The sequence below is a fragment of the Arachis hypogaea genome, chromosome 20 (genome assembly GCF_003086295.3).
Source record: "Arachis hypogaea cultivar Tifrunner chromosome 20, arahy.Tifrunner.gnm2.J5K5, whole genome shotgun sequence".
NCBI lineage: Eukaryota > Viridiplantae > Streptophyta > Magnoliopsida > Fabales > Fabaceae > Arachis > Arachis hypogaea.
Genome location: NC_092055.1, coordinates 79,886,714 through 79,958,802, shown reverse-complemented (window position 1 = coordinate 79,958,802; position 72,089 = coordinate 79,886,714). Strand labels below are relative to the sequence as shown.

Sequence of the window (72,089 nt, the reverse complement as noted above, 5' to 3'; positions counted from 1 at the left end):
ACTGAGCTCATCAAAATGTGGTGATTTCAGGTGAAGAGTTCTTGTTATAGCATTTGGGCTGAAGTCCACCTCCTTTCCTCTTACGTAGCTTTTGAAGGTTGGGGCCTTGGTTTTGTCTTCTCTAACCACATTTGCATAGAACTCTTTGACGAGGTTTGCATTGATCTTCCCCTCTGAATTCGTGAGCCTTTGCCACCCTCTTTGTTCAATTTTCTCCCGAATCTGTGGGCACTCGTCTTCATTGATTTGGAAGGTTAACTCGGGCAGTATCTTTTTGAGCTTTATCCGCTCAAATTCTTGTTCATGGAACGCAGTTTTGAATCTCTTCTCATCGAAAGGAATGCTCTCCATTGGTTCCTTTCTCTTTTGCCTCTTGGAGCTTGATGATGCCATGAATTTGAGTTACTGTGTGAGGAGACTAGAAGGTAAGGATAGATGAGGAATTTGGTTGGTTAGGACGAGGTGTAATGAAGGAGTTTTGGATGCCGAAAGTGTGAAGTGTGGAGAGTGGGAAATTGAGTGTGAGGGGTAAGTACCCACTAGGACTCACTTATATAGGGAGATTGTGAGTGAATGTAAGGTGTGGATTGATGGAGTGGTTGCTTGATGGACGGTTAGGGTTGTGCATGGAGAAGGGACAAGGATCATCACTTTATGAGGGCTATTGGTTTGGTCCTCAAGGGTCTCTTTTTTTTTTCAATGTTGCATGGCAACATTTTCCAATGCATCCCCCCTTAGGGCACGTATGTTGTATCCTCCTTTTGTGGTGTCCGAGCCTTCTTCATTTAATTGTCCAATCAATCCCCTTCAATGCTGCTTTTCGTTTTCCCTAAAAAAAATAAAGTAAAAAAAACTAATATCATCAAACAAGTTTAAACTTTGCGGCTAGAATAATAAAAGAAAAGGATTAGATTGTTTATTCATGAACACCAACTAACTAACTAACTGTGTATCCTTATATGCATATTCATGGCACCTTGGGTGACACCAAACTTAGTTTGGAGCACCGTGATAAAAAAGTTGTTGTTCAAAGCTCCAAGACTAGCATGCTTTGAGTTGTATTCATGCTTTCTTGGCAGGCTTTGAACACCAAACTTGTTCTTCACTATATGCTGCATGACAAGGATTTCACCAAGTGTTAGTCAAGTTTGGGTTGGAATTCATAAAAATTGACTTATTAACTATTTTCTAAAAGCATATAAAACATGGGTTGCCTCCCATGAAGCGCTTCTTTAGTGTCACTAGCTTGATGTTTTTTTCTTTTGTCAGGGTGGTTGGTAATGCTTCAAGTCCTCCCCTCTTGCAGTGGACCTATATCCATTGGTTGTATCAATGATCTCTACATGTTCCAAGGAAAGAACTTTGTTGATAATGAAGACCTTAGGTAGCTGACATGGTACAGTGGGGAGATCAGGGGGGATATCTGGGAAGTAAGCTGAGATCACTTTATCCCCTGGAGAGAAGTCCTCTGTAGGGATCTTTTTGTTCCTCCACCTCCTTGGTACCTTCTTCTTTGTTTCTTTTGATGTTGCCTTGCTCTTTGTGGCCTCTTCTTCTAAATGAATTTTGAGGTTGTCTTCACATGCCTCTGGTGGTTTAGGTTCCTCCAGCTTTTCCTTGAGCCGTGACAGCTGTTTGTTTCCTTGTCCATCAACCAAGGGAGTCTCCGGATGAGCTTGTTGTTCTTCAGTTCTTGCCTCTTCCTTCAGTGTCTCACTGTGATCCTTCCTTGGTTCCTTGTTCTCTTGATCTGTTTTCTGTGAGTGTTTAAAAACAGTGAAGGCAAGCTATTTATCATGGATCCTCAAGATTAGCTCCCCTCGCTCCACATCTATGAGTGCTCTGGCTGTAGCTAGGAATGGTCTTCCCAATATGATTGGGTGAGTGTAACTCTCTTCCATGTCCAATATGACAAAGTCTGCTGGGAGGAAGTATTTCCCAACCTTTACCAACACATTTTCCACCACTCCTATTGCTTGTTTTTGAGTTTTGTCAGCCAGCCTGATGACTACATCTGTGGGCATTATCTCATTGATCTGCAGCCTCTTCACAAGGGACAAGGGCATTAAGTTGATGCTTGCTCCCAAATCGCAGAGTGCTCTATCAAACATTGTTTCTCCTATGGCACAGGATATGTGAAAACTCCCTGGGTCCTTTCTTTTTGTAGGCAACTCTGGTTGAATGAGGGCGCTGCACTCCTTGTTCATCACTATAGTTTGGCCTCCCTTGAGTGAGCTTTTCCTGGGAAGCAGTTCCTTCATATACTTGATGAATGCAGGCATTTGTTGGATGGTCTTGATGAATGGTATGTTTACATGCAGAGATCCAAACAAGTCAAGAAATCTTGAGTATATTCTCTTCTCTACAGCACCATTGAGTAGTTGAGGAAAGGGTGCATAGAGTCTCAGCAGCTCCTGTTGTGAGATTTTTAGTTCTTGGTGATCTTTTTCCTTTTCCTCTGCTGAGGTATCTCCAGGTTGTTCTAACGGCTTGTTTGGCTTGTCCTCAGTCTCCTTATCACTTATAATGACCATCTTGCAATCTTCCCATCTTACATTCTTTGTTTCTCCTCTCGGATTTTTCTCTGTGTCACTTGGGAATCCATCTGTAGGTTTGGGAATCTACTCAGAGAGATACCCTACTTAAGATTCCAACCTCTTGATGGTGTCTCCCTGGTTCATAAAATTTGCTCGCACTTCCTCCTTGAACGCCTTGTTGTCTTGAATCTCTTTGCCTATGCCTTCAAGTAGATTCTCAATCCTTGAGAGTCTGTCATCAAATGATGGTGGATTGAGATTAGAGGTGGAAGGATGAGGAGTGTTATTTTGGTTTTGATATGGATGTGGAGAGGTATTGTCATGGTGGTGTTGATATGTTCTCTGTGTGAATTGTTGGTGAGCTGCATTGTTGTGTTGATTCCCCCACCCAAAGTTTGGGTGATTCCTCCAACCACGGTTGTAGGTATTAGAGTATGGATCATGGTTTTGCCTAGGTGAATTCCCAATGTAGTTGGCTTGCTCCTGACTACCCTCTGCTTCTTCATTCACTCCTTCTTGGGTTGCTGACGAAGTGGTGATTGCTGCTACTTGGTTCCTCTCCATCTTCTTGATGAGGTCAGCCAGCTGCTTGGTAATGAGCTTGTTTTGAGCAAGCAGTGTGTCCACAGTGTTTAGCTCCATTGCTCCTCTAGTGTTGCCTCTTTCAGAAGCATAGAAATAATCATTTTCTGCTACAGTCTCAATGACATCTATGGCCTCTTCAATGGTCTTCTTCTTGTTCAAATATCCTCCAGATGAATGGTCTACTACCTTCTTTGATTCATAAGAAAGGCCTTCATAGAAAATGTGTAGCTGCACCCATTCATTGAACATATCTGGTGGACACCTCCTTGTCAGGTCCTTAAACCTCTCCCATGCTTCATATAGAGTCTCACCATCTTGTTGCCTGAAGGTTTGGACCTCAGCTCTGAGCTTGTTGATTCTTTGGGGAGGATAGAATCTGGCTAAAAATTTGTTCACCATATCTTCCCAAGTTGTCAAACTCTCCTTCGAAAAAGACTCCAGCCACTTGGTTGCCTTATCCTTGAGTGAGAATGGAAATAAGAGCAGTCTATAGGCGTCAGGATGAACACCATTAGACTTCACCGTGTCACATATCCTCAAGAAGGTGGTTAGATATTGATTGGGGTCTTCTTGGACTCCTCCTCCGAACGAACAGTAGTTCTGAACAAGGGTGATGAGCTGTGGTTTTAGTTCAAAATTATTGGCATGGATGGTCGGCTTTTGAATGCTACTTCCACAGTTTCCTGGGTTTGGATTGATGTAAGAGCCTAAAACTCTTCTATCCTCCCCAGCATGATTTGCTCGACCTTCTCTGCCATGATTGTGAGCCTCTTCTTCATGATGGTTTTCCATGTTTTCTTCCATGTTTGGTTCAAAGTATTCCTCCTCTTCCTCGGCACCCACTACTCGTTTTTCTCTTGCTTCCCTCCTTAATCTAAGGAAGGTCCTCTCAGGTTCTGAATCAAAAGAAGTTGAAGCCCCGCTTCTTCTCCCTGTCATACAACCAACAAAGCACAAGCAAGGAAAATCGATGCAGAAAGTATTTCTGTTAGAATTATTGTTAGTGTGAGTGATGCAATATATCAAACAGTTAGTGGGTTAGTGAACTGAATTGTAAATAACTAAAAAAAACGAAAAAGTAGGGGGAGGGGAAGAAATTAACTAAAACTGAAAGTAAATTACTCAAACAGAAAAATTAAATCAAATAAACTAAAAATGCTCAATCTAGTTATCCTCCAATTTAATCATTGTTGATTCAAAATCAATCCCTGGCAACGGCGCCATAAACTTGATACGCGGAAAACTTGTCTCGCAACAAATTTCCTTCAGCAAGTTTACCGAATTCGTCGTCAAGTAAAAACTCACAATAGAGTGAGGTCGAATCCCACAGAGATTGATTGATCAAGCAACTTTAATTAAAGGAATGTTCTAGTTGAGCGAACCAGAATTTGAGTTGAGAATTGCAGAAAATTAAATGGTGGGAAAGTAAATAGCAAAAACAGTAAATGCTGGAAATAAAGAGCTGAATGTAGATGGCGGAAAGTAAATTGCAGAATCTTAAATGGGAATGGGGTAATTGCTCATAAAAGTAAATGGCAGAAATTAAAGAGAATGGGTAAGATCAGAAATGGGGAGTTCATTGGGCTCAGGAGATGTTGCATTCTCCTGATCAAGTTCATTTTCATCTCTTCCAAAATCAATGAATTCATTGATCTCCTTGGCAATCTTAAGTGATCGAATTACAATTCCTTGTAATTCAATCTCTCAAATCTTGATCAATAGCCAATTCTTTGGTCAATTGCTCATGAGAAGAGATGAAGTATGGTCACTGATTATACCACATGCATTTCCCAAATCAAGTGTTGGAAGGATTATAGTCACATATCCATCTACACCCAATTTGGTCCAGCATGAGAAAGCATTTCTAGCATGATCCCTTCATTCCTCCTTCAAGGTTCAGAAGAGATCCAAGTATGAATAGCTTCTTTTCCAAGATAACTACCCAATTGGATGAAGATCAAAAGCTTTCTAGTAAAATCAAGAGAAAAGATAGAAGAAGGAGAATGAAAACTAAAATTGATCCATCAAATTACAACAGAGCTCCCTAACCCAATGAAGGGGGTTTAGCTGTTCATAGCTCTGGAAAATGAAAACAAAGATGGAGAATACATGCTGAAAGTAAACTAGAAGAGCAGAGAAAGTAAAATACATAGAGTAATTCTAGGTCAAAGGCTCCCTAAAGTTTCCAGGACCTAAACTAATTCAAAGCTACTCCTATATATACTACTCTTCAGATCTTTTAGTTGGCTCTTCAAGTCTTGGGTATGGGCCTTTGGATCTTGAGTTTGAAGCAGTTATCTTCTTCATTGGGCTTACCTTTGCTTGCAGAGAGAAAGTGTGAACTAGGCAGGGACTTTTAGCTCAGGACGTTAGTGGTGTTAACGTTAAGTGGAGGTGTGGGTTCGAGAACGTTAGTAACAATCACCTTTTTCACTAATGTTGCTCACCCAAGTATGAGCCACGTTAACCTCAACTTTAGTGGCACAAATATTGCCACTAACGTTGCCTCTTGGTCCTTCGCACACGTTATTGGGACTTACCTTTCCCAATAATGTTGATATGCCTCCCCCTTCCCTACGTTAGAGTCCACGTTAACTTAATTAACGTGGCTCTCAACGTAGGCTTGCCAATCCTTCGAGAACGTTAGTGACACTTACCGTTGGCTCTAACGTTCCAATATGCCCCTATTTCCCACGTTATAGTCCACGTTAACTAGGTTAACGTGGCTTCTAACGTAGCAATGCTAGCCATCTCCAACGTTAGTGACAAAGGTGAGTATCACTAACGTTGGCTCATCATTCCCTTATCCACGTTAGCTTCCACGTTAACTAAGTTAACATGGGAGTTAACGTGGCTCATAGTGGCTTGTGTGGGTTCATTCCAACGTTAGTGACAAAGGTAGGTATCACTAACGTTAGCGATCACATGCTATCTCCACGTTAGCTTCCACGTTAATTAGGTTAACGTGGGAGTTAACGTGGCTCATTGAGGCTTGGCTAACTTTAGTGACAAAGGTTAGTGTCACTAACGTTGGCTTCTCCTTTGCTTCCCAACGTTAGAGTCCACGTTAACTAAGTTAACGTGGCTCTTAACGTGGCCACTTATGAGCTTGGTCCAACGTTGGTGACAAAGGAAAGTGTCACTAACGTTGGCTCTATTTTCTTTCTTCCACATTAGAGTTCACGTTAACTTAGTTAACGTGACTCTTAACGTGGGATATGATGGCTTCGAGGGCGTTATTGGCGATTACTTTTCTCATTAACTTTGCAAGTTAGCTCCCATTCTATGCTAGAGGTCACGTTAGTTAGATTAACGTGGCTGCTAACGTGGTTCTTCCTTGCTTCTTTTGTCCTGAAATCAAGCAATAAAGTGCATCAAAGTTCTAATCCAAGTCATGGGAAATGCAACATCCAATTTGTCATTAAATTCATGCAAAATCCTCATGAAATCATGTAAAGTGCACAATGTATGCTTGAATCAAGATGTAAGTGAATATCTACCCAGACTAGCTTATTTTCTAAGAAAATGCATGAAACTACCCTAAAAACAGTAAAGCAAAGGTCAGTGAAACTGGCCAAAATGCCCTGGCATCACTCGCCCAAGTGGGGATGAGAACTGGCATGCCATGCCTTCAGCACCATGTGGCACGCCTAGCTTTGCTTTGGCCTTCTCTAGTGTTGGCATGCCATGCCTAGGTCTTCAAGTGGCATGCCCAAGTGAGGATGAGAGCTGGCGTGCCACGCCTTCAACACCAAGTGGCACGCCCAAGTGCTTGGACCTTCAACCTCTTCTTTGGAAATTTGTACTGGCGTGCCACACCTTCATGCTCAAGTAGCACGCCCACCTTAAGATGGCTCCTTTAAGCTTGGCGTGCCACGCCTGGGTCTTCAAGTAGCACGCCCAAGTGATGGTTTGGAACTGGCATGCCACGCTTTCGATACCAAGTGGCACGCCCAAGTGGTTGTCCCTTCAGAATTGATGAACTGGCGTGCCACGCCTAATGGTTTAAGTGGCATGCCCATAGTGTGTGATGGACTTGGCGTGCCACGCCCAGCTTGGCGTGCCACGCCCCTTTTGTGGCCTTCAGCATTGCTCTCTAGAAAACTATACTGGCATGCCACGCCCAACTCCTGGCGTGCCACGCCCTTGTAAAAGACTCAATCATGCTTCTCTGGAAATCATTTCTGGCGTGCCACGCTCATAACATTTCATGGCGTTTGTTCCAAGTGGCATGCCAATTTCACACGCCCAGCTTTGTTTTGTTGTTTTCTTTCCTTTTTGTTGCTCTTTTCACCTGAAATTCATCCCAAACGCATTTCAAAGCAATATACCATAATATTCATCAATTATTTCATGAATTGCAATGATCAAATAAGATTATGCTCTTTTATGGTTCTTTTTAGATAAGAGAAAAGGGTAAATGATGCAAGTCATCAGGCTCTCTCCTCTCTCTAGGTTTTAGGGTTCTTAGTTTTATTCCTTTTCAATTTCTGAATTCTATCTTATTTCAATTTAGTTTCTCTTCTACTTTTAATTCTTCTAGCATTCTATTTTATTTATTTCTCTTGTTGATTACTTTATGTTGCCATTTCGTTTATGAATTCTCATGTTAGATTTGATTTCCCTTTTTTAATGCAAATTGAGGTATTTCATATTTATTGCTCCTTTCTTCGTTTGTTATTATTGGATGTTTGCAATTGTTAGTCTTAGGTTTTACTATTCCTTGTTAATTTCCTATGCTTTTATTTTGTGCCCACCAAGGGTTTGATAAAATGCTTGGTTGGATTTTAAATTAGCTTTTTATGTTCTTAGCTTAGATTGAGTAAATTGGAGACTCTTGAATTATCAAAGTCTCTTGTTGCTTGTTGATTGAAACTTGCTAGTTGGCTTGAGCTTCACTAACTCTAGTCTTTGATTAGGACTTGTGAACTCAAGTTGATTTGCTCACTTAACTTACCTTCAATTGTTAGAGGTTAACTAAGTGATAGTAAAAGGCAATTACCATTACAAGTGACTATGATAATGGGGATAGGAATTCCATTATCAATCCTTGCTAAGACTTTCTTAATTGTTATTTTATTTCCTTGTCATTTACATTACTTGTTCCTTATTTCAAAACCTAAAAATATAAAATCCCATAACCAATTATAAGTACACTTCCCTGCAATTTCTTGAGAGACGACCCGAGGTTTAATACTTCGATTATTTTTATTGGGTTTGCGTTCAAGACAAACAAATTAAATTTGATTGAAGTTTAATTGTTGGTTTAGATCTATACTTGCAACGCGATTATTTTGTGAAATTCTTTATCGACAATTTTTCCCCCATCAATTTTTGGCGCCATTGCCAGGGATTTGCAAATGTGTGCTTTATTATTGGTTATTGTGAATATTGTGAATAATTTTGCTTTTTCGTTTATTTGTTAGTTGTTTCTAGTTTTAGGAGTTTAGTTTCATTATTCCTTATTAGTTTTTGTTTTTATTTTCTCTCGATACTATGAATTCTCACCCATTTGGCTATGAGTTTGGTTCCAATCATGTTGTAGGAAGAGGAGATTACAATGGAAGCTTGCATCAAAGATGGGACAATCAGAGATGGGAGGAGCCACAAGGATTTGATCAACCCTCTTGGCAACAACCTCCACCCACTTACTATGAGCAAGAACCATTCCAAGGTGCATACCAATCTAAAGGATATGGTGGACCCTCTTGTAGTTACCAACAAGCCCCAGCCCCACCATATGCCTATGAACCCCCTCCTCAACATAGCTTTGAACTACCATACTCACAAGCCCCCTACTACCAAGCACCCTCATATGATCCTAATCCTTATCCACCATACCAACCACCTTATGAACTATATGAGCCATACATAGAGCCACCCCAATTCTAACCTAATTACTTCCAAGAACCACTACCTCCATATACACCATGTTCATATTCATCAACCCAAGAGCAATATGATCCTAATTATGTTATCCAAGTGGAACAAGAGTCAAAGGATCATCTCAATGAGACACTAGATCAACTTCAAGCAACCATTCATCAAATAGAGCAACTGGAAAGCCGGAAAGCACACGAAGCTCTCATGGCTAAAGAATCTCAACTTGAGAACAAGGGATTAAAGTGTATGGGGCAACAAGTGGAAAAGATGGAGAGTGTTGAACCGCCATATCCCTATTATGACGAACCACCTTCATATCGTGAACCTTTTCTCCCAAGCAATGAACCCTCATATCCACCCCAATCTCCAATGGATGACACTCTAAGTGTTCTTCTTCAAGAGCAAAGAGAGATGCAAAGGACGATACAAGAGTTCATAGCTACCTTGACCGAGGTAGTAGGTAATTTAGCCTCTCTGCGCTTTGACACTCAAAGTACTTCCATGGCTATATGTGGAGAATCAATAGAAGAGCTAATGAGCGGATATTTTATACGCTTTTTGGAGTTAATTTCAAATAGTTTTTAGTATGTTTTAGTTAGTTGTTAGTTTATTTTCATTAGTTATTAGGAAAATTCATATTTCTGGACTTTATTATGAGTTGTGTGTTTTTCTGTAATTTTAGGTATTTTTCTAGCTGAAATTGAAGGAGCTGAGCAAAAATCTGATTCAGGCTGAAAAAGGACTGCTGATGCTGTTGGATTCTGACCTCCCTGCACTCAAAGTGGAATTTCTGGAGCTACCGAAATTAAAATGGCGTGCTTCCAATTGAGTTGGAAAGTAGACATCTAGGGCTTTCCAGCAATATATAATAGTCCATACTTTGCTCAAGGATAGACGACATAAACTGGCGTTCAACACCAGTTCTCTGCCCAATTCTGGCGTCCAGCGCCAGAAGAGGATTAAAAGCTGGAGTTCCACGCCAGAAATGGATCCAAACCTAGCGTTGAATGCCCAAAATGGCCTTATGCACGTAAATTACTTAAATCTCAGCCCCAGCACACACCAAGTAGGCCCCAGAAGTGGATCTCTATACCATCTGCTATAGTTTACTCATTTGCTGTAAACCTAGGCTACTAGTTTAGTATTTAAACAACTTTTAGAAAATTATTTTGTATCTCATGATATTTTATATCTAAATTTTGTACTCTTTGACGGCATGAGTCTCTAAACTCCATTGTTGGGGGTGAGGAGCTCTGCTATGTCTCGATAAATTAATGCAAGTATTTCTGTTTTCCATTCAAACACGCTTGTTCCTATCTAAGATGTTCATTCACGCCTAACTGTGATGAAGGTGATGATCCGTGACATTCATCACCTTCCTCAAACCATGAACGTGTGCCTGACAACCACCTCCGTTCTATATCTGATTGAATGAGTATCTCTGAGATCTCTTAATTAGAATCTTTATGGTATAAGCTAGAACTGATGGCGGCATTCATGAGAATCCGGAAAGTCTAAACCTTGTCTGTGGTATTCCGAGTAGGATTCAATAATCGAATGACTGTGACGAGCTTCAAACTCGCGAGTGCTGGGCGTTAGTGACAGACGCAAAAGGATGAAGAACCCTATTCCAGTATGATCGAGAACCGACAGATGATTAGCCGTGCTGTGACAGAGCATGTGAGCATATTCTTCACTGAGAGGATGCGATGTAGCCATTGACGACGGTGATCCCCTACATACAGCTTGCCATAGAAGGACGTGCGTGCGTGAATCAGAAGACAGAGAAAAGCAGAGATTCAGAAGACAAAGCATTCTCCATTACTGCATAACAAGTAACCTTTAATTTATGTTCTCTTGGTTATTCACAATTCAACTGATAAACATAATTGATTTCCTTACTAAGAATTACAAGATAACCACAGCTTGCTTCAAACCAACAATCTCCGTGGGATTCGACCCTTACTCACGTAAGGTATTACTTGGACGACCCAGTGCACTTGCTGGTTAGTGGTACGCATTGTGAAAAATGTGATTCAGAATTCGTGCACCAAGTTTTTGGCGCCGTTGCTGGGGATTGTTCGTGTTTGGACAACTAAAGGTTTATTTTGTTGCTTAGATTAGGAAAAAATCTCTCTTTTTATTTAGAGTCTCGTATTATTGTCGTGTTAAAACTTTAGAATCCTTATTTTCTTATTAAAATCTTTTTCAAAAATAATTTTTCTATTAAATCCTGTGCCAAACTTTAAGTTTGGTGTTTTCTTGTGGATTTCTCTGTGTTTTTCGAAATTTTAGTAGTTTTCTAAAAATTTTAAGTTTGGTGTTCTTCCGTCGTGTTCTTGTGTTCTTGTGAATCTTCAAAGTGTTCTTGAGTTTTCCTTGTGTCTTGATCTTAAAATTTTTAAGTTTGGTGTTCCTTAGTGTTTTTCCCTTAAAAATTTTCGAAAATAAGGAGCATTAGATCTAAAAATTTTAAATCTTGTGCTATCTTATTGTTTTTCTCTCTCTTCTTAAAATTCAAAAAAAAAATATCTTTTCTCTCTATTTTAAAACATCTTTTCGAAATCTATTTCTAAAATTCAGATTTTTATTTAAAAATTTAAAAACTTTTTCGAAATTCATCATATCCTTTTTAAAATCTCCTAACCACTTTCTCTCTCCTCACTTTTTCGAAAATCTTTCACTCATTTTTATTTATTTTATTTTGATTTATTTTGTTTTCGAAATAAATAAATAAATAAATAAATAAAAATATCTTCTCTATTTTACATCATCTCCCTTTCTCCATCATGGACACAAGCGGAAATGAACAGTCCAAGAGGACTCTGGGGTCATATTCTAACCCCTCTACTGCTTCATATGGGAGTAGCATCTGCATACCCTCTATTGGAGTCAGTAGCTTTGAGTTGAATCCTCAGCTCATTATCATGGTGCAGCAAAGTTGCCAGTATTCCGGTCTTCCACAGGAAGAACCTACAGAGTTTCTGGCACAGTTTCTACAGATTGCTGACACAGTACATGATAAAGAAATAGATCAGGATGTCTACAGACTATTACTATTTCCATTTGCTGTAAAAGATCAAGCTAAGCGGTGGTTGAATAACCAACCTAAGGCCAGCATAAGGACATGGAAATAGCTGACAGAAAAATTCCTGAATCAATACTTTCCCCCAAAACGGATGACACAGCTAAGGCTGGACATCCAAGGCTTTAAACAAGGAGATAATGAATCTCTTTATGATGCCTGGGAGAGATACAGAGAGATGCTACGAAAATACCCCTCTGAAATGTTTTCAGAGTGGGTTCAGTTAGACATCTTCTACTATGGGCTTGCAGAAGGAGCTCAGATGTCTCTTGATTACTCAGCTGGTGGATCTATCCACATGAGAAAGACAATTGAAGAAGCCCAAGAGCTCATTGATACAGTTGCCAAGAATCAGCATCTGTACCTAAGCAGTGACCCTTCCATGAAAGAAGAGGTCAAAACAGTAACTGCTGAACTCAGTCCTGTAAAACAAGCTGCTGAATTCAATCAGCAATTGGACTTTCTAACAAAGTAGTTAGCCGAATTCAAAGATAGACTACAAGAGACAAGGATAGCTAATATACATATGGACGAACAGTTTAAGCAAACAAAGCAGCAGCTGTCAAGGCAAATAGCAGAAGAATGCCAAGCAGTTCAACTAAGAAGTGGGAAAATATTAAATACCCCACCTCAAGGCAGCAAAAAGCTAAGAAATGAGTAAACCACCCAAAATTCACCTGAGGACAGTAAGAGCCCAGGGAAAAGTAATTTTGGAACTAAAGCGCCAGAAAATTGGCGGAAGGCTGGCGCAGAACGCCCAGACCATGCTCAGGACTGGCGTTCAATGCCAGAAATGGGAAAGGATCTGGCGTTGAACGCCCAAAATGGGAAAGATCTGGCGTTGAACGCCCAAAATGGGCACAATTTTGCCGTTCAAACGCCAGGAGCAGACAAGGAGCTGGCGTCCGGTTTCACACCAGCTTCTAACTCTGGCACTCAATTGCCAGTGAGGGATCAGACACACACAAATGCTGATAACAACCCCTCTAAAAAGGCTTCTTCAACCACTTCTGTAGGCAATAAACCTACAGCAACTAAGGTTGAAGAATATAAAGCCAAGATACCTTATCCTCAAAAACTCCGGAAAGAGGAGCAGGATAAGCAGTTTGCTCGCTTTGCAGATTACCTCAGGACTCTTGAAATAAAGATTCCATTTGCAGAAGCACTTGAGCAAATACCTTCTTATGCCAAGTTCATGAAAGAGATCTTGAGTCATAAAAAGGATTGGAGAGAAACAGAAAGAGTTCTCCTCACTGAAGAATGCAGTGCAGTCATTCTGAAAAGCTTTCCTGAGAAGCTCAAAGACCCTGGGAGTTTTCTGATACCATGCATATTAGAAGGTCAATGCACCAAGACAGCCTTATGCGATCTTGGGGCAAGCATCAACCTAATACCTGCATCCACTATCAGAAAGCTTGGCTTGACTGAAGAAGTTAAACCAACTAGGATATGTCTCCAACTTGCTGATGGCTCCACTAAATATCCATCAGGCGTGATTGAAGACATGATTGTCAGAGTTGGGCCATTTGCCTTTCTCACTGACTTTGTTGTGTTGGAAATGGAGGAGCACAAGAGTGCTACTCTCATTCTAGGAAGACCCTTCCTAGCAACTGGACAATCCCTCATTGACGTCCAACAGGGGGAAATAACCCTGAGAGTCAATGATGATGAGTTTAAGTTGAACGCTGTCAAAGCCATGCAGCATCCAGACACATCAAAAGATTGCATGAAAGTTGATCTTATTGACTCTTTGGTAGAAGAGATCAACATGGCTGAGAGTCTTGAATCAGAGTTGGAGAACATCTTTAAAGATGTTCAGCCTGATTTAGAGGATTCAGAGGACATGAAAGAGCCTCTGAAATTTCTTCTGAAAGAGGAAAAACCTCCTAAACCCGAGCTCAAGCCATTACAACCATCCTTGAAATATGCATTTCTGGGAGAAGGTGACACTTTTCCAGTGATCATAAGCTCTGCTTTAAATTCACAGGAAGAGGAGGCACTTATTCAAGTGCTAAGGACACACAAGACAGTTCTTGGGTGGTCCATAGGTGACCTTAAGGGCATAAGCCCAGCTAGATGCATGCACAAAATCTTATTGGAGGATAATGCCAAACCAGTGGTTCAACCACAGAGGCGGCTAAATCCAGCCATGAAAGAAGTGGTGCAGAAAGAGGTCACCAAACTACTAGAGGCTGGGATTATTTATCCTATTTCTGATAGTCCCTGGGTAAGCCCTGTCCAAGTTGTCCCAAAAAAGGGAGGCATGACAGTGATTCATAATGAAAAAAATGAACTGGTTCCTACAAGAACAGGTACAGGGTGGCGCATGTGTATTGACTACAGAAGTCTCAATACAGCCACCAGAAAGGATCATTTTCCTTTACCATTCATAGACCAGATGCTAGAAAGACTAGCAGGTCATGATTATTACTGCTTTTTGGACGGCTACTCAGGCTATAACCAGATTGCAGTAGATCCTCAGGATCAAGAGAAAACAGCATTCACATGTCCATCTGGAGTGTTTGCTTATAGAAGGATGCCATTTGGGCTATGTAATGCGCCTGCAACCTTCCAGAGATGCATGCTCTCTATTTTCTCTGATATGGTGGAAAAATTTCTGGAAGTCTTCATGGATGACTTCTCAGTATATGGAGACTCATTCAGCTCCTGTCTTGATCACCTGAAACTTGTTCTGAAAAGATGCCAAGAAACCAACCTAGTTTTAAATTGGGAAAAATGTCACTTCATGGTGACTGAAGGGATTGTTCTTGGGCATAAAATTTCAAACAAGGGAATAGAGGTAGATCAAGCAAAAATAGAGGTAATTGAAAAATTACCACCACCTGCCAATGTTAAGGCAATCAGAAGCTTTCTGGGGCACGCAAGATTCTATAGGAGGTTTATAAAGGATTTTTCAAAAATCGCAAAACCTCTAAGCAATCTGCTAGCTGTGGACACGCCATTTGTGTTTGACACAGAGTGCCTGCAGGCGTTCGAAATGCTGAAAGCTAAGCTGGTCACAGCACCAGTCATTTCTGCACCAGACTGGACGTTACCATTTGAGCTAATGTGTGATGCCAGTGATCACGCCATTGGTGCAGTATTGGGACAGAGGCATGACAAGCTTATGCATGTCATTTATTATGCTAGTCGCATTTTAAATGATGCCCAGAAAAATTACACAACCACAGAAAAAGAATTACTTGCAGTGGTTTACGCCATTGACAAGTTCAGATCATACTTAGTAAGATCAAAAGTGATTGTGTATACTGATCATGTTGCTCTTAAATATCTACTCACAAAGCAGGATTCAAAACCCAGGCTCATCATATGGGTGTTGCTTCTGCAAGAGTTTGATATAGAAATAAGAGACAGAAAAGGAACAGAGAACCAAGTAGCTGATCATCTGTCCCGGATAGAGCCAGTAGAAGGGACGCCCCTCCCCTCTCTTGAGATCTCTGAGACGTTTCTGGATGAGCATTTATTTGCCATTCAGAAAGCACCATGGTTTGCCGATATTGCAAACTATAAAGCTGCAAGGTTCATACCCAAGGAGTACAACAGGATACAAAAGAAGACATTAATTACTGATGCAAAGTACTACTTATGGGATGAACCCTATCTCTTTAAGAGATGTGCAGACGGAATAATCCGTAGGTGTGTGCCTAGAGAAGAGGTACAGAAGATCCTATGGCATTGCCATGGATCTCAATATGGAGGCCATTTCGGAGGTGAGCGAACAGCAACCAAGGTCCTCCAATGTGGCTTCTATTGGCCCACACTCTATAAAGATTCCCGAGAGTTTGTACGTAACTGTGACAGTTGCCAAAGAGCTGGTAATCTGCCTCATGGTTACGCCATGCCTCAACAAGGAATCTTGGAAATTGAGTTGTTTGACGTATGGGGAATTGACTTCATGGGACCTTTCCCGCCATCATACTCAAACACTTATATTCTGGTGGCAGTTGACTATGTGTCAAAATGGGTTGAAGCCATTGCCACACCCACCAATGATACTAAGACAGTGCTGAAGTTCCTCCAGAAACATATCTTTAGCAGGTTTGGTGTCCCCAGAGTACTAATCAGTGATGGAGGCACTCACTTCTGCAATAAACAGCTTTACTCTGCCATGGTTCGGTATGGAATTCGCCACAAGGTAGCTACTCCATATCATCCACAAACTAATGGGCAAGCTGAAGTCTCTAACAGAGAATTAAAGAGAATCCTAGAACGGACAGTAAATACCCGTAGAAAGGATTGGGCACGGAGCTTGGAAATTTGAGTTCGGCCTTCCTCCTCTCCCATCAACAATTGCACCTAGCTCTCCTTCTATCCCTCTCCTTTCTTTTCTTTTGCTTGAGGACAAGCAAACCTCTAAGTTTGGTGTGTTTATCCGCGATCACTAAGATCATGGCCCCCAAAGGAAAACAACCCACTCCAAGAGGCAAGAAAGAGAGCGTTCCAAAACTACTTTGGAATCAAGGGAAGATCTTATCTAAAGAACATTCAGACCATTATAACAAAATAATGGGTCTGAGATCAGTGATCCCGGAAGTTAGATTCGATCTGAAAGAAGATGAATATCCGGAGATCCAGGAGCAAATTCGAATCAGGAACTGGGAAGTCCTAGCTAATCCTGAAACGAAGGTGGGAAGGAATATGATCCAGGAGTTCTATGCCAATATGTGGCAGACTGACAAGCAAAAACTATCTGGAACTGCCTTCTATGAATATCGGACCATGGTCAGAGGAAAGATTGTTCATACCACCCCTGACAAGATCAGAGAGATCTTAAAGTTACCGCAGCTGAAAGATGATCCAGATTCCTTCAACAGGAGAATGATGAGAACAGACAAGGGTTTGGATAAGATTCTAGAGGACATATGTGTCCCTGAAGCCAGGTGGACCACCAACACAAAGGGTGTCCCAAATCAACTCAAGAGAGAAGATCTCAAACCAGTCGCCAGAGGATGGCTGCACTTCATTGGGCATTCTCTGTTGCCTACTAGCAACCGTTCTGAAGTCACAGTTAAAAGAGCAGTGATGATCCATTGCATCATGATGGGAAAGGAAGTGGAAGTTCATCAACTGATCTCAGCTGAACTCTACAAAATTGCTAACAAAAATTCTAAGGAGGCCAGGTTGGCTTATCCAAGCGTGAGATCGCTGCTCTGCAAGGATGCTGGAGTAAGGATGGGAATAACTGAGTACATCTCAGTTGAGAAACCAATCACCAAGGCATCAATGGAAAAACAACAAGCGCAGAAGGATCCCACCAAGAAGAAAACGCAGGAATTCCTCCCAGAAATCCCTCAATCTGAATATTGGAAGTATCTTGAGACGTCTATCACCAAGATACGGGAAGCTATGGAGCAAATAATAAAAGAACAGAAGGAACACAGTCAAATTCTTACCTATATGTTTAAAGAACAAGAGGAGCAAGGGCGTGACTTAAGGGACTTGAAGCGCCAGAAGTTATCTCTTGCAGGACCGAGCACCCCAAGGATCAGAGGAACCCCTGTTCCCCCAGAATAAAGGTTGTTAAATTCCAATTTCTGCATTAAATCTGTGATAGTGTCATTAGAAAAGTTCACCTTAGGAGTCATATAGTAGTAATTAGTGTCTATTTTGATCTTATCTCCAATTAAGCTATAGTTTATTTTTCTCATCATCAGCAAACATGAATAAAATAGTAGATCTTTTGAATAAGAGGCAATAAAATTTCGAGTTTTAATAAGAGAAATTCTAATTAGTTACATGTGGTGGCAATACTTTTTGTCTTCTGAATGAATGCTTGAACAGTGCATATGTCTTTTGAATTTATTGCTTAAGACTGTTAAATATGTTGGCTCTTAAAAAAAATGATGAACATGAGACATGTTATTGATAATCTGAAAAATCATAAAAATGATTCTTGAAGCAAGAAAAAGCAGCAAAAAAAAAAAAATAGAAAAAGCCAATAGCCCTTAAAACCAAAAGGCAAGGGTAATAAAAAAGATCCCAAGGCTTTGAGCATCAGTGGATAGGAGGGCCTAAGGGAATAAAATCCTGGCCTAAGCGGCTAAACCAAGCTGTCCCTAACCATGTGCTTGTGGCGTAAAGGTGTCAAGTGAAAACTTGAGACTGAGCGGTTAAAGTCAAGGTCCAAAGCAGAAAGAAGAGTGTGCTTATGAACTCTGGACACCTCTAATTAGGGACTTTAGCAAAGCTGAGTCACAATCCTAAGGGTTCACCCAATTATGTGTCTGTGGCATTTATGTATCCAGGGGTAATACTGGAAAACAAAGTGCTTAGGGCCACGGCCAAGACTCATGAAATAGCTGTGTTCAAGAATCATCATACTGAAATAGGAGAATCAATAACACTATCTGAATTCTAAGTTCTTATAGATGCCAATCACTCTGAGCTTCAATGGATAAAGTGAGATGCCAAAACTGTTCGGAAGCAAAAAGCTGCTAGTCCCGCTCATCTAATTAGAATCTGAGCTTCACTCAAAAACTCTGGGATATTATTGCTTCTCAACCTATTAGTCTTCTATTTTATTTGTTTAGTTGCTTGAGGACAAGCAATAGTTTAAGTTTGGTGTTGTGATGGGCGGATATTTTATACGCTTTTTGGAGTTAATTTCATATAGTTTTTAGTATGTTTTAGTTAGTTGTTAGTTTATTTTCAATAGTTTTTAGGAAAAATTCATATTTTTGGACTTTACTATGAGTTGTGTGTTTTTCTGTAATTTCAGGTATTTTTCTGGTTGAAATTGAAGGAGCTGAGCAAAAATCTGATTCAGGCTGAAAAAGGACTGCTGATGTTGTTGGATTCTGACCTCCCTACACTCAAAGTGGATTTTCTGGAGCTATAGAACTCGAGATGGCGTGCTTCTAATTGCGTTGGAAAGTAGACATCCAGGGCTTTTCATCAATATATAATAGTCCATACTTTGATCAATGATAGATGACGTAAACTGGCGTTCAACTCCAGTTCTCTGCCCAATTCTAGCGTCCAACGCTAGAAAAGGATTAAAAGCTGGAGTTCAACGCCAGAAATGGATCCAAACCAGGCGTTGAACGCCCAAAATGGCCTTATGCACGTAAATTACTTAAATCTCAGCCCCAGCACACACCAAGTGGGCCCCAAAAGTGGAACTCTATACCATCTGCTATAGTTTACTCATTTGCTGTAAACCTAGGCTACTAGTTTAGTATTTAAACAACTTTTAGAAAATTATTTTGTATCTCATGACATTTTAGATCTAAATTTTGTACTCTTTGACGGCATGAGTCTCTAAACTCCATTGTTGGGGGTGAGGAGCTCTGCTATGTCTCGATGAATTAATGCAAGTATTTCTGTTTTCCATTCAAACACGCTTGTTCCTATCTAAGATGTTCATTCACGCCTAACTGTGATGAAGGTGATGATCCGTGACATTCATCACCTTTCTCAAACCATGAACGTGTGCCTGACAACCACCTCCGTTCTATATCTGATTGAATGAGTATCTCTGAGATCTCTTAATTAGAATCTTTGTGGTATAAGCTAGAACTGATGGCAGCATTCATGAGAATCCGGAAAGTCTAAACCTTGTCTGTGGTATTCCGAGTAGGATTCAATGATCGAATGACTGTGACGAGCTTCAAACTCGCGAGTGCTGGGCGTTAGTGACAGACGCAAAAGGATGAAGAACCCTATTCCAGTATGATCGAGAACCGACAGATGATTAGCCGTGCTGTGACAGAGCATGTGAGCATATTCTTCACTGAGAGGATGGGATGTAGCCATTGACGATGGTGATCCCCTACATACAGCTTGCCATAGGAGGACGTGCGTGCGTGAATCAGAAAACAGAGGAAAGCAGAGATTCAGAAGACAAAGCCTCTCCAAAACTCTAACATATTCTCCATTACTGCATAACAAGTAACCTTTAATTTATGTTCTCTTGGTTATTCGCAATTCAACTGATAAACATAATTGATTTCCTGACTAAGAATTACAAGATAATCACAGCTTGCTTCAAACCAACAATCTCCGTGGGATTCGACCCTTACTCACGTAAGGTATTACTTAGACGACCCAGTGCACTTGCTGGTTAGTGGTACGCATTGTGAAAAGTGTGATTCACAATTCGTGCACCAAGAGCGTAGCATGAAGGAGACACTAGAAAATCTTGTCGACAATGAGGAACGTGACTTTGTATTGGAACAAGTGGAGGAAGCTGTAATAGTTGAAGAGGAAGAAGTGGTTGAAGACTTCGGAGATGCCGAACCTCCATGGGAATAAAGAGTTGTAGAGTATTCCTCCAAGAAGATTGAAATTGTTGTCAAGGAGGCCAGTGCACAACCTCCATGCCATATTCCCTATGAAGAATTGGATGAGATAGATCAAGAAGTAAGTTTGAGAATGATGTGAAAGTGGAAGTCCTTCAGCAAGGTTGGACGGGAATGGAATATGCTTTGTCAAGACCGTTAGAGACTTCTCTACCTAGGTTGTTGTCTACAACTTCATTTGAGTGGGTAATACTTATCTCTATTCGCCTTCCTATCCTACTTAAGTATGGTATTCTTGATACGGATGGCCAACTTAGGAAGCTTTATGGCATTAAGCGTAACAGAAGAATGTTTAGTGGTTGGAGTTGTAAATCAAGACTCATCAAGGTTGAAACTTCAAGAGTTAGATGCAAGGGCGAGACTAGTGAACATTTGGTTGGATCTAAGAGAAGAGTTTGGTATTGCATTGAGAATTCGACTTGCTTGCCACCCGGTTGGAACAACGATGATCAACTTACAGACGGGTGTAAAAACAAGATTTGGGATCCGGGTATATAAAAGGATCAGCTTTGGGAGCTCAAAGCTTGTGAAGAACTTCATCAAGGCTTGGAGAATTTATTTGGAGATGTTAGAGCGTTTTGGAAGTCCAAGCATTGGTGGAAGTTTTAAGATGAGTTTAAGCACAAGCCACCATGACAAGGAGCTCACAAATGTCCAACTTAAGGACTTTAACTAAAAGTGCTAGGTGGGAGACACTCACCATGGTAAATTCTTTCTAATTTCCCTTTTATTTATGTTAGTAATAAGTTATATTTTCATTTTTAGTTATGTTTAGGGTTAAGTACTGAAATCGTCCCTAAGGCAACGGGTGAAAATCAAATTCGTCTCCGACCTTTTTTTGTTATTAAAACCATCCCGATTGTTCAGAAACACTTTAAAATCGTCCTCAAGTGCATTAAAAAAATTTTAATTCCAAATTTGCCCCTGAGCCCTTTGACGCTTCGTGTTTTATTCCCGCGAAACAGATTCATTATGTGAGTAACTTTACACAAACAAACACTGATCCTTCACCTTCAATGATGCCCTAACTGAGTGAGTGCTGGCCAGAGGAGTAGCGTCATTGCGTTCGCATTGCGTGGGAAAGAGTGGAAGAGGAGCTCATTCTCGTGGCAGTCATCTCGAATCAGGTATGTGTGCAGCATTTGTTTTGATTTTTTGGAGCTTGAACTTAATACTGTGGGAAGGGTATTTGGTGGTTTACAAATGGGAGTTGGGTGTGATTTTTGTTTGTAGGTTTTAGGTGATGGGAACCTTTAACCTGACTATGTACCATGGTGGTAGATTTGGGTATGACAATGGTACATTGGAGTATATAGGGGGAGAAAGGACTGTGATCGAAGATGTTGATATGGATTAGTGGTCTCTTTCTGAGGCATATGCTGAGGTGGGACAGTTTGGGTACACAAAGGAAAAAATCTTAGCTTTCTGGTATAAGGACCCAAGTTCTGAATGGTTAGAGAACAATTTAAAGTTATTTGAGGGAGACAGAGATGCCATTGATATGTGTAAAATAGCGGGGAAGAGGGGTCATGTCGATCTGTACGTGGTCCATAAGGTTGAGGTTGATGAAGAGTTTCCTGAAGTAGGGTTTCTTGATGTTAGAGGCCCAGGTGAACAGGTTCAGGAGGCGGAGAGGGCCAATGATGAAGAGAAAAATAATCAGAAATAGCTGGTGATTTATCAGGGTGATAGGGGTCAGGAGGTGGAAAGGGCCAATACAGAGGCAGTTAAAGCGGGAGATAAGCTGAACCCGGATGAGCAGGTTAAATTGAATAGTGATGAGGATTTCACTCCATCTGATGGTGAGGTTGACAGTGCAGATGATGTGATGTTTACAGATAGTGAAGAGGAGTATGATGATGAGAGCGGATTTGATGAAGTAAGAGGTGGGACGGATGGTGATCGGGTTGAAAAAGGGAAAGGGGTTGCAGGAGGTGATTTCAGTGATGAGGAAGGTTCAATAGTGATGAAGTTGATGTGGATTATGAAGTGGGTCGTGGTTCAGAGAAAGAGGACAGCGTGGATGATGATAACAACAAAGCAATTAGATATCCGATCCATAAAGATGTGAAAAACATGACAAGGTACAAATGGGAAGTTGGAACTGTGTTTGCTTCAAGGGAGGAATTCAAGGACACTTTAACAGCTTATGCAGTGCAAACAAGAAGGGGACTGAGGTATGCGAAACTTGACTTGGTCAGGGTGAGGGCTGTTTGTCAAGAGGGTTGCCCGTTTTGGTTATACACAGCAAAAATGAGTGAGGAGAAGACTTGGCAGCTGAGGTCAATGAACCTTAAGCATACTTGTGGCCAGTCACATAGGGTAGGGATACTGCATACTGATTGGCTGAGTATAGCATTTGGGAAGAAAGTGGAAGGTAACCCAGAGGTGAAGATAAAGGATCTGGTCAACAAGGCACAAAGGAAATAGAATTTGACAGTGACAACTTCAATGGCAGCAAGGTCTAGACAAGCTGCATTGGATGAGATTCAGGGAGCTTACCGGAAGCAGTACAAAAGGATTGCTGACTACTGCTCCGAGCTGCTACGTGCTAATCCAGGGTCCTCAGTGATGCTCAAGGTACAGAGGTCCCCTGATTTTGAGGTTGAGGACCAGCACCAGGGGTTAAACAATTACTACATTTTTCAAAGGGTATATATGTGCCTAGCTGCTTACAAGAAGAGCTTCCTGTAGTGTAGAAAGTTTGTTGGATTGGATGGCTGTTTTCTAAAGACACCTCAATGGGGGCAGTTGTTGACAGTGATTGGGTGGGATCCCAATGATCAAATGCTTCCAATTGCCTACGCCGTTGTGGAGGCAGAGACTAAAGACACCTGGAAGTGGTTTCTCCAGCTGCTCATTGACGACTTTGGAGCTGAGGTCATTGGGAAAACAACCTTCATGTCTGATCAGCAGAAGGTAAATGGTTGGGGTTGCAATTAAAATCTTACATTTGATAAATTTAAATTCTGGATGTTGAAGCTTTTGTCCTTTATTAATGCAGTAATTGTTATGTAACATAATTTTACCTGCTCTATTAGGGTCTCTTACCTGCTTTCGATGAAGTTATTCTAGGAGTGGACCATAGGTTCTGTGTCCGCCATCTTTACAATAACTTTAGGAAGAAATTTCCTGGGTTACACCTGAAGCAGCTGATGTGGAGGTGTGCAAAGGCTACACACTGGAAGGAATGGGAGAAAGAGATGCAAATCATAAGGCAGATCAACGTGGATGCGCACAGACATCTAAACACTATTCCTCCAAGATTTTGGAGCAGGTCCAGGTTTAATTTTCACTCTAAATGTGACACTCTTGTGAACAACATGTGTGAGAGCTTTGATAGTGCAATAGTAGACTCTAGGGAGAAACCTATAGTGTCAATGTTGGAGGACAATAGGGTTTATTTGATGAGTAGGTGGGCTCTTAATAGGAAAAGAATTAAGAACTTTAATGGGACAGTTTTACCTCGGATTAGGCTGAAATTAGAGAGGAAAGGCAGATCAGCTGGTGAGTGGAGGCCTTACTGGTCTGCTGCACAAACATATGAGGTTGTTAATGGTTTGTCACAGCTAAGGCTGAACTTCCAAGGCTTTAAACAAGGAGATAATGAATCTCTTTATGATGCCTGGGAGAGATACAAAGATATGCTAAGAAAATGCCCCTCTGAAATGTTTTCAGAGTGGGTGCAGTTAGACATCTTCTATTATGGGCTTACAGAGAAAGCTCAGATGTCTTTGGACCACTCAGCTGGTGGATCTATACACATGAAAAAGACAATTGAAGAAGCTCAAGAGCTCATTGATACAGTTGCCAGAAATCAGCATCTGTACCTGATGAGTATTTTGGTGAAAAATAAATTTCTCCCAAAACACACAAATCTAACCGGCAAGTGCACCGGGTCGCATCAAGTAATAAAAACTCACGGGAGTGAGGTCGATCCCACAGGGATTGATGGATCAAGCAACTTTAGTGGGTGATTAGTTTAGTCAAGCTAACATTTAGTGATTTGAGTGACAATTGAAGCCAACAGAATGTAAATGACAAGGAAAATTAAAGTGCAGAAAGTAAATTGCATTGAAACTTAAAGAGCAAGAAATGTAAATTGCAAGAATCTTAAATTGCAAGAAATGTAAATTGCATGAAATTAAAAGGGAGTGGGTGCTGGAAATTAAAAGAAAGCAGTAGATCAAGTAATTGGAAAGTTAAATTGCAAGAAGAATAAAGGAAATTAGGTACTGGGATTCATGAAATCAAACACGGAAGTGTAAATGACAATCAAACAGAGAAGTAAAAGATGCAGCAGGTTCAACAGATTTGGAAAATCACTTTAAAATCAAAACAGAGAGCAACTTGGCTCAATTGCAAAATCTAAATGAGAGGTTGAAGATCTCAGGGGTTGGATGAGACTAGAGACCAAGTCTAGATCTCAATTCCTTCCTTGATCCAACAGAGAATAATTGCAGAAGAAAATAGAGAAGAAAGCAGTAAAGAGAGTTTTGATTCAAATCACAATTCACTGAAATTATGCTGACAAGTAAACAGAGAGAATTCTCAAGGTGAGATTGAAACAGAATTTCTTCAATTCTCAACCCAAGATTCAAAAACAAAGAAAAGAAAATTTAAAGAGAGCTCTTGAATCCTCGTGCTCCCTTCTGGAGCCAGCCCCCCCACAAATATGAAAATGATGCCTTATATAGGCTTTACAAAATGGAAATAAAAATGAAATTAAAAACAAATTACAATTAAATGAAATTCCTATTTTATCTATTTCTTGTGCCTTTGAGTGATGATCATTTGGGCCCTTGCTCTTGATGGAATTGGGTTGATAAAGGCCTTGGTTGATTGCTCTTGGAGTTTGGAGAGGAACCGAATTGAACCGGGTTGAGTTTGCAAAAGTTGGACCAAAAGTTGGAGCTAAAGTTAGGGGTCTAACTTTGGCTCCAACTTTTCATAGCAGCCCACAAAACTTGCTGGTATGAACGTTGGTGCCAACGTTAGGGGTCTAACTTTGACCCTAACGTTGGCCTCCCTTATGCACATTTATGGCGCCAACTTTGTCCTCTTGTCATGTTGCCAATTTTATGCCCAATATATACTATCATATATGGTTGGAAAGCTCTGAATGTCAGCTTTCTAACCACCTGGAATCACCTCAATTGGACATCTACAACTCAAGTTATGATCATTTGAAGAGGGCATGGTCGCTGGCTTTGGTGTGCAGCGTTTGAGGTAACGTTAGCCCTCAAACGTTGGCGAAAACGCCAGTTCTGGAGGCTCAAATGTATTGTCCACCCCATACTATTATCCATTGTTGGAAAGCCCTGGATGTCTACTTTCCAATGCCGTTGGGAGCACATCAATTGGAGCTCTACAGCTCGAGTTATACTCCTTTGAAGGTGCAGAGGTCAGTTGGCCTCACTGCAGGTTGCCACCATGTTCGTTTATGCACATTGCGGGGCAGTTTTCTCCCTCAATTTTAGTGTCCACCATGCAGTGCCATATATGCTTGGAAAGCTCTTGATTCCTACTTTCCAATGCTTCTTGAATCACGTCATTTGGAGCTCTGTAGCTCAAGTTATTCTTGTTGGAAGTATACCCCTTATATGCCTTGTGGTGTGTGGCGCCAACGTTAGCCTCAAAGTTAGGGGGCTAACGTTGGCGCAAACGTTGGCCCCTCTCCCTTATGTTTTCATGTGCCAACGTTAGCCTCCAAGTTAGGGGGCTAACGTTGGCGCAAACGTTGGTGCCCAGGGGAGATCTTCTCAAGTTCCAACGTTAGCCTCCAAGTTAGGGGGCTAACGTTGGGGCTAACGTTGGCCCTTCTCCCTTTGTCTTCATGTTCCAACGTTAGCCTCCAAGTTAGGGGGCTAACGTTGGCGCAAACGTTGGATGGCCAGGGAGGAAAATTCAAGTTCCAACGTTAGCCTCCAAGTTAGGGGGCTAACGTTGGGGCTAACTTCATGCTTCCTGGTTCAATTTCACTTATTCCTTTGTCCTCTCTTCACTTCTAGCCATTCCTTCTTGCTTCACCCTTTCTCCAAGCCTTCTTCACCTATCATTAATCAACCAATCACATCAAAGCTATGCTCAAAATCATGAGATATTCATTCTTTCATAATATGTGACAATTTTAGCATAAAACCTCATGAAATAGCATGAATTCATACATGGTTGATTAAATCAAAGGAAGCATGAAAATCTACCCACTTGGCTTGCTTATGGCTCAAGAAAGTGCATAAAACCTATTGAAAACAAAGGAAAAAGGCATAGAAAAACATGACATGATGACATGTCAACACAACACCAAACTTAAACCTTGCTTGTCCCCAAGCAAGAAAAGAATCATGCAGTAAAGATTGACAATCCAAGGTAAGAAGAATAGCAACTCAATGTTCATGGTAAGCTAGTTTTCTAAGCATGCTATAATCACAAAAGAAATGTAAATGATTGATGCTTCCATCTAGCTCAATTTATGAAATCTTTCTTTTATATTTCTTCCTTGAAACAAGCTTTTGAATTTTTTTTATTTAGCTTCTCCTTTTGGGTGCTTTGCCCCATGAGTTGATAACAAAGCTACGACTTCTAAATGCTTTGTTTTCAAGTATTACCACTTGATACATAAGCACCACAAGCATTTGATTAGAGGACTTCATTAAGCTCATTTTTCTTTTCTTTTCTTAACTCTCTAATCATTGATGCTCAGAGCCTTGAGCCTTGAGGGAGTGCTTTTGCACTTTGAGCCTAGCCTTGACTTCTAAGTGTTTTGTTTTCAAGCATTTGGCTTGATACATAAACACCACAAGTACTTAGCAAATAAATTGCCATTGGTACTCAGAGCCTTCAGCTTTCTCACTCTTTCCCTTTTTCTTTTCTCGCTTTATTTTTGCATTTGCTTCTTCAAGGTTTTCATGATATTCAAAAGATTTCACAAAATGTCCTAGATGAAAACTTCAATTAAATAAAATCTAATGCAATTAAGCAACAATCAAACATACTAGCTTACCAATACTTTTATGCACATGCTAAAATCTTCTTTAATGCCTTGTTTGTTTATGATCATGATACTTTGTTGCTTTTGAATTCACAAAACTCAAGTTGGTATTCACAATGACACAGCACCATGTTGCAAATTAAAAATCAACTATGCCTTTTCATACACACATGCATACAGAGAAGGTAAAGACAATTATGCAGTTTATAGTGCTTGAAACAAATGAGAGGAAAAAGAACTTTACAACCTTGTAGTTCATCTTCTCTATTGTTGTCATTTTCTTCCCATTCTCCTCCTTCCATACCAAACTCAGAATGCTTGCTCATCCTCAAGCAACTATTAGAACCGTGGCTATGGGGCTAAGATGGATCATGAATGTCTTACACAAGAAATGTTAGTAGTACATGTGTTTCAAGCAAGCAAAATTAAAGATAATAATCAAGGCACAAGAGACAGAGACATTGTGATTGCAAGCTTAAGAAGGTGAGCATAATACTTTGCATAAAGAATAAGTGGCACACCAAACTTAATGTGACACTTTCACTTGGAATCAATGCAAGTATCCAGTAAAGATTTGAAGCAAACTGTGTTGCATAGCAACACCAAACTTAGAATGCAATCCTATGTCAATTTATTTGAACTAAAACTAAACAAAAGAAACTGTTATATGTTAAATACAATCACCAAATGAAGAGTCTGTTATGAATAAGGATGTCTTGGTGATGTATTAACAATAACAGTTAATGAAGGAAAGCATTAAAAACAAGTAAATAAATGAAACAAAGGGAAAATAAAAATTATCCAACTAAGAAGAAAAATAACACTGTAAAAGGCAATATGATTATGCAGACAAGTGATGTTGCTGGACTGGTTTGCATAGAAAAATAGGTGGCACACCAAACTTAGAATCTTGGTGTGTCACTTTCATGTAAAATTGATGCAATCATCCATGAAAATGGAAAACAGTTTGTTGCAGGGCAACACCAAACTTAGAATGTAATCATATGCCAATTTATTGAAATTTAAACGAAGCAAGGAGAAGAATTGTACCTACTGTCTACCTGTTCTTTACTTTCTTCCTTTTCTTCCAATTTGTTAAGAGAAATGACTTCAAAGGAGGAGAAGTTTCAGCTAGTGCCCCTTGTCTTGGTCTCTCCTCAGCAAGCTTCCTTGTGAAATTGGCTTGATTGATCTTGCTTGCTGGATCAGGGGGAGGATTGTTTGCAGTTGACTTTCTCATGAACGTTGTCCTTGGTGTCTTGGTCACAATCCTCTTCTTGGTGCTTTTGTTAAATGCCTTCACTTCTTGGATGTCAAGACATGGTTGCTGTGTGATTATTGGAGTGATTTCTTCAATTAGGGCCTCTTGTATTGGTGGTTCCATGAACTCCTCCTTTATGTACTTTTCTGCTTCACTTGAGTTTGGAATGACTTCTTCACTTTCTTGCTCCTCCACTTCCTCTTTTACACTCATCAATTGGCCTTCATTTTTCTTGCTCAGTGGTTCTAAGCTCCTCCTTATTTTCTCTACTTCTTCATTCATATTTTTGAAGACAGCCTCTTGCCTTTTTTCGAATATTTGTGCTTCTTTCGCATATTTTTCGAGCTTGGACTCAAGCTCTGAAAGCCTTGAGTGGTTCATGGAAGTTTGTGGAGGTTGTGAGTGTTCAGGTTCTTTTGTCACCTCAAGTGTAGTTTCATTTTCAACCTCCTCATTCTTTATTGAAAGTTCACTTGATGCAGTAGCCTCCTCATCTTGTTTTTCCACTTCCTCACTCACAAATTGGTCTTCATCTTCACTGTTTGATGGTTCTAAGTCCCCCCTTGATTGCTCTGAGGACTCATTCATCTTCTTGAATACGAATTCTTTCCAAGATGGGGATTTTGTGTGTATTTCCACTAGTTTTCTCTGTATTTCAATGGCTTCAAGGTATTCCTCATCTGTAAATACAAGGGATGAAGGTTGAGAGTAATTCTGGTGACGTGAATGTGTTGTGGTGAAGTTGTGTTGAGGGGTGTGAAATGAGTTGTGTGATTGATGGGACGACTGGTATGGACTTTGGAGGAAACTTTGTGTTGAGGCATAATTAAGTGATGAAGAACTTTCAAATGAGAAACTGGGACGTGAGGGTGGATGCTTTTCCATTCTTTGGCGATGCTTCCATCTTCCATGAGGATAATGATATGAATCATTTTGTGGTGGTGGTTGGTATCCCATATGATTTTCTTTCTCATCTTGTGGTTCTGAAGCATGGCTCCATGAATTGGAGAGCCCAGAATTTGAAGTTTCTTGGTGATATTCCCATCCATCATTAGAGATTGGTGATGGTGGGTGATATCCCATAGAATTTGTTTGATCATAAGATGAGTTGAACTCCATTTGAGTTTTGCAAAACACAACACCAAGGAGAATTGAAATTCATATCTCAGAGATGAATTTCTTAGTGAGGCAATAACTCAAACACCTTGGTTTCAACTTAGAGCAGAGAACAAAAACAAAGAAAATGCTTAATCTAGACTTCTCACCCACTTAATCATTGTTGATCTAATCAATCCCCGGCAACGGCGCCAAAAACTTGATGAGTATTTTGGTGAAAAATAAATTTCTCCCAAAACACACAAATCTAACCGGCAAGTGCACCGGGTCGCATCAAGTAATAAAAACTCACGGGAGTGAGGTCGATCCCACAGGGATTGATGGATCAAGCAACTTTAGTGGGTGATTAGTTTAGTCAAGCTAACATTTAGTGATTTGAGTGACAATTGAAGCCAACAGAATGTAAATGACAAGGAAAATTAAAGTGCAGAAAGTAAATTGCATTGAAACTTAAAGAGCAAGAAATGTAAATTGCAAGAATCTTAAATTGCAAGAAATGTAAATTGCATGAAATTAAAAGGGAGTGGGTGCTGGAAATTAAAAGAAAGCAGTAGATCAAGTAATTGGAAAGTTAAATTGCAAGAAGAATAAAGGAAATTAGGTACTGGGATTCATGAAATCAAACACGGAAGTGTAAATGACAATCAAACAGAGAAGTAAAAGATGCAGCAGGTTCAACAGATTTGGAAAATCACTTTAAAATCAAAACAGAGAGCAACTTGGCTCAATTGCAAAATCTAAATGAGAGGTTGAAGATCTCAGGGGTTGGATGAGACTAGAGACCAAGTCTAGATCTCAATTCCTTCCTTGATCCAACAGAGAATAATTGCAGAAGAAAATAGAGAAGAAAGCAGTAAAGAGAGTTTTGATTCAAATCACAATTCACTGAAATTATGCTGACAAGTAAACAGAGAGAATTCTCAAGGTGAGATTGAAACAGAATTTCTTCAATTCTCAACCCAAGATTCAAAAACAAAGAAAAGAAAATTTAAAGAGAGCTCTTGAATCCTCGTGCTCCCTTCTGGAGCCAGCCCCCCCACAAATATGAAAATGATGCCTTATATAGGCTTTACAAAATGGAAATGAAAATGAAATTAAAAACAAATTACAATTAAATGAAATTCCTATTTTATCTATTTCTTGTGCCTTTGAGTGATGATCATTTGGGCCCTTGCTCTTGATGGAATTGGGTTGATAAAGGCCTTGGTTGATTGCTCTTGGAGTTTGGAGAGGAACCGAATTGAACCGGGTTGAGTTTGCAAAAGTTGGACCAAAAGTTGGAGCTAAAGTTAGGGGTCTAACTTTGGCTCCAACTTTTCATAGCAGCCCACAAAACTTGCTGGTATGAACGTTGGTGCCAACGTTAGGGGTCTAACTTTGACCCTAACGTTGGCCTCCCTTATGCACATTTATGGCGCCAACTTTGTCCTCTTGTCATGTTGCCAATTTTATGCCCAATATAGACTATCATATATGGTTGGAAAGCTCTGAATGTCATCTTTCTAACCCACTTGGAATCATTTCAATTGGACATCTACAACTCAAGTTATGATCATTTGAAGAGGGCATGGTCGCTGGCTTTGGTGTGCAGCGTTTGAGGTAACGTTAGCCCTCAAACGTTGGCGAAAACGCCAGTTCTGGAGGCTCAAATGTATTGTCCACTGATGCCAAGGCATCTTAGGCTAGTTTCACTAGCCTTTTTCTTTTATTTTTAGTTGTTTTATGCATTTTCTTGAGCCTTAAGTAATCATTTTGGCCAAATAGTCATGCTTGTCTTAAATCATTCAAACATGAAGATTTTTATGCAAATTCCATGAGTTTTTAGTTATATTCCTTGAATGCTATGAATGGAAGAATTCTCATGAATTTTAGCAAGACTTTGATGCAACTGTTTGGATGATTTCAGGGAAGAAGAGGCTAGGCAAGGAAGCAACAAAATCAATAAAGGAAGCTTGAATATCACATGTGGAGTTTAAGTTCCAGTTTAAGCCTAAACTGGAGCTTAAACGCCAAAAATCATGAAGGATAAGAAATGCTGGAAATGAAGTTTAACCTCCAGTTTGACCTCAAACTGGAGGTTAAACGCCAGAATGGAAGGTCTCACCAAAGAAGCATTTCCACGTTTAACCTCCAGTTTGACCTCAAACTGGAGGTTAAACGCCAGAATAATAATGCCACTCAGGAAGGAGTTCCACGTTTAACCTCCAGTTTGACCTCAAACTGGAGGTTAAACGTGTTCGACACCTCCAGGGCTACCATTCTAAGCTTCCACGTTTAACCTCCAGTTTGACCTCAAACTGGAGGTTAAACGTGTTCGACCTCCAGGGCTGCCCTTCCTTTATCCACGTTTAAGCTTCAGTTTAACCTTAAACTGAAGCTTAAACGTGTTATATGGAACAGCTTGACCATGCCTTCTTCAAACATAAATAACTTGAGCTACAAAACTCCAAATGAGGTGATTCAAAATGCATTGGAAAGAAGACATCTAGAGCTTTCCAAGAATATATGGCATGCATGGTGGATACTAAAAATTGAGGGAGAAAACAGCCCCGTAATGTGCATAGAAGAGCATAGTACCAACATGCAATCAGGCCAGCTGACCTCTTCACCTTCCATGGAGTATAACTCGAGTTGTAGAGATCCAATTGAGGTGCTTCCAGTTGCGTTAGAAAGCTGACATCCATAGCTTTCCAACGAGGTATAATAGTCTATATTTGGCATCAAATTGGCAAGGTTGACAAGAGAACAAAGTGACGACTCAAGAAAGGGGGGTGCAACATTTGAGTGTAGTTTAATGGATCATTATCCTTTTTGGATCAATTATGTCACTCAGCCCTTCAAGCAAGCAAGGCCCATCAACAACACCAAATCAAGGCCACAAGAATCATCTAGAATAGTTTATTTTCATTTGATTGTAATTTGCTTTGAATTTCATTTTCATTTTGTAATTTAGGGAGCCTATTTAAAGGCCTTAGTTTCTGCATTTGAGAGGAGGGGATTGAGGGGGAATCCAGCCCCTGAGGGGGAGAACTTTGGATCATTTTCTTTTAGTTTTGTAATTGAATTCAGAGCTATGACTCACTAAACCCCTTTCATTGGGTTAGGGAGCTCTATTGTAATTCAATGAATCAATAATAGTTTATCTTCTTCTTCAATCTTTTCTCTTGAATTTTGTTAGAAAGCTTCTCGATCTAATTCCATTGGGTAGTTGTCTTGGGAAAGAAACTACCCATAATTGGAATCCTTCGGAACCTTGGGAAAGGAATGGAGGATTCATGCTAGAGAAGCTTTCTCACAGTGAATTGGATTGGGGTTTGGATGGATATTGTGACATGTAATCCTACCAAATTGTGGTTCATGAAACTGTGTGGTAAAATCAGTGATCGAGCATCATCTCTTCTTATGAACATTTAAACCAAGGGATTGGGAATTTGTTTGTTTTTAGAGAGAATTGGTGAGCCAAGGGATTGGGATCCAATCATATAAGATTGCCAAGCAAAATTTAATGAACGCATTGGTTGAGGAAGAGATAAACATGTTTTGATTCGGAGATCTCAATATCTCCTATAACCCAATGAATTCCCCATTTCTGATCTACCACTTTCTCTTTACATTCTGCAATTAAATTCATGCAATCACCCCATCCCTTTTAATTTCAGCAATTTAGCTTCTCGCTCTTTAATTCATGCAATTTTACATTCCACAATTCTCATCTAAATTTTGATTCCGCTCAACTAGAACATACTTCTAATCCGAATTGCTCACTCAACCAATCCTTGTGGGATTCGACCTCACTCTATTGTGAGTTTTTACTTGACGATAACCGGTGCACTTGCCGGAAGGAATTTTGCCGATCGTGCAATTTCCTAAATCGTAGCATAACAAGTTTATGCGCATCAAGTTTATGGCGCCGTTGCCGGGGATTGGTTTTCGATTGACAATTCTCAAATTGGAAGTTAACTAGATTGAGCAATTTTTCTTTTCTTTTGTTAATAGTTTTTGTTTCAGTTTATTACTGCTAATTTCTGCAGATTTTAATTTGTTTTCTTTGCTTATTCACTTGTTAGCATACTAACCACTAGCTGTTTGTGATATTGCCTCACTATGGGATTTCCACTATCTTTGGATGAGTATTGTTTGAGACTAAGCACATTGCAAAAATGAAAGGAGTATCCATCATCTTTTGGTCAATCAAAATCCATGAGAAACTCTCCACCACCACAGAATGATTCATGTTATTATGCTCATGGTGGGTGGGAGTATCAGGAACAGGAAACGGGGTACTTCCCAGAGCCACAAAATGGTCCATGTTTTGGTGAATTTGAACACTACTCAAGTTGTGGCTGGGAAGATCAAAACCAAAGAGATTTCACTTATTCACACCCCATTCATCAAGAGCCATCACCTCTGAATTATCCAACCTCACCTCCTAGTTTTACATATCCAAATTCTTCATCACTTGAGCAATTCTCAGCACAAAATTCCTTCTCAAATTCATACAATTCATTTCACTATCCACAAGACTCATTCCACTACACACAAGAGTCATACCACTACCAACACGCCAACCAAAGACTCTATCAACCCACACAAAACACATACTCCCAGCCACCATATCACAGCCAAGATAATCAACCTCATCAACCTAATCCGAACCAACAATTTCAAGATCAATTAAACAGGATAGAAGGAATGCTTGCAACCATGAGTCAAGACATAACCGATTTGAAAGGCTTTAAGGAAGAATTGATATCCAACTTACAAAATCAAGGTGCTGCCATTCAAAAGCTAGAAGCACAAATTGGATATCTATCAAAGCAAATCCCTACCCACAATTCTTCTAGTGAGACCATGGCAAACCCAAGGGAGGAATCAGAAGAACAAGAAAGGGAGAAAGTCAATCAAGGGAGATCACACTCCAATGACACAGAGAGTTGCAAAGAGGAAGGGTTCATTGAACCACAAATTCAGGAAGCTTTTGATGAACAGGATACTCCAACTGTCCAACAACAACCAAGTTCTGAGATCAAGGATGTGAAGGCAGTAGAAACAAGCACCAAAATGAGGATTGTGACCGAGAAACAAAGGACCATATCCATGAAGAAGAGAAGGTCGAAGAACAATCCAACTCCTGAGCCAACAAGCAAGTTCACTCAAGCCAATCACAAGGGAAAGCTTGCTGGAAAGAAGCATTCACAACAAGGGGCACTAACTAGCTCCTTTATCCACTTGAAGTCATTCCTCTTAACAAACTGGAGGAAGAGGAAGAAAGTCAAGAACAGCATGTCAAGCTAATGACGTTAAAGAAGCGCTTGTTGGGAGGCAACCCAACCAAAGGTAGTTTTTCTTTTCTAGTTATTTCAATAAAAGAGTTAAGTAGATTTATCTGTATTGCAAGGAGCTAAGTTTGGTGTTGCACACCAAAACAATTCAAGGGTGAATGTGAGATTCTAAGTTTGGTGTTCCACCAAAAACTTCATTAAAAGCACATTTCTACCTCAGCATGACTAGTCACTAGCTCCAACCAATCAGGGAAACTACTTAAACAATAGTTTAATTTCTAGTTCATAGTTTCTTTTTCTAGTTCATAGTTATTTTCTTAATAAAAGCACATGAGGTTTTCTGCATATGATCCAAATTGCTGCATATGGCAAGGAACTAAGTTTGGTGTTCACACACCAATCTAAGTTCAGAGGCCTACAAACATACATGCATGCTAACCAAAGTGCTTGGGGAACAAGCAACTTCTAATAGCTTTGCAGGAAGACAATCAATCTCATGGAAGGAATATACATCATCATCAAAGAGAACACCAAGGCTAGGAAGGATGATGAACAACAAAGAAGATGCTAAAAGGTTGTATTGTCACTTAATTGCTTGTACTTTGAATTGCTGATATTGGAAGTTTGCATGCACCCCTGCTTTAAGTTTGAGTCATTGCAGTTTTTGTTTGTCTGTTTGTTTAATTTCCAAATAAGTGATAGTCTAAGTGTCTGGATAAACTTCACTTGCTTAAATGTATGCTTGCCATGCTTGTTCTGTTTCCATAAAATAAAAGAAATGTTTGAACAAAAGTAACTCAATTCCATTTGGTAAGAAATCAAATAAGATTAAGTGGTGGTATGCATGTTTGATTGAATAGTCAGCTCACTAAGAAATAAAGTTAGAATTGTCACTTTTAGTGGAAATTAGGATGCTGTCTATGGATCTTGATGAATAAATGTCTTTGGCCATGAAAAAGAAAGAAAAAGAAGAAGAAAAAGCCACTGAAAAAGGGCAACCAAAAAGCAAAAAAATTGAGAAAACAAGCTAGGCACCAATGGTTTGAACTTCTGAGACAAATGCCTGTGGTGTTTATGTATTAAGGATATGCTTGGATGAATAGGTTCTGAGGAGTGTTTCAACACTTGGTAACTTGGGTTAACTAACCCGGGATTATCAACCAAAAGTCCATTATCAAGAGCAACCTAAATACAAAACATTTAGTCACACAAAGAGGTGCTGGGCACCAATGTCTCAAGAAGAAATGTGAACTAAAATGCCTGTAGTGGATATGTGTAGTGCACTAATAAGAAAAAGAAAATGCCAAAGGCTTGAGCAACACATGACACTGAGCAACAAGGAGCAAATAAGCTCAAATAAAAAGAAAAACAAAGAAAAGAAACTTGCCAAGGATATGTGAATAACAAGAGGCCATAAGCAGTGTTTTAGTGGAAACATAAAAAGTGACTTTCTTACCTAAGAAACAATAAAGTGATGCTGCAACAACTTTCTGCATGAACACCCCATTAATCAATGTCAATTACTTACTGATATGGCTAATGAATTTACTTTCTGTTTCATTCTTTCTTCTCAATAATTCAGAACTTGCTTGGGGACAAGCAAGGATTAAGTTTGGTGTTGTGATGCCAAGGCATCTTAGGCTAGTTTCACTAGCCTTTTTCTTTTATTTTTAGTTGTTTTATGCATTTTCTTGAGCCTTAAGTAATCATTTTGGCCAAATAGTCATGCTTGTCTTAAATCATTCAAACATGAAGATTTTTATGCAAATTCCATGAGTTTTTAGTTATATTCCTTGAATGCTATGAATGGAAGAATTCTCATGAATTTTAGCAAGACTTTGATGCAACTGTTTGGATGATTTCAGGGAAGAAGAGGCTAGGCAAGGAAGCAACAAAATCAATAAAGGAAGCTTGAATATCACATGTGGAGTTTAAGTTCCAGTTTAAGCCTAAACTGGAGCTTAAACGCCAAAAATCATGAAGGATAAGAAATGCTGGAAATGAAGTTTAACCTCCAGTTTGACCTCAAACTGGAGGTTAAACGCCAGAATGGAAGGTCTCACCAAAGAAGCATTTCCACGTTTAACCTCCAGTTTGACCTCAAACTGGAGGTTAAACGCCAGAATAATAATGCCACTCAGGAAGGAGTTCCACGTTTAACCTCCAGTTTGACCTCAAACTGGAGGTTAAACGTGTTCGACACCTCCAGGGCTACCATTCTAAGCTTCCACGTTTAACCTCCAGTTTGACCTCAAACTGGAGGTTAAACGTGTTCGACCTCCAGGGCTGCCCTTCCTTTATCCACGTTTAAGCTTCAGTTTAACCTTAAACTGAAGCTTAAACGTGTTATATGGAACAGCTTGACCATGCCTTCTTCAAACATAAATAACTTGAGCTACAAAACTCCAAATGAGGTGATTCAAAATGCATTGGAAAGAAGACATCTAGAGCTTTCCAAGAATATATGGCATGCATGGTGGATACTAAAAATTGAGGGAGAAAACAGCCCCGTAATGTGCATAGAAGAGCATAGTACCAACATGCAATCAGGCCAGCTGACCTCTTCACCTTCCATGGAGTATAACTCGAGTTGTAGAGATCCAATTGAGGTGCTTCCAGTTGCGTTAGAAAGCTGACATCCATAGCTTTCCAACGAGGTATAATAGTCTATATTTGGCATCAAATTGGCAAGGTTGACAAGAGAACAAAGTGACGACTCAAGAAAGGGGGGTGCAACATTTGAGTGTAGTTTAATGGATCATTATCCTTTTTGGATCAATTATGTCACTCAGCCCTTCAAGCAAGCAAGGCCCATCAACAACACCAAATCAAGGCCACAAGAATCATCTAGAATAGTTTATTTTCATTTGATTGTAATTTGCTTTGAATTTCATTTTCATTTTGTAATTTAGGGAGCCTATTTAAAGGCCTTAGTTTCTGCATTTGAGAGGAGGGGATTGAGGGGGAATCCAGCCCCTGAGGGGGAGAACTTTGGATCATTTTCTTTTAGTTTTGTAATTGAATTCAGAGCTATGACTCACTAAACCCCTTTCATTGGGTTAGGGAGCTCTATTGTAATTCAATGAATCAATAATAGTTTATCTTCTTCTTCAATCTTTTCTCTTGAATTTTGTTAGAAAGCTTCTCGATCTAATTCCATTGGGTAGTTGTCTTGGGAAAGAAACTACCCATAATTGGAATCCTTCGGAACCTTGGGAAAGGAATGGAGGATTCATGCTAGAGAAGCTTTCTCACAGTGAATTGGATTGGGGTTTGGATGGATATTGTGACATGTAATCCTACCAAATTGTGGTTCATGAAACTGTGTGGTAAAATCAGTGATCGAGCATCATCTCTTCTTATGAACATTTAAACCAAGGGATTGGGAATTTGTTTGTTTTTAGAGAGAATTGGTGAGCCAAGGGATTGGGATCCAATCATATAAGATTGCCAAGCAAAATTCAATGAACGCATTGGTTGAGGAAGAGATAAACATGTTTTGATTCGGAGATCTCAATATCTCCTATAACCCAATGAATTCCCCATTTCTGATCTACCACTTTCTCTTTACATTCTGCAATTAAATTCATGCAATCACCCCATCCCTTTTAATTTCAGCAATTTAGCTTCTCGCTCTTTAATTCATGCAATTTTACATTCCACAATTCTCATCTAAATTTTGATTCCGCTCAACTAGAACATACTTCTAATCCGAATTGCTCACTCAACCAATCCTTGTGGGATTCGACCTCACTCTATTGTGAGTTTTTACTTGACGATAACCGGTGCACTTGCCGGAAGGAATTTTGCCGATCGTGCAATTTCCTAAATCGTAGCATAACAAGTTTATGCGCATCATCCACCCCATACTATTATACATTGCTGGAAAGCCCTGGATGTCTACTTTCCAATGCCGTTGGAAGCGCATCAATTGGAGCTCTACAGCTCGAGTTATACTCCTTTGAAGGTGCAGAGGTCAGTTGGCCTCACTGCAGGTTGCCACCATGTTCGTTTATGCACATTGCGGGGCAGTTTTCTCCCTCAATTTTAGTGTCCACCATGCAGTGCCATATATGCTTGGAAAGCTCTTGATTCCTACTTTCCAATGCTTCTTGAATCACCTCATTTGGAGCTCTGTAGCTCAAGTTATTCTTGTTGGAAGTATACCCCTTATATGCCTTGTGGTGTGTGGCGCCAACGTTAGCCTCAAAGTTAGGGGGCTAACGTTGGCGCAAACGTTGGCCCCTCTCCCTTATGTTTTCATGTGCCAACGTTAGCCTCCAAGTTAGGGGGCTAACGTTGGCACAAACGTTGGTGCCCAGGGGAGATCTTCTCAAGTTCCAACGTTAGCCTCCAAGTTAGGGGGCTAACGTTGGGGCTAACGTTGGCCCTTCTCCCTTTGTCTTCATGTTCCAACGTTAGCCTCCAAGTTAGGGGGCTAACGTTGGCGCAAACGTTGGATGGCCAGGGAGGAAAATTCAAGTTCCAACATTAGCCTCCAAGTTAGGGGGCTAACGTTGGGGCTAACTTCATGCTTCCTGGTTCAATTTCACTTATTCCTTTGTCCTCTCTTCACTTCTAGCCATTCCTTCTTGCTTCACCCTTTCTCCAAGCCTTCTTCACCTATCATTAATCAACCAATCACATCAAAGCTATGCTCAAAATCATGAGATATTCATTCTTTCATAATATGTGACAATTTTAGCATAAAACCTCATGAAATAGCATGAATTCATACATGGTTGATTAAATCAAAGGAAGCATGAAAATCTACCCACTTGGCTTGCTTATGGCTCAAGAAAGTGCATAAAACCTATTGAAAACAAAGGAAAAAGGCATAGAAAAACATGACATGATGACATGTCATCAGTACCTAAGTAGTGAGTCTTCCAAGAAAGAAGAGGCTAAAACAGTAACTGCTGAACTCAGTCCTGCAGAACAAGTTACTGAATTCAATCAGCAATTAGATTTTCTAACCAAACAGCTAGCCAAATTCAAAGAGATACTACAAGACAAAAGAATGGCTAATATGAATATGGAAGTACAGTTGAAGCAAACAAAACATCAGTTATCGAAACAAATAACAGAAGAGTGCCAAGCAGTTCAATTAAGAAGTGGGAAAACATTAAATACCTCACTTCAGAGCAGCAGAAAGCCAAGAAAAGAACAACTGATAGAGGATGAGCAAAATACTATCCAAAATCCCTCTGAGGACAGTAAGAGCCCAGAGATGAATAACTCTGGCGTTGAAATGCCAGAAACAGGTAGGAAGTTGGCGTCCAACACCAATCAAGCTTCCAACCCTGGCATTCAAACACCAGTGATGGATCAGACACACACAAGTGCTGATAACAACCTCTCTAAAAAGGCTTTCCCAACCACTTCTGTAGGAAATAAACCTGCAGCAACCAAGATTAAGGAGTACAAAGCCAAGATACCTTATCCTCAAAAACTCCGCCAAGAGGAGCAGGATAAGCAATTTGCTCGCTTTGTAGACTATCTCAGGACTCTTGAAATAAAGATTCCGTTTGCAAAGGCACTTGAGCAAATACCCTCTTATTCCAAGTTCATGAAAGATATCTTAAGTCATAAGAAGGACTGGAGAGAAACCGAAAGAGTTCTCCTCACTGAAGAATGCAGTACAGTCATTCTGAAAAGCTTCTCAGAAAAGCTTAAAGATCCCGGGAGCTTTATGATACCATGCATATTAGAGGGTAATTGCACCGAGACAGCTTTATGTGATCTTGGGGTAACCATCAACCTAATCCCTGCATCCACCATCAAAAAGCTTGGCTTGACTGAAGAGGTCAAACCAACCCGCATCTGTCTTCAACTTGCTGATAGCTCCATTAAATACCCATCAGGCATAATTGAGGACATGATTGTCAAGGTTGGGCCATTTGCCTTCCCTACTGACTTTGTAGTGCTGGAAATGGAGGAGTACAAGAGTGCAACTCTCATTCTAGGAAGACCATTCCTAGCAACTGGACGAACCCTCATTGACATCCAAAAAGGGGAGATAACCTTGAGAGTCAATGAGGATGAGTTTAAGTTGAATGTTGTCAAAGCTATGCAACATCCAGACACATCAGACGATTGCCTGAGCGTTGATATTATTGACTCCCTAGTGGAAGAGGTCAATATGACTGAGAGTCTCGAATTAGAGCTAGAGGACATTTTTAAAGATGTTCAGCCTGATCTGGAGGATTCAGAGGAATTGAAAGAGCCTCTGAAACTTCCTCAGGAAGAGGAAAAACCTCCTAAACCCGAGCTCAAACCATTACCACCATCCCTGAAATATGCATTTCTGGGAGAAGGTGACACTTTTCCGGTGATCATAAGCTCTGCTTTAAATCCCCTGGAAGAGGAAGCGCTACTTCAAGTGCTAAGGACAGACAAGACAGCTCTTGGGTGGTCCATAAGTGACCTTAAGGGCATCAGCCCAGCAAGATGCATGCACAAGATCCTATTGGAGGATGATGCTAAGCCAGTGGTTCAACCATAGAGGCGGCTAAATCCAGCCATGAAGGAAGTGGTGCAGAAAGAGGTCACTAAGTTACTAGAGGCTGGGATTATTTATCCTATTTCTGATAGCCCCTGGGTGAGTCCTGTCCATGTTGTCCCTAAGAAGGGAGGTATGACAGTGGTTCATAATAAAAAAAATGAACTGGTTCCTACAAGAACAGTTACAGGGTGGCGTATGTATATTGACTACAGAAGGCTCAATACAGCCACCAGGAAGGATCACTTCCCTTTACCATTCATAGACCAGATGCTAGAAAGACTAGCAGGTCATGAATACTACTGCTTTTTGGATGGCTATTCAAGTTACAACCAAATTGCAGTAGATCCTCAGGACCAAGAGAAAACAGCATTCACATGTCCATCTGGAGTATTTGCATACAGAAGAATGCCTTTTGGTCTGTGCAATGCACCTGCAACCTTTCAGAGGTGCATGCTCTCTATCTTCTCTGATATGGTAGAGAAATTTCTGGAAGTCTTCATGGATGACTTCTCAGTATTTGGAGACTCATTTAGCTCCTGTCTTAACCATCTAGCACTTGTTCTGAAAAGATGCCAAGAGACTAACCTGGTTCTAAATTGGGAAAAATGTCACTTTATGGTGACTGAATAAATTGTCCTTGGGCATAAAATTTCGAACAAGGGAATAGAGGTGGATCAAGCTAAGGTAGAGGTAATTGAAAAATTACCACCACCCACCAATGTTAAGGCAATCAGAAGCTTTCTGGGGCATGTAGGATTCTATAGGATGTTTATAAAGGATTTTTCAAAAATTGCAAAACCTCTGAGCATTCTGCTAGCTGTTGACACGCCATTTATGTTTGACACAGAGTGTCTGCAGGCGTTTGAAACTCTGAAAGCTAAGCTGGTCACAGCACCAGTTATTTCTGCACCAGACTGGACATTACCATTTGAACTAATGTGTGATGCCAGTGACCATGCCATTGGTACAGTACTGGGACAGAGGCATAACAAGCTTCTGCATGTCATTCATTATGCTAGCCGCATTTTAAATGATGCCCAGAAAAAATTACACAACCACAGAAAAAGAGCTGCTTGCAGTGGTTTATGCCATTGACAAGTTTAGATCATGCTTAGTAGGATCAAAAGTGATTGTGTACACTGACCATGCTGCTCTTAAATATCTACTCACAAAGCAGGATTCAAAGCCCAGGCTCATAAGATGGGTGTTGCTTCTGCAAGAGTTTGATATAGAAATAAGAGACCGAAAAGGGACAAGAGAATCAAGTAGCTGATCACCTGTCCCAGATAGAACCAGTAGCAGGAGCATCCCTCCCTCCTACTGAGATCTCTGAAACCTTTCCGGATGAGCAATTATTTGCTATTCAGGAAGCTCTGTGGTTTGTAGACATTGCAAACTATAAGACACAAGGTTCTCCTTTTGTAACCATGGAGAGGAAGCATGAAAAGCTTCTCTCAATACAGAGTCAAACAAAACCCTCACATTTAAACTCTAAGTTTGGTGTTGGGAGGCCACAACCAAACTCTAAGTTTGGTGTTGGGAGGTTCCAACCTTGCTCTGATTATCTGTGAGGCACCATGAGAGCTCATTGTCAAGCTATTGACATTAAAAAAGCGCTTGTTGGGAGGCAACCCAATGTTATTTAATCATATCTATTTTATTTTCTTTTTTTTATTTCGTCATTTATTAGGTTGATGATCATGTGAAGTCACAAAAACTACTGAAAAATAAAAAATAGAATGAAAAGCAGCATTGAAAATAGCACACACTGGAGGAGAGCAGTCTAGCGTTTAAACGCCAGAAACAAGCATCTGTCTGGCGTTTAACGCCAGAAACAAGCACCAAGCTGGCGTTTAATGCCATAAACAAGCATCTGCCTGGGGTTAAACGCCAGAAACAGGCTACATTTGGGCGTTTAACGCCAGAAACAAGCAGCAGTCTGGCGTTAAACGCCAGGATTGCACAGCAAGGGCGTTTTACAGGCCTAATTGGAGCATGGATGTTAAGTCCTTGACCCCACTTGATCTGTGGACCCCACAGGATCCTCTACAGGATCTATGAACCCCACAAGATTCCCTCAGGATCTGTGGACCCCACAGGATCCCCACCTACCTCACCATTCCAATTCAAACCATTTCCCTTCCATACCCACCCATTCAAACTTCTCCTTCTACTCCCTTCTATCTTCTTGTGGTCGAGGACGAGCAAACCTTTTAAGTTTGGTGTGGAAAAAAGCGTTGCTTTTTGTTTTTCCATAACCATTTATGGCACCTAGGCCAGAGAGACCTCTAGAAAGAGGAAAAGGAAGGCAGTTGCTTCCACCTCCGAGTCATGAGAGATGGAGAGGTTCATCTCAAGGGTCCATAGTTCAGTGGTAGAGCATTTGACTGCAGATCAAAGAGCTATAAGGGAGGAGCAACAAAGACAAGGAAGAAACATAGAGGAGCTCAAGAGCACCATTGGTTCTTCAAGAAGAGGAAGATGCCACCCTCATTAAGGTGGACCCATTCCTTAATCTCCTTGTTCTTATTTTCCTGTTTTTCGTTTACTATGCTTCATGTTTAATTATGTTTGTGTCTTTACTATATGATCACTAGTATCTAAGTGTCTATGTCTTAAAGATATGAATGTCCTATGAATCCATCACCTTTCTTAAATGAAAATTGTTTTCTGAAAAAGAAAAAGAAGTACATGAATTTCGAATTTTAAAATAGTTTAATTATTTTGATGTGGTGGCAATACTTTTTGTTTTCTGAAGGAATGCTTGAACAGTGCATATGTCTTTTGAATTTGTTGTTTATGAATGTTAAAATTGTTGGCACTTGAAAGAATGATGAAAAAGGAGAAATGTTATTTGATAATCTGAAAAATCATAAAAATGATTCTTGAAGCAAGAAAAAGCAGTGAAGAACAAAGCTTGCAGAAAAAAATGCGAAAAAAAAGAGAGCAAGAAAAAGAAAAAGCAAGCAGAAAAAGCCAAAAGCTCTTTAAACCAAAAGGCAAGAGCAAAAAGCCAATAGCCCTTAAAACCAAAAGGCAAGGGTAATAAAAAGGATCCAAGGCTTTGAGCATCAGGGGATAGGAGGGCCTAAAGGAATAAAATCCTGGCCTAAGCGGCTAAACCAAGCTGTCCCTAACCATGTGCTTGTGGCGTGAAGGTGTCAAGTGAAAACTTGAGACTGAGCGGTTAAAGTCGAGGTCCAAAGCAAAAATAGAGTGTGCTTAAGAACCCTGAACACCTCTAATTGGGGACTTAAGCAAAGCTAAGTCACAATCTGAAAAGGTTCACCCAGTTATGTGTCTGTGGCATGTATGTATTCGGTGGTAATACGGGAAAATAGAGTGCTTAGGGCCACGGCCAAGACTCATAAAGTAGCTGTGTTCAAGAATCAACATACTGAACTAGAAGAATCAATAACACTATCTGAATTCTGAGTTCCTATAGATACCAATCATTCTGAACTTCAAAAGATAAAGTGAGATGCCAATAGCCCCGCTCATCTAACTAAGACTGATCTTCATAGATGTTTTTAGAAATTCATTGTATATTCTCTTCTTTTTATCCTACTTTGTTTTTAGTTGCTTGGGGACAAGCAACAATTTAATTTTGGTGTTGTGATGAGCGGATAATTTATACGCTTTTTGGCATTATTTTTAGGTAGTTTTTAATATGTTTTAGTCACTTTTTATTATATTTTTATTAATTTTTAAATAAAAATCACATTTCTGGACTTTACTATGATTTTGTGTGTTTTTCTGTAATTTCATGTATTTTCTTGCTGAAATTGAGGGAGCTGAGCAAAAATCTGATTCAGGCTGAAAAAGGACTGCTGATGCTGTTGGATTCTGACCTCTCTACACTCGGAATGGATTTTCTGGAGCTACAGGAGTCCAATTGGCGCGCTTCCAATTGGGTTGGAACGTAGACATCCAGGGCTTTCTATAAATATATAATAGTCCATACTTTGCCCAAGGATAGTCGACGTCAACTGGTGTTCAACGCCAGTTCCATGTTGCAGTCTGGCGTTCAGCGCCAGAAACAAGTTACAAGTTGGAGTTCAACGCCAGAAACAGGTTACAACCTGGCGTTCAACTCCAGAAACAGCCCAGGCACGTGAGAAGCTTAAGTCTCAGCCCCATCACACACCAAGTGGGCCCCAGAAGTGGATTTTTGCACTATCCATCTTAGTTTACTCATTTTCTGTAAACCTAGGTTACTAGTTTATTATTTAAACAACTTTTAGAGACTTATTTTGTACCTCATGACATTTTAGATCTGAACTTTGTACTCCTTGATGGCATGAGTCTCTAAACTCCATTGTTGGGGAAGAGGAGCTCTGCTGTGTCTCAATGAATTAATGCAAGTATTTCTGTTTTTCATTCATCACGCTTGTTTCTATCTAAGATGTTCATTCGCACTTCAATATGATGAACGTGATGATCCGTGACACTCATCACCATTCTCAATCTATGAACGCGTACCTGACAACCACTCCCGTTCTACCTTCGATTGAATGAATGTCTCTTGGATTCCTTAATCAAAATCTTCGTGGTATAAGCTAGAATTCATTGGCAGCATTCTTGAGAATCTGGAAAGTCTAAACCTTGTTTGTGGTATTCCGAGTAGGATTCAGGGATTGAATGACTGTGACAAGCTTCAAACTCACAAAGGTTGGGCATAGTAAAAGACGCAAAAAGACCAACGGATCCTATTCCAGCATGAGTGAGAACCGACAGATGATTAGCCGGGCGGTGACAGCACACCTGGACTATTTTCACTGAGAGGACGGATAGTAGCCATTGACAACAGTGATCCACCAACATACAGCTTGCCATAGGAAGACCTTGCGTGTGTGAAGAAGAAGACAGGGGAAAGCAGAGATTCAGAAGACAAAGCATCTCCAAAACTCCAACATATTCTCCATTACTGCAGAACAAGTATTTATTTCATGCTCTTTTATTTTTCGCAATTCAAACTGATAAATATAATTGATATCCTGACTAAGAATTACAAAATAACCATAGATTGCTTCAAGCAAACAATCTCCGTTGGATTCGACCCTTACTCACGTAAGGTATTACTTGGACGACCCAGTGCACTTGCTGGTTAGTTGTGCGAATTTGTGAGAAATAGTAATATTGACATTGACATACACAATTTCGTGCACCAGTAGCCAGTCCCACTTGTCTAGGAGGGGACAAATCCAAAGGTGCTCAAACTGTGGTGAATCTGGACATAAGAGGGGAGGATGAAAGAAGCCATCCCTGGATGTAAGTGTGTGTATATCATCAACTGCATGTATGTTAGGGTTACAGTTTCATTTTTCTATCAACTGAATTCTTTAATGTCTTTCAGGCCCAACAACCAAGGCAAGTTGCTAGCAAAAGGACCAGAGGAGGAAGGAAGCCTTCATCTATCAAACCTAAAGCCAGATTTAAGGCTTCATCCCAGCCTGACATGTCATCTGCAAGTTGAGGTTTAAGGAGGTCCACCAGGTCTAGAGCAGCATCTCAGCCCCAACCAGCTACCACCTCTTCTCAATCCAACTTAACCCATTCCAGGTCCAAGCCCACATCATCCTCTACTAGGTCCAACAGAAAGCCCACTAGAAGCCTTACACAAGAACCACCAGCACCAAAGGAGAAGGGTGCAGCCAGCTCCAGCCAACCAGCCAGGCCTGTCTCCTTTAGTCACAGAATTCCACTGCATGTATCTCCTAGAAAGCTGAAGCTCATGGCCAAACTTCCACCAAGACTTTGGGGAAAACTTTAGACTGTTCTGAAAATTTGTCTTTTGTGCTATAATTAATGTACTGTTGCTTGGTTTGAGACAATGTTTGTGACACTTTTCTTTTGGTTTTTTGAAAACTAGACAACATGGCTTATGATTAATCTTTCTTAGTGAGCAACAAAGTTGCAGTAGTTTTTTTGAGTGTCTTGGACTATATTTTGTTTAGTCTCCATGTAATGGAATTGATGGTATCCACCATTTGGTGTTATTTTCCTATGCTTATTACTGAATTACACTAGACTGTGTTCTGCCTGATATTATGCTGGTTCTGTTTAATGAATTTTCTTATTTGAGTTGATATGTTACAGAGTTGATTAACAGAACAATTCAGTCACAATTTCCTTGCTAAAATATAAATTTTCCATTCCAATTAATTGTCAAATTACAAGGAGATCATTACACTCACAAAATTAATCAGCAAAACCCTAAACTAAACCCAGATGTTCAGCAAGACCCAGTACATCTCAATTTACATAACTCAGACCCAATCAAAGAAATACAAACTGAACACTAAATTCTCCCCTAATTTCATCAACCATAGTTCAATGGCATCACACACGCTACCCCCTCCCTCTGATTGAACCAAATCTGCGACCAGAAGCAAAACAAAACAACCCATCCAGAAATCCCTAACACTGCAGCAACCTTGAACTTCCACTCAATGTCTCTCACTTTTGCTTTCAGAGCAGCAACTTTTCTCTTCGTCTTTGCAACATGGGGATCCTCACTCTCTGCTTCTGGGTCTGCCCAAAGGAAGAAATCACACTCCTCCTGGATCTGTAACAACCCTTCAGAGTCAGAGCCCAGAACAAACAATACCTTGCCATCACCTACCTACAGAAACTTAAAACCCTAACCTCATAGTAGACATACCCCCAAAATTGTCGCCCAGGGTTGTTCTTCGTTCCCGAAATCCTAAGCACGGATCTCTCTCCATGTCCACACACAAGCTCCCTCTTCTGCGCAGACGACCGACTCCGGCACGACCGTGAGCTCTCGGCAGCCATGGCTCCACTCACCTTCGAAAGCCCTTCCTCCTTCTCTGTCTCGTTAGTTAGGGATGACTTCTCTGATTTAATCCCAACCCTCCCCAAATCAGAACTTTATATAAATAAATAAATAAACAAATAAATTAACTTTATTTATTAAAACCTCTAACTTACAGTAACGGCTAAAGGGCAAAAGTGTCCAAAAATTTTGTTTTCAGGGGGGAAGGACAATTTTAAAGTGTATTAAACGTTCGGGATGATTTTAATAATAGAAAAAGGTCGGAGACGAATTTGATTTTCACCCCTTACCTTAGGGACGATTTCAGTACTTAACCCTTATGTTTATTTCTTTCAATTTATGGTTTAGTTGCTTATTAATTTCTGGTTTATTAAAAAAAATTTTGCACTCGACGCGTAAGCGTCGATGACGCGCATGCATCATATGTCATTGTGTAATCTTAATAAAATAAACAGAGAGTTGTGCTGGAACGACGCGGAAGGGGTGTCTGGCGCACAAGAAAACCAACACGTACGCGTGGGCATGAAAATCAGCGTTAATAGTGAATTAAACAGAGAGTTGGGCTGCCACTGTGCTGGAAACAGGCGAGTAGTCACGTGTACGCGTGACCGACGCTCGCGCATCAGTGTTCATTTTCGGCCACCCACGCCTACGCATGGGCGACGCTTACGCGTCGCATGGCTAATTCAGTTTTTCACGCGTACGCATGCATGCGCGCGTGACGCGTCCTGTTTTTCATTTCTTACTTCTTTCTCCTCTCATTTCTCCTTCGTTCTTCCTCCTTTCTTACTTTCTTCTTCTTCATTTCTTTAACTTCTCATTCTTATTCTCTTTCATTCTATTTTCCTTATTGCATTTGCATACTTTCACTCATTGCATTTTAATTTTGTGCATTTTTTATTTTCTTTTCTAAATTTGATATTTTTTCTTTGGTGTTGAATTTTTTTGCTCAACTGTTGAATATCTCTTGCATTATTCTGGTGCTTCGTGACTTGTTTTATTCTAATTGGGTGATATTATTTAAGTCGATGCTAATCTTCTATGACACTTGTATTTCTTTTGCATTGATATGAACTTATATTGTCTTTCATGACCCGCTCTCTCTTCCCCATTGTTGCAATTTTTGCACTATTGATATGCCATTTGCTTCTACTATTTTCTCACTTGCATGTTGTAGCTACCATGTAATTGAGACCCTCATTATTTGGCACCCACCCATACTTTATATATTTTCTTATCTTTATTTCTGGGTTACTTTTCTTCTTTTTCTCTTCTTTCAGGATGGCACCGAGAAGAGAAAGGAAAAAAACTTTTCAATGGGGGCAACGAACAAGTCCATCTGCACAATCTTTAGAGAAAATCATCAGTTGTAACAACCCATCCACTTGCACATCTTTGCATGCACCGAGGACGGTGAAATCTTTAAGTGTGGGGAGGTCGATACCAACATTCATGGGTAAGTTATTTTCTTCTCAACACCAATGTTTAATTTTCTTTGTTAAATTAGTTGTTGCTTTTGCATGTTTGATCGCATGTTTGTTAGATTTTGTGCATATTCTACTACTGCTTGGTTGAAGTAATAATTTCTTTTCCAAGAAACTATTTTATAGCATTTCACTAATTTGAATTAAAATTTTTATTAAACTTGTTTGAAGAAATATTATATTGGAACATGGTTAGAGCTCGAACACACAAAACCAGTGAGATTTTGAGCCTATTTGATTGGTTGCATTTTATCAACCAATATTTTATTTTTGCTGTGTATTTTTCTCTCTAAAAGTGTGATCTTTGTCTTGCTTAATTCTATATTTCCATTGTTTGATGTATGCGTGCACTTATATGATTGAGGCCTTGTTTCACTGAGCTTACATACCCATATGGCCTTAACCTTTTCATTATCCTTTGTAAACCAATGTTGAGCCTACTTATTGATGAATCCATATTTGATGATGATTTTTGGTTAGAATTGAATGGATTTTCATCATATAAACTCACACTTATTCCCTTGAATAGCATGCTTTTGATCTCTCCTTCCAATTTGTGCTTGATCATGAAAATATGCTTTTTTATACTTAATTTAATCTATTTTATTCCATTTTTCTTCCATTCGATGCCTTGATATTTTTGGTGAGTGCTTTCAAGTATGTAAGGTAGGAATGGATTGGAGAAAACAGAAGAAGAGTATGCAAAGAGGAGGAAGCAAGAGAAATCAAAGGAGTAAGCTCAGAAACGTGTGCGTGCGCACAACTACCTGTGCGTACGCACAGCTGATGCGTGAGCATCTTTCCTATATTTTCCTAGTGAATTTGCATGTAATTTGTTGAGTTTAATCAAGAATTAATTATATTTTATCCACTATGGATGCTATTTTGAGTTTTGTGCAATACTGTTTATATTAGGTAGCATTTGCCTGGATTTGATGGAGTTTCTGCAGCATAAGAAGCAAAGGAGATGGCAGCGAGGAGCGACGCGTATGCGTGACAGATGCGTGCGCGTGATTTGGAGCTTTCCATGACGACGCGTGCGCGTGACCGACGCGTCCGCGTGACTCGCGAAGAAGACCATCGACGCGTACGCGTGACCGACACGCGTGATATGCGCCACGTGCAGAAAACGCTGGGGGCGATTTCTATGCCGTTTTTGACCCAATTTTTAGCCCAGAAAGCACAGATCAGAGGCTGCAGAGTGACGAAATCAAGTGGTCCCCATCCATCAATTGAAGACTTATGGATTGCTATAATTAATTCTAATTTAAATTCAAATTTGATTTTTAAATAGGAAAAGATATTATTTTAATTTTAGATTTTTTTATTAATTAGGATTAGTTATAAAAAGGGGATTCCATTAGGGAACTCTGGGGGATTAAGATCCATCATATTGGAATTCAGTATATTTTACCTGAATCCTTATTTTCTCTTTACCATGAGCAACTAAACCTCCACTGTTAAGGTTAGGAGCTCTGTCTACTTCTATGGATTAATTTAATTGCTTTTTCTATTTTAATTCATGTATGGATTTATGATTTAAGAATTGTTTTTGCTTTTTATTTTATGAATTTGGGTGGAACAGAAGTATGACCCTCTTTCTATTTGAGTTCTTGTATAACTTGGAAAAGCTCTTTACTTGAACAACAGCTTGAAAACATATTCTCCTAAATTTTAATTATCTGGATTTAACGGGATACGTGACATATAATCCTTTTATTTTTGGGTAGTTAGAGTTTTTGTGGTATATAAACTGGAATTTGATCATCACCCTCTAATTGGAATTAATTGACCAAGGAATTGGCTGTTGATGAATTTTATAGGAGACTAGGAAGGTCTAAGGAATTAGGGTCTAGTCACATATAGTTTGCCATAAATTAAATCCTACATGGTTAAAATAGTTAGTAAGAAAAATTAATCCAGAAAAATAGATAACTCTGAAGCCTTAACTATCTTCTCCATATTTTCTTCCCAAAGTATTTACTTGCCTTTCTTCAATATTCTTGATAATGTTTAATGTCTTTTATATTGCTTCTCAACACCAATTTTTGTTTGTCTAACTAAGCTTATCAAACACTATTGTTGCTTAATCCATCAATCCTCGTGGGATCGACCCTTACTCATGTAAGGTATTGATGCACGGAAACTTGTCTCTCAACAAATTCCCCTTCGGCTAAATATTGTTTTATTATTTTTCAAAAAAAAATTTAAAAACTTTCCTTGTTTTCTTCCTTTTCGTTCATAACCCCCCCCCCTTTTTGTCTTCATTTGGTTTGATTTTATTTTTTTTCTTTCTTTCCGTGCATTCCTTTTCTTTTCTTTTTATTAATTTTTAATTTTTATTTTTCCTGTTTTCAAAACTTTCGTTCGTTCTTCACTTATTTTTTCTTTTTCTTTTTATTTTCTTTTATTTTCATTTTTTTCTTTTCATTAATTTTTATCTTTTTATATTTTATTAGTTTTATTTTATTTTTGTCTCTAAAAAAATATATTTAATAATAATTTAATACTAGTAATTTTTCTTAATTTTTGAAATTAAGTTTGTTATCTTTTAGTTAGTTTTATTTTAATTTTTCTTATTTTAATTTTTAGAATTCTGTTATTTCTTCTTTACTTTCCTGTTTACCACATGGTGCGTTTAATTCTATTTGGTGTTTTGTGCTAAGGAAAAATAATGGAGAGAGATCGTCTGGGTTACTACTCATACCCGAGTAGTGATCCATATCATTATGAATGGGGGAACTATCCGAATTTTGGTTGGCAAAGTCAAAACCAAAGAAACTTCAATACTCCATGTTCCAACTATCAAGAACCACCATCTCCATATCCATACCAAGAACCACCACCTCTCTATCCATATCAAGAACCATCATCTTTCTACCCATATCAAGAGCCACTATCTACCTATTCATACTAAGAACCATCCTCTTTTTACACCTATCAAGAACCATCATCTCCTTCTTATTCATATCAAGAGCCACCTCCTTCTTATTCATCTCAAATACCATCAGATCTTGAGCTTCCCATGAAAGAATTCTTACATGATATAAAGACAAGTGTCAAAAATGTAGAGAAGCATGTGCAGTCGATTATCAAACCACAGGAAGAGGAGCAAGCAAATTCCTTCCCAAGAGATATAATACAAGATCCTATAGAAGAAAGTGAGGAAATCAATCAAAGGAGTTCATACTTTAGTGAATTAGAGAACTTTCCATTCTCACACATGGAAGAAGAGGAAGATGCAAAAACAAAGGAGGAAGATGCATCCACAAAGGAGGAAGATGCACAACCTCCCATGCCCTTGGTAAGCAATGAAGAAGAGATTGAATTAGAAGATGGCTACCAAGAGGAAGAGGTTGAAATTGAGGAAGCCTGCAAAAAAGTGGAAGAATTCAAAGAAGAACACAAGGGAGTGGAGCTTGCAAAACCTCTCCCAAAGCCATTACAATCCAATACAACATTCAAGTGGGTAAAATTCATATCCTTAATCTTTACGTTCCCACTTGAATATGGGCTACTGGAGACGGTTGGTCAACTTAGAGCTCTTTGTGGCATTAAGAGTAAGAGGAAGATGGTTAGTGGTGAGATTTGTCAAGCAAGGTTCAATATGGTTGCATTCTCCAAAGTGAACTGCAAGAATTGGTGTAGAGCTCAATTGAATGGGTCTAGAAGGTTGTTTGGATGTCTCTATGAGATTCAGATTGCTTGCAACCCGGTGGGAACAATGGTGATCCACAAGAAGACGGGTGTAAAAGCAAGGTTTGGGACCCTGGAATTCATTCTCGCAATCAACACTCCTGGGGCCTTGTCACTTGCTTCAACTTGCTCGAAGGCGTTATGCGCCTAGTTTGGAATCCCGGTAGCCATTGGAATTACAAACATTGGTGGAGATTCCTGGACCAGTACAAGCACAAACCACCATGACAAGGAGCTCACCACATGTCCAACTTAAGGACTTTAACTAAAAGTGCTAGGTGGGAGACAATCCACTGTGGAACCGAACACCTCAAGCTATATATAAAAAAAAGAGAGCACACGACGCACAATCGTCACAGACGCATATGCATTATATGGGTGTGCGTGAAAAAAATAAAAGTGAACAAAGAGTTGCACGGGAGTGGCACAGGAAGTGTGCCTGGTGCACTGATGCCAGGGCATTTTGGCCAGTTTCACTAACCTCTTCTTTATGGTTTTAGGGTAGTTTCATGCACTTTCTTAGGAAATAAGCAAGTTTTGGGTAGAATTTCACTTACATCTTGATTCAAGCTAACATTGTGATTTTTATATGAATTCATGAGAATTATGCATGAATTGAATGACAAATTGGATGATGCATGTCTCATAAATTGGACTAGAACTTTGATGCACTTTATTGCTTGATTTTAGGACAAAGGAAGCAAGGAAGAACCACGTTAGCAGCCACATTAGTCTAACTAACGTGACCTCTAACGTGGAAGGAGAGCTAGCTTGCAACGTTAATGAGAAAAGTAATCGCCAATAACGTCCTCGAAGCCAGCATAGCCCACATTAATTACCACGTTAACTACATTAACGTGGTAGTTAACGTGGAAGAAGAAAATGAAGCCAACGTTAGTGACACTCACCTTTGTCACTAACGTTGGACCAAGCTCATATTGGCCACGTTAAGAACCACGTTAACTCAGTTAACGTGGACTCTAACGTGGGGAAACAAAAGAATGATCAACGTTAGTGACACTCACCTTTGTCACTAACGTTGAGCTAAGCCACTTTGAGCCACGTTAGTTGCCACGTTAACTCAGTTAACATGGACTCTAACATGGAGGGAGCAAAGAATCGCCAAGGTTAGAGACTCTCACCTTTGTCACTAACGTTGGGATGAGCCACTATGAGTCACGTTAACCCCCACGTTAACTACATTAACGTGGAAGCTAACGTGAGTAAAAGGGATGATGAGCCAATGTTAGTGACACTCACCTTTGTCACTAACGTTGGAGATGGCTAGCAATACCACGTTAGAAGCCACGTTAACCTAGTTAACGCGTACTCTAACGTGGGAAGTAGGGGCATTTTGGAACATTAGTGACAAAGGTAAGTGTCACTAACGTTCTCGAAGATGTGGCAAGCCTACGTTAAAGGTCACGTTAGCCACACTAACGTGAACTCTAACATAGGGAGAAAGGAGGATTCTCAACGTTATTGGAAAAAGTAAGTCCCAATAACGTGTGCGAAGGACCAAGAGGCAACGTTAGTGGTCACGTTGATGCCACTAACGTTGAAGTTAACGTGGAGCATCCTTGGGTTAGGAACGTTAGTGAAAAAGGTGATTGTCACTAATGTTCTCGAACCCACACTTTCACTTAACGTTAACGCCACTAACGTCCTAAGCTAGAATCGCTGCCTACTTCACACTTTCTCTCTGCAAGTAAAGCTAAGCCCACTGAAGAAGATAACTGCTTCAACTCAAGATCTAAAGGTCCATATCCAAGACTTGAGGAGCCAACTAGAAGATCAGAAGAATAGTATAAATAGGGAGAACTTTGAACTAGAAAGAGGAGCTTTTGGCATTATTAGAATTACTCTCTGTATTTTACTTTCTCTGCAACTTTTAGTTTAATTCTCATAATGTACTCTCCATCTATGCTTTTCATTCCCAGAGCTATGAACAAGTAAACCCCTTTCATTGGGCTAGGGAGCTCTGTTGTAATTTGATGGATCAATAATAGTTTTCATTATCCTTCTTCTCTCTTTTCTCTTGATTTTACTAGAAAGCTTTCAATCTTCATCCAATTGAGTAGTTATCTTGGAAAAGAAGCTATTCATACTTGGATCTCTTCTGAACCTTGGAAGAGGATTGAAGAGATAATGCTAGAATCGCTTTCTCATGTTGGACCAAATTGGGGTTTGGGCGGATATGGTGACATATAATTCTCCCAATACTTTGATTTGGAAATACATGTGGTATAATCAGTGACCACACTTCATCTCTTCTCATGAGCAATTAGACCAAGGAATTGGCTATTGATCTAATTTGAGAGATTGAATTACCAAGGAATTGGAATTCAATCGCTTAAGATTGCCAAGGAGATCAATGAATGCATTGATTGAGGAAGAGATGAAGATGAACTTGATCCGAAGAATGCAACATCTCCTATGCCCAATGAACTCCCTATTTTTGATCTTACCTATTCTCTTTACTTTCTGCTATTTACTTTCATGCTAAACTCCCCTTCCCCATTTAAGATTCTGCAATTTACCTTCCATCATTTATTTTTTGCAATTTACTTTCCCTCCATTTAATTTCCTGCAATTCTCAACCCAATTTCTGCTTAGCTCAACTAGAACATTCTTCCAATTAAAGTTGCTTGACCAATCAATCCCTGTGGGATTCGACCTCACTCTATTGTGAGTTTTTACTTGACGACAATTCGGTATACTTGCCGAGGGAGATTTGTAAAAGGACAAGTTTTCATGCATCAAGTTTATGGCGCCGTTGCCGGGGATTGATTTTGTATCAACAATGGTTAAATTGGTGGATAACTAGATTGAGCATTTGTTTTTATTTTGTTTGATTTAAGTTCATTTGAGTAATTTACCTTCTGTTTAGCTATTTTCTTCCCTTTCCCCTACCCATTTTCTTAGTTGTTTACAATTCAGTCACTAACCCACTAACTGTTTGATATATTACATCACTCACACTAACAGCATTTCTATAGAAATTACTGTCTGCATCTATCTCTCTTGCTTTTGCTTTGTTGGTTGTATGACAGGTAGAAGAAGCGGGGCTTCAACTTCCTTTGATTCTGAACTTGAGAGGACCTTCCTTAGATTAAGGAGGGAAGCAAGAGAAAAGAGAGTAGTTGGTGCTGAGGAAGAGGAAGAGTACTTTGAACCAGACATGGATGAGAATATGGAAAACCATCATGAAGAAGAGGCTCACAACCATGGCAGAGAAGGTCCAGCGCATCAGGCTGGGCAAGAGAGAAGAGTTCTGGGTTCTTACATCAACCCAAACCCAGGAAACTGTGGGAGTAGCATCCAAAGGCCAACCATACATGCCAACAACTTTGAACTAAAGCCACAGCTCATCACCCTTGTTCAGAACAATTGTTCATTCGGAGGAAGTATCCAAGAAGACCACAATCAACATCTAACCACCTTCCTGAGGATATGTGATACTGTGAAGTCTAATGGTGTTCATCCTGACACCTATAGACTACTTCTGTTTCCCTTCTCGCTCAAGGAGAAAGCATCTAAATGGCTGGAATCCTTTCCAAAGGAGAGTTTAGCAACCTGGGAAGATGTAGTGAACAAGTTCTTGGCAAGATTCTATCCTCCTCAACGGATCAACAGGTTGAAAGCTGAGGTACAAACATTCTGGCAGCAGGATGGTGAGACTCTATATGAAGCATGGAAGAGGTTTAAAGACTTGACAAGAAGATGCCCGCCAGATATGTTCAATGAATGGGTGCAGTTGCACATTTTCTATGAAGGCCTTTCATAAGAATCAAAGAAGGCAGTAGATCACTCATCCGGGGGATCTCTGAACAAGAAGAAGACCATTGAATAAGCCATAGATGTCATTGAGACTGTAGCAGAGAATGACTACTTCTATACTTTTGAAAGGGGCAACACTAGAGGAGTGATAGAGCTGAACAATATGGATGCACTGCTAGCTCAAAACAAGATGATTACCAAGCAATTAGCTTACCTCACCAAGAAGATGGAGAGGAATCAAGTAGCAGCAATCACCACTTCAGCAGCAACCCAAGAAGGAGTGAATGAAGAAGCAGAGGGTGATCAGGAATAAGCCAACTACATTGGGAATTCACCTAGGCAGCAACATGACCCATACTCCAAAACATATAATCCTGGTTGCAGAAACCACCCAAACTTTGGGTGGAGAAATCAACAGGATCAAGGCCAGGATCAGAGACGCCACAACCCCAGCAACAATGCAACTCACCAACATTCCACACAGAGATCATATCAGCACCCACCTAACAACACACCTCAACATCCATACCAAAGTCAAAATGGCCCTTCTCACCCCTCCAATCTCAACTCACCATCATCTGAAGATAGACTCTCCAGGATTGAAACCCTACTTGAAGGCATATGCAAGGAAATTCAAGATAACAAGGTGTTCAAAGAGGAGGTGCGAGCCAATATCAAGAATCAGGGAGACACCATCAAGAGGCTGGAATTTCAAGTGGGATACGTATCTGAGAAGATTCCCAAACCTACTGATAGCTTCCCAAGTAACACAGAGAAAAATCCGAGAGGTGAAGCAAAGAAAGTCAGATGGGAAGATTGCAAGATGGTTACTATAAGTGATAAGGAGATTGAGGAGGAGCTGAACAAACCATCAGAACAATCTGAAGATACATCAGCAGGAAAGTAGGAAGAGAATCCTCAGGAAACCACAATTACGCAGAAAGAGTTGCTGAGGCTCTATGCACCCTTTCCCCAATTACTAAATGGTGGTGTAGAGAAGAGAATATACTCAAGGTTTCTTGACATATTTGCATCCCTCCATGTAAACATACCATTCATCAAGGCTCTCCAACAAATGCCCTCATACATCAAGTATATGAAGGAGCTGCTGACCAGGAAAAGTTCACTCAAGGGAGGACAAACCATAGTGATGAACAAGGAGTGCAGTGCTCTCATTCAACCATAGCTGCCTACAAAAAGGAAGGACCCTGGGAGTTTTCACATCCCCTGTGCCATAGGAGAAACAATGTTTGACAAAGGACTCTGTGATCTGGGAGCAAGCATCAACTTAATGCCTTTATCCCTTATGAAGAGGCTGCAAATCAATGAGCTGATGCCCACAGACGTACTCATCAGGCTGGCAGACAAAACTCAAAAACAAGCAATTGGAGTGGTTGAAAACGTGCTGGTGAGGGTTGGGAACTACTTCCTTCCCACAGACTTTGTCATACTGGAAATAGAAAAAAGTCACCTTCACCCAATCATATTGGGAAGACCATTCTTAGCTACAGCCAGAGCGCTCATAGATGTGGAGCGAGAGAGCTAATACTGAGGATACATGACGAACAACTCACCTTCAACGTCTTCAAACCCTCACAAGAAGCAAGTCAGAAAGGCGAAGAACTAAGGGCAGAGCATGACAGAGCAATGGTAGGAGAAAAAAGCATTGAAGCACAAGCTATACACCCTGGAATTCCTTTGGGTGATGAACAAGAGAATCAGCAGCTGTCACAGCTAAAGGAAACTCAAGTGGAGCCAAAACCACTAGAATCATATGAGACCAGCAATAAAATCTCCCTAGGAAAAGAGACCACAAAGAGCAGGATAACAGCAAAAGAAACAAAGAAGAAAGTACCAAGGAGATGGAGGAATAAAAAGATCTCTACAGAAGATTTCTCTCCAGGGGATAAAGTGATCTCAGCTTACTTCCTAGATATCCCACCTCATCTTTCCACCATCCCATCTCAGTTACCTAAGGTTTTCACCATCAACAAAGTTCTCTCCCTAGAACATGTGGAGATCATTGATGAAGCCAATGGATATAGGTTTACTGCAAGAGGGGAAGATCTGAAGCATTACCAACCACCATGACAAAGGCAGAACGTCAAGCTAGTGAAGCTAAAGAAGTGCTTCATGGGAGGCAACCCATGTTTTACATGCTTTTAAGAGTAGTTAATAAAGCAAGGTTCAGGGATTTTAACTCAACTTGACATGCACTTGAATGAATCCTTTTGTGCAACATATAGTGAGGAACAAGTTTGGTGTTCAAGGCACACTAAGAGAACATAAATGTAACCCATATCATGTCACTCTTAGGGGCCTTGAACAAATCTTTTACACCACATGGCACCAAACTAAGTTTGGTGTTGCCAATGTTACATACATGGATGTTAAGTTAGTCAGTTGGTGTGCACTCATGAACAGCACTTAGTAGTTAGAAACAAAAACTTTAAAAAGTAGTTATTCTTTTAATTTTGCCGCCACTTTCCACAAGTTTTCTTTTAATCACATTTCTTTTATTTTGTTGGAGAATTGATGGGGCAATTAAAGGGTTCGGCCACCACAAAAAGAGAAGACTATACACGTGTCTTCAAGGGGATTGCATTGGAAATTGTTGCCATGCAACATTAGAAGGAGAACAAGCTTGAAAACTGAACCAACCCCATCATTAAGATGATGATCCTTGTGCTCATCCCATGCTAAACCCCATCCGTCCATCACACAACCACCCCATCAATCGACACCTTTCATTCACTCATCATTTTCCTATATAAGTGAGTTCTAGTCCGTACTTCCCTTCACATTCCAGCAACCCCTTCTTCAAACTTCTCACTCTCGAAGTACAACTCTCCAAGCCACACCCTATCCAAACCCAACCGAATTCCACCACTCATCACTAACCTCAACACCTTCACTTTTCAAAAGTCACTCATGGCATCATCAAGCTCTAAAAGAAGAAAGGGGAAAGAGCCTATGAAGCAACGCCCTTTCGATGAAAAGAAGTTTAGAACTTTTTATCATGCACTCCAATTTGGATGGATGGCTGATAAGGAGATCATATATAAGCTATGCTTTCAAGTCAAGAAAATTGAGTGTCCCGAAATCACAGAGAAGGTAGAAAAGAGAAGATGGGAGCTCTTCACCAATTCGGTCACTGCAAGAATAAATGCAACACTCGTGAGAGAGTTCTACACAAATGCAGTGAGGTATGATAGGAAAGAGGAGTCTTATATAAGCTTTGTGAGAGGAGTGACGGTGGATTTTAGTCCCATGAGCATCATGAGAGTGCTGAAGCTACGACCTATACCATTTGAGGAAGAGAGTTATCAATCTCGAATAGATGGTAATCCTAATTATGACCAGATTGTGAAAGATATCTGCATACAAGGGGCACACTGGATGAGAGATCCCAATGGAAAACCCAAATTTATTAAAAGAGGTGATCTCACCCCTGAAGCAAAGGGATGGTTCGAAATTGTAAGGAGATCCATCCTTCCTGCCGGAAATAATTCAGAGGTGAATCTTAAGAGAGCAACAATGGTGCAATGCATACTTAAAGGGGGAGAGATCAAAGTGCACGAGCTCATAGCCCAAGGCATTAGGAAGATGGCTGAGAAAAGTTATTCTGGAGGAAGGTTAGGCTATCCCAGCACCATTTTCCGCCTGTGTGACAAGGCCGGGGTAGTGTTCGAAGATGAAAATCCTGAATGGATAAAAGTTGGTATCCCAATTACTGTTCGGCGTATGCATGTTGTTGCATCTCCCCTACCCCAATGAAGGATAAGAAAGAGGCCAGTGCACCAAGTGGTAGAAGGACAGAACCAAGAGGAGCAAGCCCCTTTGGACATGCACCAACTACAGGAAGCCATTGATGGCTTATCTAGACAATACTTGAAAAATCAAGGGGCACAGAAAGAGCTTCACCTACAGTTGATAAACCGTCAAGAAGAGTCACTATCTAGATGGATGAATCAATAAGGGGAGTGGCAAAGACAATTGATGGAGCAGCAACTGGAGCAAGGAAAACAATGGGGAGAATCCTTCCACAGGTTGGAACAAAGGCAGGATCAACAACAAGAAGCCATCCAAAATCTAATCAAAATCCAAGCACATCAAGGTGCACACATACATGAGATGCATTAAAAACAAATAGAACAAGCAGAACTCTTTGACAAGCACAGGGCATTCTCTGAAGGGGTTTACATGAGTGAAAGTGGAAATCATGTAAACATGCTAGCCAGGCTCGGATACTTAGTCGGACAGCTACCTATAGTACATCCGGGAATCACAAAATATGACAAAGTGAAGGATGAGTTAGCACGAGAAGAAAGAGAAAGGGTGGAGAAGAGTCATGAATCAGTAAGGAAGGCACTTGAAGACTGGAAAAGAGCCAGACTAGCACGGATACAAGGAAGCACAAGTGGACGCAAAGAGGACAAGTAAGAGGGAGAGCATGGGCAACCCCATGATTAAAAGGTGGTGGAGTTCCCTCATTGTCCCATCTTTTTCAAGTTTTAAATAAGGAAAATCATGTATGAAATAGAACATGCTTCCATGGTAGTTTAGAATTTTCAATTCTGTTTTTAGTATTCTCCTTGCTTAGGTCTATAATTGCTAGTCAGATTGCCTGTTTTCAATTCCATCTTGCTTATTGTATGCTTGTCCTTTTTAAGATAAATAAAAAGAGATGTTATGAAAGACCAGAGTGGAGTTTAATTTGTGGAGTAAGTTCTTAGATTTGTGGTGTAGTAATCATTTAGCTAAGTTGGTTTACCAACAAGGTGGGAAGGCAACTATCTGTCATAAATCATATGCTTGAAACACACCCCATGAGACTAGCTAAATAATAAGATCCTAATAAGAAAAAGGAAAAGAATAATAAGAGTTGAAAAAGAAAGAAAAGTTAATAAAGAATAAGGCTAGGCACCAAGGGCTTGAATCTTGAGGGATGTGTCTGTGGTGCTCTTGTACCAAGGATCTGCTTGGATGAATAAGTTCTTAGGAGTGCTTCATCACTTGGTAACTTGGGTTAACTAACCCGGGATTATCAACTCAAAATCCACTATCAAGAGCAACCTTGCTACAGAACATTTAGTAATCCAAAGAGGTGCTGGACACCAAGACCTCAAGGGAAGAAAATAACAAACCATGTGCCTGTAGTGTGCATGTATAGGGGGGAGAGACTTGAGGGAGTAAGTCCTTAGGGGTGCTTCAACACCTAACACCTTGAACCAACTGGTTCGGGAGTGTTGGCTGAAAGCTTATTTTAAAGAGTTGCCCTCTCACAGAGCACTTAGCCTAAGGATGCAATAGACCTTGGAAAGACAAAGGGATCAATGAATAACAGTCTCAAAGGGTGCAATCAAGTGAGTATTCCAAGGCATGATAAAGGTCTGAAAGCCAGTAAAGGAATGAACCTAAGTTGCTATGCATGAAACACCATAAAACCAAGAACATGACTTCCACAATAATAATTCATTCAACTTGTCATTTCATTCATCATTCTCTTGTTCCAGTACTTGCTTAGGGACAAGCAAGCTTTAAGTTTGGTGTTGTGATGCTAGCGCATTTTGGCCAGTTTCACTGACCTTTTCTTTATGGTTTTAGGGTAGTTTCATGCACTTTCTTAGGAAATAAGCAAGTTTTGGGTAGAATTTCACTTACATCTTGATTCAAGCTAACATTGTGATTTTTATATGAATTCATGAGAATTATGCATGAATTGAATGACAAATTGGATGATGCATGTCTCATAACTTGGACTAGAACTTTGATGTACTTTATTGCTTGATTTCAGGATAAAGAAAGCAAGGAAGAACCACATTAGTCTAACTAACGTGACCTCTAACGTGGAAGGAGAGCTAGCTTGCAACGTTAATAAGAAAAGTAATCGCCAATAACGTCCTCGAAGCCAGCATAGCCCACGTTAATTACCACGTTAACTACATTAACGTGGTAGTTAACATGGAAGAAGAAAATGAAGCCAACGTTAGTGACACTCACCTTTGTCACTAACGTTGGACCAAGCTCATATTGGCCATGTTAAGAGCCACGTTAACTCAGTTAACGTGGACTCTAACGTGGGGAAACAAAAGAAGGACCAATGTTAGTGACACTCACCTTTGTCACTAACGTTGAGCTAAGCCACTTTGAGCCACGTTAGTTGCCACGTTAACTCAGTTAACGTGGACTCTAACGTGGAGGGAGCAAAGAATCGCCAAGGTTAGTGACACTCACCTTTGTCACTAACGTTGGGATGAGCCACTATGAGCAACGTTAACTCCCACGTTAACTACATTAGCGTGGAAGCAAACGTGAGTAAAAGGGATGATGAGCCAACGTTAGTGACACTCACCATTGTCACTAACGTTGGAGATGGCTAGCAATACCACGTTAGAAGCCACATTAACCTAGTTAACGTGTACTCTAACGTGGGAAATAGGGGCATTTTAGAACGTTAGTGACAATGGTAAGTGTCACTAACGTTCTCGAAGATGTGGCAAGCCTACGTTAAAGGTCACGTTAGCCACACTAATGTGAACTCTAACGTAGGGAGAAAGGAGGATTCTCAACGTTATTGGAAAAAGTAAGTCCCAATAACGTGTGCGAAGGAACGTTGGTCACGTTGATGCCACTAACATTGAAGTTAACGTGGAGCATCCTTGGGTTAGGAACGTTGGTGAAAAAGGTGATTGTCACTAACGTTCTCGAACCCACACTTTCACTTAACGTTAACGCCACTAACGTCCTAAGCTAGAATCCCTGCCTACTTCACACTTTCTCTCTGCAAGTAAAGCTAAGCCCACTGAAGAAGATAACTGCTTCAACTCAAGATCCAAAGGCCTATATCTAAGACTTGAAGAGCCAACTAGAAGATCAAAAGAATAGTATAAATAGGGAGAACTTTGAACTAGAAAGAGAAGCTTTTGGCATTATTAGAATTACTCTCTGTATTTTACTTTCTCTGCAACTTTTAGTTTAATTCTCAGAATGTACTCTCCATCTATGCTTTTCATTCCCAGAGCTATGAACAACTAAACCCCTTTCATTGGGTTAGGGAGCTCTGTTGTAATTTGATGGATCAATAATAGTTTTCATTATCCTTCTTCTCTCTTTTCTCTTGATTTTACTAGAAAGCTTTCAATCTTCATCCAATTGAGTAGTTATCTTAGAAAAGAAGCTATTCATACTTGGATCTCTTCTAAACCTTGGAAGAGGATTGAAGAGATAATGCTAGAATCGCTTTCTCATGTTGGACCAAATTGGGGTTTGGGCGGATATGGTGACATATAATTCTCCCAATACTTTGATTTGGAAATACATGTGGTATAATCAGTGACCACACTTCATCTCTTCTCATGAGTAATTAGACCAAGGAATTGGCTATTGATCTTATTTGAGAGATTGAATTACCAAGGAATTGGAATTCAATCACTTAAGATTGCCAAGGAGATCAATGAATGCATTGATTGAGGAAGAGATGAAGATGAACTTGATCCGAAGAATGCAACCTCTCCTAAGCCCAATGAACTCCCGATTTCTGATCTTACCCATTCTCTTTACTTTCTGCTATTTACTTTCATGCTAAACTCCCCTTCCCATTTAAGATTCTGTAATTTACATTCCGTCATTTATTTTCTGCAATTTACTTTCCCACCATTTAATTTCCTGCAATTCTCAACCCAATTTCTGCTTAGCTCAACTAGAATGTTCTTCCAATTAAAGTTGCTTGACCAATCAATCCCTGTGGGATTCGACCTCACTTTATTGTGAGTTTTTACTTGACGACAATTCGGTATACTTGCCGAGGGAGATTTGTAAAAGGACAAGTTTCCGTGCATCATGCACAAATTGGCTCACGCATACGCGTCCATGAAGCGTGCGCGTCATTTGTGACTTTGGCACTCCACGTGTACGCGTCAAGAACGCGCACGCGTGGATGAGTTAAATCGGCGTAAAAGGTGTTTGGCCAGAGAGTTATGCTGGTGTGGGGCTTGAACTATGCTGGGCGCACAAGCCCCACCACGCGGATGCGTTCCTGACGTGCTCGCGTCGTTTTCCCATCCTGGCCATCCACGCATATGCGTCCCTGACGCGTACGCGTCATTTGAAATTCATGCGATCCACGCGTACGCGTGCCTTACGCGTACGCGTCGCATGCAACGCCCAATTAAATCACCTCAACGCTTGATTTCAAATCATTCACCCCCCAAAATCCTAATTCTCTCTTGTTCTTTTATCATTATATTCTTCATTCCTATTACTACTTGTTTTTATTTTCAGTTCTTCCTTGCTTGAGGACAAGCAAACCTTTAAAGTTTGGTGTTGACGCTTCGCTTAAGGGTTTTCTGTTTATTTTTATGGCACTAAGGGAGGTGAATCATCTTCTCAAAGGAGCACAACCTGATGAATAAAATGACCGCTCGGATAACTAAGGTGGTTGAGTTCCTTTCTTTTTTTATTCCTTTCCGCTTTTATTATGTTATGTTCTGGTTCCTGCTACTTCGTTTTGTTTATTGCATGATCCTTTATTAGTAGATTCATAGGTTCTAGTTTAATTTTTGGTTAGGTGCTTTAAATTCTTAAAGATGTCTCATGTATTTTCCACTGAGCTTGAAATCAAAAAGAAAGAAGAACAGATGTAGTGCATGAGAATTTAAGTTTAATTTTTAGAGTAGTCTCATTTATTCAAATGTGGTGGTATTTTCTATGACTCTGAATGCATGACATGAACAGTGCATATTTTTGATAGTGAAGTTTATGAATGTTAAAATTGTTGGCTCTTGAAAGAATGATGAAAAAAGAAAAATGTTATTGATAATTTGAAAAATCATAAAATTGATTCTTGAAGCAAGAAAAAGTAGTGAAAAACACAAAGCTTGCGAAAAAAAATATATGAAAAAAAAAAAAGAAAAAGCAAGTAGAAAAAGCCAATAACCCTTTAAACTAAAAGGCAAAGGGTAAAAAGGATCCAAGGCTTTGAGCATTAATGGATAGGAAGGCCCAAAGGAATAAAATCCTGGTCTAAGCGGCTAAATCAAGTTGTCCCTAACCATGTGCTTGTGGCGTGAAGGTGTCAAGTGAAAAGCTTGAGACTGAGCGGTTAAAGTCGTGGTCCAAAGCAAAAAGATTGTGCTTAAGAACTATGGGCACCTCTAACTGGGGACTCTAGCAAAGCTGAGTCACAATCTGAAAAGGTTCACCCAGTTATGTGTCTGTGGCATTTATGTATCCGGTGGTAATACTGGAAAACAAAATGCTTAGGGTCACGGCCAAGACTCATAAAGTAGTTGTGTTCAAGAATCAACACAATGAACTAGGAAAATCAATAACACTATCTAAATTATGAGTTCCTATGAATGCCAATCATTCTGAACTTCAAAGGATAAAGTAGGATGCCAAAACTATTCAGGATTGCAGTTGTAAACCCCACTATAAGAAAAGACATGAGCTTAATCAAACTCTCATTCTCATGCAAATTCACATCCTAAGCCTATATTAGTTTTGGTTTCTTGAGGACAAGCAACAATTCAAGTTTAGTGTTGTGATGCGTGAGCATCTTTCCTATCTTTTTCTAGTGAATTTGCATGTAATTTGTTGAGTTTAATCAAGAATTAATTATATTTTATCCACTATGGATGCTATTTTGAGTTTTGTGCAATACTGTTTATTTTAGGTAGCATTCGGCTGGATTTGATGGAGTTTCTGCAGCATAAAAAGCAAAGAAGATGGCAGCGAGGAGCGACGCGTATGCGTGACTGACGCATGCGCGTGATTTGGAGCTTTCCATGGCAACGCGTGCGCGTGACTGACGCGTACGCGTGATTTGAAGGTTTGCACAGCGACGCGTGCACGTGACCAATGCGTCCGCGCGACTCGCGAAGAAGACCATCGACGCGTACGCATGACATGCACCACGTGCAGAAAACGCTGGGGGTGATTTCTAGGCCGTTTTTGACCTATTTCAGCCCAGAAAGCATAGATCAGAGGCTGCAGAGTGAAGGAATCAAGTGGTCCCCATCCATCAATTGAAGACTTACGAATTGCTATAATTAATTCTAATTTAAATTCAAATTTGATTTTTAAATAGGAAAATATATTATTTTTTTATTTTAGATTTTTTTATTAATTAGGATTAGTTATAAAAAGGGGATTCCATTAGGGAACTCTGGGGGTGGATTAAGATCCATCATATTGGAACTCAGTACATTTTACCTGAATCCTTATTTTCTCTTTACCATGAGCAACTAAACCTCCACTGTTAAGGTTAGGAGCTCTGTCTATTTCTATGGATTAATTTAATTGCTTTTTCTATTTTAATTCATGTATGGATTTATGTTTTAAGAATTGTTTTTGCTTTTTATTTTATGAATTTGGGTGGAACGGAAGTATGACCCTCTTTCTATTTGAGATCTTATATAACTTGGAAAAGCTCTTTACTTGAACAACAGCTTGAAAACATATTCTCCTAAATTTTAATTATCTGGATTTAACGGGATACGTGACATATAATCCTTTTATTTTTGGGTAGTTAGAGTTTTTGTGGTATATAAACTGGAATTTGATCATCACCCTCTAATTGGAATTAATTGACCAAGGAATTGGTTGTTGATGAATTTTAGAGGAGACTAGGAAGGTCTAAGGAATTAGGGTCTAGTCACATATAGTTTGCCATAAATTAAATCCTACATGGTTAAGATAGTTAGTAAGAAAATTAATCTAGAAAAATAGATAACTTTGAAGCCTTAACTATCTTCTCCATATTTTCTTCCCAAAGTATTTACTTGCCTTTCTTCAATATTCTTGATAATGTTTAATATCTTTTATATTGCATCTCAACACCAATTTTTGTTTGTCTAACTAAGCCTATCAAATACTATTGTTGCTTAATCCATCAATCCTCGTGGGATCGACCCTTACTCACGTAAGGTATTGATGCACGGAAACTTGTCTCTCAACAAATTTCCCTTCGGCAAGTATACCGAATTGTCATCAAGTAATAACTCACAATAGAGTGAGGTCGAATCCCACAGAGATTAACGGATTAAGCAATCAATGGTTAATTTATTATTCTAGTTAGACGAATCATAAATTAAAATAGCACAAAAGTAAAGAAAGAGATAAAGTGCAGAAAAGTAAAATGGCAAGAAAAGTAAATGTAAAAACTAAAAATAAAATGAACATTGGGATCAAGAGATATTGCAATCCTCCGGATCAAGTCATTCTCATCTCTTCCTCAATCAATGCATTCATTGATCTCCTTGGCAATCTTAAGTGATTGGATCCCAATTCCTTGGCAATCCAATCTCTCTAAGCTTGAACAATTTCCCAATTCCTTGATTTAATTGCTCATGGGAAGAGATGAAGTTTGGTGACTGATTATACCACACACATTCATAGATCAAAGTATTGGTAGGATTAAATGTCACAATATCCATCCAACCCCCAACCTAATCCAATGTGAGAGAGCATTTCTAACATGATTTCCTCATTCCTCTTCCAAGGTTCAGAGGAAATCCAAGTATGAGCAATTTCTCTTCCGAGACAATTACCCAATTGGATGAAGATCGAAAGCTCTCTAGTAAAATCAAGAGAAAAGAAAGAAGAAGAAGAATAAGAACTACAATTGATCCATTGAATCACAATAGAGCTCTCTAACCCAATGAAAAGAGTTAATTGATCATTGCTCTACCAAAATAGAAAAGAAAGAAAGTGCAGAAAAATAAAGATGAAGATTAAAACTAAAATTGAAACTTCAAAATTCATAAATAAAAATTACAACTAAAACGAAACTACTCCTAAGGAAGAAAAGAAGAGAAAAGGAAGAAGAGTGTAGGAGGGGAGGGGTCCGAAGACCCACTCCCCTTGGAGTGTGCCAATTCACAGAAGTTCGAATTGGTCTTCACTCTCTCTCCCTTCCTTCAATTTCCCCCTTTTTCAGAATTGATTCAATGTAAAAACTAAGGCCTTTTTATAAGCTCTCTTAAATTACAAAATGAAATGAAATTAAAAGCAAATTACAATGAAATGAAAAATAATTATTCTAGATGCTTCTTGTGGCCTTGATTGGTTGACAATTGTGGGCTTGCTTGCTTGAGCTTTGAAGTGGACTTGAGAGAGAAGTGAATAAAATTGAGGTCCAGGGTGACTTGGCGTTGTTGCTGCCATTAGCCACACTGACGCTACAAGTGTGGCGTTAGTGCTAAAGTTAGTGTGGCTAACGTCACACTTACTACCCAGTTGGTGTTTTTGGGGCTTAAAATATACCTCTTGTTTGTACTCCAATTTCATGCCCACTATAGACTATTATATATTTTTGGAAAGCTCTGAATGTCAAATTTTTAACGCAACTGGAATCACCTCGATTGGACCTCTGTAGCTCAAGTTATGCTCCTTTGAAGGGGACAGGGTCGCTGGCATAGTCGCTGGCGTTATTGGCAAAAGTGAGTGCCAATAACGTCCGCGTTTAGGGGGTTAGTATTGCCAGGTTCTGGAGCTCAAACTTAATGTTCACCCCATATTATTATATATTTTTGAAAAGCCCTAGATGTCTACTTTCCAACGCCTTTGGAAGCGCATTATTTGAAGCTTTACAGCTCGAGTTACACTTCTTGGAAGGTGAAGAGGTCAGCTGGCCTTACTACAGGTTGACACCATGTTCATCTTTACACTTTTGGGGCAGGTTTTCTCCCTCAAATTTAGTGTCTACCATTTATTTCTATATATACTTGGAAAGCTCTGGAATCCTACTTTCTAATGCCACTGGAATCACCTCATTTGGAGCTACGTAGCTCAAGTTATTCTTGTTTGAAGACGGCATGGTCATGCTGCCGGGTGAGATTTCGCCACTCTTTCCACTAACTTTCACAGCTGCCTCCTTTCTTCCATGTTAATGCCCACATTAGTGTAACTAACATGGCCATTAACGTAGGTCTTCCTTTGCTGTGCTAGCGTTATTGCCATTAACGTTCCCACTAACGTAGCCACTAACGTGGCTCTTCTCTGCTTCTTTTGGCCTGAAATCAAACAAACAAAGTGCATCAAGGTAACATACAAGATGATCTTTATATACTAAGTGTGCTAATAATACTCAAAATCAAAACTTCACTTAGTGTGATCTATTTTATCATATTTACCCTGTATATTAACTAAAATTCACCTATGCTTGAGATTTTGTTTCATGAAGAGATTTTTCATGCTATTACTCATTTATTGGCAAAATTTGTATGAAAACTAAACAAAAATCTACTGAAATAACTACTAAAAATAGGTAATGATGCACCCGCATCAGGTATTACTTGGTACGACCCGGTGCACTTGCCGGTAAGTTTGTGGGATACAATTTCCGCACCAACAGCCATCCAAGCAGAGCGCGTTGAGTGCAGCTAGCGTGTCACGCGTCCAGCCATGCATCGCCTAGTGTGCGTGCGCACAACTGCTTGTGTGTACGCACAGGCTTGGATTTCTTGCGAAGTGTGTGAACGCACGCGTCTGTGCATCTGCACAGGTGTCCGCACATGACTTCATTAAAATAGCACGTGCATCGTGATTTGAGGGCTTTGGAGTCCCATTTTTGAAGTCTTCTAGCTCATATTGGAGGAGAGAATGAAGCCATAATATACCATATCATTTAGTATAGTTTAGGAGTAGTAGTAGGGAGTTTTAGTTTAGTTTTTCTCTAAGTTTTTTATCATCTCTATTAGGGTTTATATTAGGGTTTTACATTCAAGTGCCATTTCCATTTTTGATCTTGGATTTTGCAAGCTCTCATTGTAAGTAATTTCTTGTTATTACTCTTTATAGTTACATTGTCATTACTCTTTCTTCTAATTCAAGTTATAGTTCAATTTTGCTTTTCTCTTGCAATTTCAATTTCTTGTTGATGAATTTGATGTTGGATGTTGATTATATGCTCTCTTGTATTATCTTTGTTGATTGAGATCAATTGTTGCTTTTAGTTTTAAGTTTTTACTCATTTTTCTCATGTTTAAGCTTTTTGCCCACCAAGTGTTTGACAAAATGTCAAACATGGTTTTAGGCTAAATTGTTGGTTCTTGGCTTGGGTAAAATGAGCAAGTGGGTACCTAGAGTTGGAATGTCCAACATTTAGCTTCAATTCTTGGGTTGTTAATTGTTCTTGTTCCCACTAATGCTAATTTATTGCTAAGGTAATTAGCAAGCAAGTTAGGATTTGTGGGTTAAGGACACTTATGCTCATTTAACTTACTTTCCGATGTGAGGGTTGATCAAGTGAGATTAATCCATTATAATTGTCATAGTTGTGGTTCCAACAAGGAAAGGACCCTTAGCTCACTCCAAGCCAAGACTCCTTTTTGATGCTTTCAATCTTTTATACCTTTATATGTTGATTTCTTTTATACTTTACTTGTTTATATTACATAGTCGGTTCTTTAATCTCTTAATTAGTTCAATCATTACAATTTTTCATGTTCTTTTATTGCTTTATATGGTAATTTCTTCATTCACAACCCGTTGATCACTACAACCGGAATTACACACTCGTTGTTCTAAAGTGCTCCTAGGGAGACGACTCGGGAGTCTAATACTCTCGGTTAATTTGGTTTTGCCTGTGACATATCTTGTGAATTTCCAATTTGATCCAAGGGGCCAATTCGTCGGGTTGGGACTATACTTGCAATGTTAAATCCATTTTTTTTGGATAACCGAGTTCCTAACCCACATGCGAATTGATCTTAGCCTCTCTCATTATCAAATTTTGGCGCCGTTGCCGGGGAGTTCACTT

At 39.8% G+C, this 72,089-nt stretch overlaps 1 protein-coding gene and 2 non-coding genes across 3 annotated transcripts; 2 read left to right on the top strand and 1 right to left on the bottom strand.

Annotated features, from left to right (window-relative positions):
- The first annotated feature begins 3,366 nt into the window (after positions 1–3,366).
- On the top strand, positions 3,367–3,473 carry LOC112787643 (small nucleolar RNA R71). Its single transcript, XR_003195044.1, has one exon. It is a non-coding gene; the product is annotated as a small nucleolar RNA R71 (small nucleolar RNA).
- A 19,389-nt stretch (positions 3,474–22,862) lies between these two features.
- On the top strand, positions 22,863–47,049 carry LOC112785976 (uncharacterized). Its single transcript, XM_025829398.1, has 5 exons — positions 22,863–23,063; positions 23,163–23,330; positions 23,453–23,969; positions 46,738–46,837; positions 46,923–47,049. Exons 1-5 carry the CDS (start codon positions 22,863–22,865, stop codon positions 47,047–47,049), a joined length of 1,113 nt encoding a protein of 370 aa, XP_025685183.1.
- A 10,130-nt stretch (positions 47,050–57,179) lies between these two features.
- Positions 57,180–57,286, bottom strand: LOC112788213 (small nucleolar RNA R71). The gene has a single exon (XR_003195587.1). It is a non-coding gene; the product is annotated as a small nucleolar RNA R71 (small nucleolar RNA).
- Between the last annotated feature and the right edge of the window lie 14,803 nt (positions 57,287–72,089).

Excerpts from the sequence above, each read along its gene's own strand:
- LOC112785976 (XM_025829398.1), top strand. The coding sequence starts at position 22,863 with ATGGCAGCAAGGTCTAGACAAGCTGCATTGGATGAGATTCAGGGAGCT. Across the intron at positions 23,970-46,737 it reads AACATATGAGGTTGTTAATG|TAGCCAGTCCCACTTGTCTA; the intron begins GTTTGTCACAGC and ends TTCGTGCACCAG. Across the intron at positions 46,838-46,922 it reads GAAAGAAGCCATCCCTGGAT|GCCCAACAACCAAGGCAAGT; the intron begins GTAAGTGTGTGT and ends AATGTCTTTCAG.